Below are 72,089 nucleotides of genomic sequence, written 5' to 3'. Positions count from 1 at the left end.
ACAGAGAATGGGGGAGCATAATCGCATGGTACTGTATGACTGTTCAAAGCAAACAGTAGTCCTCAATCTGTATCAAACCGTATTGTTCCTCAAATGTTGCCATCTTATTTCTTGTCTTTGTTTTCTCTGTTTTTCTCATGTTTTGTCTCAGCAGAAAGCTTGGCGCATAGCTGAAAAGGATGAATAAAATCTGAGATAGTGATTTCCACTCAGCAACACGTTAACTATATTACAATTCTCATTGATGTAAAGTCTCAATAATTATTCCAATTGTATCCAGAAAGAACGGACAAGGAATTTAATTAAGCACTGGTGCACTACAAAAGACACAGTTTGAATGATTGGATTCATCTTTATGTTTGTGAAGAAAAGTGCTCAAATTGCAGTGCGTGCATTGAGAGAGAAAAAAGATACCTGGAGAGATTATACATTTTCTCTTCCGTGCTGTCTTTCTTTTAGTTCCTTTGAAAGCTCAGCTGGATCTGATACTGTAGAGGACAACTTGTAAGACAAAAACAGAATCCTTCACTTCCTATTCAAATTAGAGCCCTTACTCAGCCTGTCAGGGCATCTCTAACACTTCATGCTAGATTGAGAATACAAGGCAACTAACTATACAGGAGTCTCCATCTCAGCAGAAAAAGGAGAAAGAAAGAATGATGATGTCGATTACCAATAGACTGCTCCTTCATAAAGCATAAAACAGTCTACTTCAGGCTATGACAGTACAAATGAGAGCATCCTTTTTGGAATATATATTTTGTCCACATTACATCACTAGGGGGCATGAGCGAGATGTCTAAAGTTTGGGAAGCTGACTCAGATCAAGTGCAGATCTGTTCAGTCTAACTTTGTTGTTAGAACATACTACTTATTTTTGTTAGACAGGCTATTTGTATTTGCTTTTATTATGTATCCCCATTCCCTGCTGCCTTATACAATTTWAAAAAACATTACAATACATTCACAGATTTTACAACATATAATGTGTTCCCTCAGGCACCTACTCCACCACTACCACATACCTACAGTGCAAAATCTATTTGTACGTGTGTGTATAATGCGTATGTTATCATGTGCGCGTATGCATGTGTCTGTGCCTATGTTTGTGTTGCTTCACAGTTCCCGCTGTTCCATAAGGTGTATTTTTATCAGGTTTTTTTTTATCGAATTTTACTGCTTGCATCAGTTACTTGATGTGGAATAGAGTTCCATGTATCTTATCTTAATCAATAACAGAATGTTTATCTTATTTTGAAGATATCCTAGTTGTTTTTAGATGGTCTACTCAACATTTAGAATGAATAGTGAAAAGAAAAACTTTGGATGTTCACCCACATTGATGTCAAATGTTCCTCATATGCTTGCAAAAATATACTTGTTCAATCTCTTTCTTTGTTAATGTCTTGGCTGTGGAACATCAAACAGCAAAAAAATCTGTATTCACTGATCATTTGTCATCTCTAGTAATTGTTATACAAGTTTTGAAGAACATAATGGGTAATTACTTAGAAGTAAAATTGTGATGATTGGTGATTGCTTGGCATGTGAAATGTTAATATAGAGTACGATATGGTCAGAATGACCTGTGTCGTTTCACGTGGAGCAGACATGTGACTCACTCCATTCCTTACGGTAGTACCCATTGTGTCTGAACCCAACATCTCCCACCTCGGTCACAGGTTAGACGACCCACCCATGTTGCTATAAATGTCCCCTAGGACCCAAATAGTTGAACCATCTGTTGTGATCAAGGTGGAAAGGAGAACAAGTCCCCTCTGCTTATTCCCCAACGTACTATTTTTAAAAGGCTAAGGCTGTGTTTGTTTCCTCGAGGAGGGAAGAGGAGTAAAAGTGACCAGTGATTCCTGCTCTTTCTGATGTGCTGTTGACAAAGGCATCTAGGAGAAGCATTAGGCACTGGCTGCTGTTTCTGTCATTATGATTTTTTTAAATGAAAACAAAGAATATACTGACATTTTTCCTGGAGTGTGTCCCATCCTTATCATCTCTCTGATGACTCTAGCAGAGGATGGTGATGGGGGTTCATCCTGTAAAAGCTGTGTTCTTGTTGAAATAATCAAAGTGTCAAGTTGAACAATTCATGCCAAGGGGTTTTCACAAACTACCGGAGAGGAATGGCTGCTACAACCATTAACCAACCTTGTTTTGTGCTGGAAAAAGTTTTTACTCATACTGGCTTGCCAAAAAGACCTGTACCTGACCACATCCTTAAAACTGCAGGTGAAACTCCCCCAGGATGCACTGAGTTGAAAGAGTACGATGAGTTCGATGAGGCCCAGATACAGTAAACAATGTCAGTGTCACGCCCTGACCTTGAAGAGCCTTTTATTCTCTAATTTGGTTAGGTCAGGGTGTGACTAGGGTGGGTACTCTAGTTTTTGTATTTCTATGTGGGTATGGTTCCCAATCAGAGGCAGCTGTCTATCGTTGTCTCTGATTGGGGATCATATTTAGGCAGCCTTTTCCCACTGGGCTTTTGTGGGATCTTGTTTGTGTGTAGTTGCCTGTGAGCACTCCATGACTTCACGTTTTGTTTGTTCTGCATTGTTTTTGGTGAGTTTCATTAATTAAACATGTGGAACTCTACGCACGCTGCGCCTTGGTCCGTTCCTTCTACAAACGATCGTGACAGTCAGGAAATAAGGAGGACCTGACAAACCACGATAAACATTTTCAAAATACAGTATGAGCATCTAACATTGACCCGGGGGGGCACACGAGATCTGGGGGCCCATGCGCCTGTCATCGATGTCTATTATTTTAAATGCAATAAATCATTTTCACAGCAACCCTCCAAAAAGTAATTCATTTCAATATGTACTAGGAAGCTAAGTGTTTGTTTCTTGTGCTTCGGGAATGTGACTGAAAAATTGCCCCAGGCTTTGAAAAAAGTAACTGAAGTATACGGGGATATTGGTGAACAAGTGTGGTGGTTAAGGCTACGACGGAGCAATACTCAGATGTTCAAAAGCGCATATCAGACCGAGAGTCTAATGCTTCTTAGGTAGCTAGTTCTTTATTCGTTTTAGTTTAGAAAACAATCTCTCGTAGAAGCACAGTTATCAGGATGGTAAAAACAGTGTGGTTGCTATAGCAACATTGGGGAAACTGGGAAGAAGGGAGTGGTGCCTCGAATACAGCCGTTATGCAACATCTTTAATTGTGCCTCTCATCCTCCTTAATTGCCAGCCACAACACGTTATGGAAGGAGATTAACTGTATATGAAGCTCTGGGGACAGGTCGTCTGGATACTGGACAGCCAATAAATTGGCAGATGCAAACAGATCTTTATCTTTCGCATACAACAGTTCTTGCGGGCTTGAACATTCCCTGAAAATAAATCCATAAATATAATATCTGTCTGATTGCTGATACAGTGTGAGCACGATAAGGAGGTTGTCCATTCCTAGACTGCATAAAGGGGAACATTGATTCAACATACAACAACATTTAACAAAGTGTTTCGTCACCATTGTACTGTTTCCAGAATTTGGACATTTCTTGACAGTTTGCCTGTTTGTTATGTATGCTCCCCCATTTGTGAGGCGAGAGGGAGTTGAGAGTTGGTGGTCTGTGGTGAAATACCCCACAGCATCTTCCTATCCCATTAGTCAGATAGCTATCGGACACTCCTAGTCTGTCTGGCTCTTTAATGGACCAGTGATTCCTGCTCTGTGCTCTTGACAAAGGCATCTAGGAGAAGCATTAGGCACTGGCTGCTGTTTCTGTCATTCTGATTTTTTTTATGAAAACAAAGAATATACTGAAATTTTTCCTGGAGTGTGTCCCATCCTTATCATCTCTCTGATGACTCTAGCAGAGGATGGTGATGGGGGTTCATCCTGTAAAAGCTGTGTTCTTGTTGAAATAATCAAAGTGTCAAGTTGAACAATTCATGCCAGGGGTTTTCACAAACTACCTGAGAGAAATGGGAGCTTCTACCATTAACCAACCTTGTTTTGTGCTGGGAAAGGTTCTTACGCCATACTGGCTTGCCAAAATGACCTGTACCTGACCACATCCATAAAACTGCAGGGGTAAACAAAAACCTGCACTGAGAATACTTTAAATGGTTCATTCGTTGGTCAAGTGAAACTCCCCCAGATTGCACTGAGTTGAAGGAATGCAAGGAATTTGATGAGGCCCAGCTACAGTAAAAAAAATTAGAACTTAAGGAGGATCACAGAAACCACAATAAAAAATGTCAAAATATGTGCATGCAACATTGACCAGTCATCATATGTTTACAGTAATTGTGATTTCTTCTACTCAATTACTGTAAAAAGAATCCACCCTAGGATCAACACTTTTTGTGAACCTTCTTTGACGCTAGAGAAGTGTAAGCTGCTACCTCTTGGTTTAGGGCTTTCCAGAGAAAGACATTATTATCTCCCACTGGGCACAGACGTCAATTCAACGTCTATGCCACATTGGTTCAAGGTAATTTTATTGGTTTTAGTGCAGTTTGTTTTCATGTCAGGAATCATGGTCATAAACCAGTCCATCATCACAGACTTGACAACATGTTTTACAAATTTCTTTCTGGTCCACTATTAAAATAATGGAAAAATGGCATGTACGCTATTGCCTTACTGTCCCTTTTCCATGACTTAACCACACCTTAGTGTAACCTTTAAATGTTTAGTTTGTATAGTTTCTATAGTTTAGGCCCAAATGTGACAAAAGGGTGATTACTGGGTTTTCCTCTGTAAAATGTATAAAATAATATAAATACTGTCCACTGGATTTATTAACTTCACCCATGTATACCAAAACTTCCAGAAATGAAGGTCTTTGTGGGTGGCCTCTTATGAATGTGAAGTATGCCCTGGTACCAGAAAGATAAACTGAATATCACAGTTGATATGGAACGGCACATATTTACACCTAATTGCTCCGGAGGCCAATATGGTTAAGGTTTGGGAGGCCGTAGCTAGAACCACATGAAGCTGTCTGTCTGATTACCTGCTCTGAGCATGATGAGTACAAGGAAGTCATTTTTTACTATACTGACTGGAGGGGAACATTTATCATAGCTCCGCTAAGCAACAGTTGTTTCTTCACAACTGTATTGTACAGTATGTGGTCCCGAAAAACATGGAGGCCGGGATTCAACTGACTAGACTGCCTAATTCAACAACATTCAACAAAGCTTTGCTAAGTGTTTCTTCACCATTGTACTGTTTCCAGAATGTGACATTTTAATTCCACAGTTTGTTGTGTTACAGCCTGAATTTAAAATGTATTAAACATATTTTGCTTCACTGGTCTACACTCAATACCACATAATGTCAAAGTGGAATTATGTTTTTCAAATGTATAAAAAAATGTATTAAAAATGAAAAGCTGAAATGTCTTGAGTCATTAAGACAAGACCCCTTTGTTATGGCAAGCTTAAATAAGTTTAGGAGTAAACATTTGCTTAACAAGTCACATAATAAGTTGCATGGACTCACTGTGTGTGCAATAACATGATGTTTTGAATGACTACCTCATCTCTGTACCCCAAATATACAATTACCTGTAAGATCTATGTCGAGCAGTGAATTTCAAACACAGATTCAACCACAAAGACCAGGGAGGTTTTCCAATGTCTCGCAAATAAGGGCACCTATTGGTAGATGGGTAAATGTACAGAATGAACATATTCCAAAATGTGCATCCTGTTTGCAACAAAGTAATTCTGCAAAACAATGTGCAAAGCAAGTCACTTTTTGTCCTGAATATAAAGTGTTGTGTCTGAGTACCACTTTTTTTCCCATATTTTCAACATAGTGGTGGTTGCATCATGTTATGGATATGCTTGTAATTGTTCAGGACTGGGGAGTTTTTCCGCGTAAAAAAAAGAAACGGAATGGTGCTAAACACAGGCAAAATCCTAGAGTAAAACCTGGGCCCTCATTCATCAATGTTGCGTACGGACAGAAACGTTCGCAAACCATGCGTGCGATCATTTCTAAGCAAAGTGTGGGATTTATCCATTTGTACTTATACTTGAGAATGTGTGTAAATTTAAGTACACCTCTGACCATGCGTATGCACAGGAGGTTGTGGTAGAAAAGTCAAACTGCTAATGAAATACCATCCACCAGATGGAGAAAGGATTGACATACTGGATCAAATCATCACCTATGAAGAKAAAAGAMAATACATTAAATAGTTTATCCKCTTAAGCTACTAATAGTTTTCTCAGGGTGCTATCAAATTCATGAACATGAAACCATTTAAACCTAATTGAATAATAAAGATCAATTAGAAAGAGWGTGGAATGTAAGGTTGGAGGCAATTTAGTTAAACCAGTTAAATAATATAAAGCAACACTGAGGCATTGTGACTGGTCCAAAATGGRAAATCTTGCATTGCTGGAGGATCTGGCACAAGCTGCATTACGCAGGGAGCGTGTTTTCAATGAGCGTGCAGATTTTTTTGCTGAGAGCGACACTTGGCTTATTAGTAGATTTTGTTTTCTAAGGCATATTTTATTGTATCTCTGCAACCAACTCTCTCCGGTATTAAAAAGGGAGACGAAACGCATCAATGCCATCCCAGTGCGTACCCAAGTCCTCAGAGCCGAATATTGCCTGCAGTCCTTCATGGCACTATTTCATTGACCCCACAATACATACAGTTTCCGTACACTGCTGTGCAACAGGCCAGAGTGAAAAGGAATTTCCATACCATAGCTGGATTTCCCAATGTCATTGGAGCAATTGACTGCACCCACATCGCAATAAAAGCACCATCATTGAACAAATTCAACTTCGTCAACAGAAAAGGTTTCCATTCTGTCAATGTGCAGGTCATCTGTGATTCACATTTGGCTTTGTTGAATGTAGTGGCCAAATGGCCAGCTGGGACACACGATTCAGTCATTGTGCAGAACAGTTCAGTCGGCCTTAACCTCCAGGAAGGAGCTGTTGAGGATGGATGGCTTATTGGTAAGTGACTTATGTTTTATTTGCAAGGTTTTATTTGCAATGTTAGATCTATACTGAGAAACAATATCTGAATGTTGTGTTCATAACTGCAGGAGACCGGGGCTACCCATTAAAAACATGGCTGATGACTCCCCTCACAAACCCCTCAAACCAACAAGAGGCAAGGTACAACCAAGCCCACGCATGCACAAGAACAACAGCGGAGCACACCATAGGCCTGCTGAAAGGGCGTTGGCTGTGCTTGTCTGGGACAGGAGGCACACTGCAATACCAGCCTAGCAAGGTCAAATGCCATTAGGTGAATGTAATACAATGTGCAAATTCGTTTTTAGGTTTGCTACATCGTCAAGGCTTGCAGTGTGCTCCACAACATTGCAATCAAAAATGGCATTCCACTGAATGATACACCCAGACCCGATGAGCCCATGCCTGACAGGGAGTGTTTCCCACCACCCATAGCTCTGGCACTGAGGACAAGAGTCAATATCATACAACGGTTTTAAGGTATCTGTTATTGTAATCAAATCGACAAGGAAAACACATTTACATTGCACTAGAAATTATTGTCTCTCATGTTTGACACAATCAACAAGTTCTTTCAATGATTTATTTATCTTTCTCAGGCTGTAGCATACATCCTCCAGCTGCTGTTTGAGTCCAAGAATTGATGTGTTGATCTCTTCTTGTTGTTTCAAGACTGCGTCAGTCAAAACATGCGGTTCAGCTGAAGCGCTTGCCCAAAGAGGACACCCTTCTGGTAGGCCTGGGGATGAGGGGTCAGGCAAATCACCCACATCTGTCAAGATTTCATGTTTTGTTATTTGTGTTATGTTAATTTTGTTACATTTATTTTGTTATATTTGTTATATTTATTGTCAATACATTTTTTTTTAGATGTGGTCCATGTCTGAATATGGTTGCGAAAATAAAGCTTGTGTCACGCTCTGGCCATAGAGAGGCTTTTATTCTCTATTTTGGTTAGGCCAGGGTGTGACTAGGGTGGGCATTCTAGTTTCTTTATTTCTATGTTTTCTATTTCTTTGTTTTTGGCCGAGTGTGGTTCCCAATCAGAGGCAGCTGTCTATCGTTGTCTCTGATTGGGAATCATACTTAGGCAGCCTTTTTCCCACCTMTGGTTTGTGGGTAGTTATTTTCTGTTTAGTCTCTGTTACCTGACAGAACTGTTCAKTTTTTGTTTTGTTACTTTGTTCGAGTGTATTTTGTGAAATAAATTATCATGAACACTTGCTGCGCTTTGGTACACTCCTTCCGACGACAGGCGTTATAGCTTGACTTACCATCAGTTGGTGTGTCTGGTATTCCTTCAGGGTCTGAGAAAGGGTCCTCAGTATCACAATCACAAATGATGCCAGACACTGAGGTCTCTCCAATTATGCTGCCAATGTGCTGGTCCATAGCAGACAGTGAATAGTCACTCTGCCCTCCTACTGTTGCACTTATATCCCTTTTGTGGATTATTTTGTATTTTTTTTGCATATGTTTTCTAATCAAACCATTTCTTTTTAATTTTGAACTGTTCTGCACTCAGATGAGGCAGAATTCACCACAGCTCTAACCTGCTCCCAAGCAATTTTTTTAAATCTTATTTGTCAAGCCATTGCTGAGGGCTCCAAAAAGTATGGCCTGTTTTGCTTCCACTTCGGTGATCAAAAGTTCTCTTTCTGCATCCGAAATGTTTTTTTTCTTTGTCTTTTTTGATTTCTCCATGTTGGCGGACAGAAATTAGTGACATTTCTTGCAGCTTCAAAAGGAATGTTTGTGACCATAAATTGTCATTTAGGGCAGTTCTTTATGCAAATGAGACTTCACATGCACTAGCACAGTGTTAATAATGTGTCTGATTTATCAAGGCAAAATACTTACAGGTGTGTGTAAATCAAGCGTACGAGCAATTGATAAATACCGACTTTTTTGTACTTGCTAACATTCTACATTTTCTTCGTACGAGTTAATTTAGAAGCTTTTCTATGCAACATTGATAAATGAGGGCCCTGGTTCAGTCTGCTTTCCACCAGACACTGGGAGATGGATTCACCTTTCAGCAGGACAATAACCTGAAACACAAGGCCAAATCTACACTGGAGTTACTTACCAAGAAGACAGAGAATGAGTGACCAAGTGACAGTTTTGACTTAAATCTACTTAAAACAATCTATGGCAAGACCTGAAAATGATTGTCTAGCAATGATKAACAACCAATTTGACAGAGCTTGAAGAATTTTGAAAATAATAATGGGCAAATATTGCACATTATTGTTTTCCAGGTGTGGAAAGCTCTCAGAGACGTACCCAGAAAGACGCACATCTGTAATCACTGCCGAAGGTGCTTCTACAAAGTATTGACTCAGGGGTGTGAATACTTATGTAGATATTTCTGTTTGATTTTCAATACATTTGCAAACATTTCTAAAAACATGTTTTCAGTTTGCCATTATGGGTATTGTGTGTAGATGGATGAGATTTTTTTTTGTTTAATCCATTTTGAATTCAGGCTGTAACACAACAAAATGTGGAATAAGTAAATTGGTATGAATACTTTCTGAAGGCACTGTACTGTATGTCTGATTGCTAATACGAACATGATAAGTTCAAGGAGGTTGTTCATTACTAGACTGAATAAAGGGGAACATTCATTGTATTGTTCCCAGAATGGAACATTTTAAATCCATTAAAATCTCTCCCTTCCTCAACCTTTCCCTCAACATCAGCAAGAAAGGAGCTGATCGTGGACCACAGGAAATGGAGGGGTGAGCACACCCCCATCCACATCGATGGGGCTGTAGTGGAGGCGYTCGAGAGCCTCATGTTCCTCAGTGTCCACATCACTAGAGAATGAACATGGTCCTCACACACCCATGCAGTTTTGAAGAGGGCACGACAGCGCCTCTACCCCCTCAGGAGGTTGAAAAGATTTGACATGAGCCCTCAGATCCTCAAAAAGTTATACAGCTGCACCATTGAGAGCATCTTGGCTGGCTGCATCACCACTTGGTACAGCAACTGAAAGGCACCTGACCGCAAGGCGCTACAGAGGGTGGTGAGCAATGTTTATTTTAAGCTGCAAGGGGGCACACAGCTCCCCCAGGACTGCAGGTGCAGAAGAAATATCAGCACGCACGGAGAAGCAAGAAAATGAACTTCACTGAACTTCCTCAAGTTTTCACTGTTAGTTAACTATCAACAGTTCCCTTTACTGTGGGAATTGTGATCGAATCAACGCAATATTAGTCACTTTCAATGGAACATACCGAAACAAAACTAACTATGCAAGAGATTTTGTTGTAGGCAGAAAGCATCGGAGTAGGATTCTATTGTATTGAGATGACAGGAGTAGGATTCTATTGTATTGAGATGACAGGCACGACTCAGGCACATACTCTGCAGACCGGTGAGCCATAACCAATCAGAGTTGCAGTAGGCCTATATACAAATAGACCATTGCCATATACTGTATGGATGTGTGCCATCCACTTTGAACTGAACTTTTTTTACAGCATGAGTGGTCGTGAGTAGATGAGCTTGTTTTGAGATCAAAGCGAGAGCTATACTTTGTACATTTGTTTATATCCTTTGCTAGTTAGTGAGTTATTAACCCAGTTATAGATAATTCTGAAAAGCGAGTCAGGTAAAGAGCTTTTTTTTGCTTTAAAGGGGAAGTGTTGTATTTTGAGACAGGCTTGATTAAGCCAATAGGCAAAGAGTAGCATAATTTGTCTAATTCTCTGTAATAATGGTATGGGAATAATGATGCATTTATTTTGTAAATGGGTTTCTTGCATCAAACAACACAACAACATTGTCACCTCCTTGTCTGAAGGATAAGTAGATTAACAGGTTAATGTCAAGTCCTGCATGTTTTTTTCAAAAGTCTCATGGAATGTAGTCCTACATTGAACACCACACATTGGCTGATACTGTTTGCTGAATGATAGAACTCTTAGTTCCATGTTATAATGTTACGGGATGTATTTTCTCCATCGTTTTTGATGGTAGGCCATTCTGGTAGGCCTACATTATGATCAAATAGCCACAGTAGCCTACTTGACCACTGTTAAAACTAACTTAAAGCGGATACAGCCTCTGTGTTCACTGAAAAAGCACACCGGAAGTTGCACTGAATTTATACAATGCTCAAGTTTGCGCTCAGCAGACCTGACATTTTTGAGGGAACATTTGGGATGAGTACGGCCCTGTCACGCCCTGACCGTAGAGATCCTTTTTATGTCTCTATTTTCGTTGGTCAGGCCGTGAGTTTGGGTGGGCATTCTATGTCTGGTGTTCTATGTTGTCTATTTCTTTGTGCTTGGCCGTGTGTGGTTCTCAATCAGAGGCAGCTGTCTATCGTTGTCTCTGATTGAGAACCATACTTAGGTAGCCTGTTCCCACCTGTGTTGGTGGGTAGTTATTTTCTGTTTAGTGTTTGTCGTCACCTTACAGAACTGTTCGTTTGTCGTGTTGTTGTTTTGGTTAGAGTGTTCATATTTATTAAAATAACGTATTATGAATACTTACCACGCTGCACCTTGGTCCTCTTCTCCTTCTCCAGGCGACGTTCGTGACAGGCCCAGTATATCACTGGGGCGAAGCTCCCTGCCATCCAGGACCTCTATACCAGGCGGTGTCAGAGGAAGGCCCAAACAATTGTTAAAGAATCCAGGCTCCCAACCCATAAGCTGTTCTCTCTGCTACTGCACGGCAAGCGGTACCAGTGCACCAAGTCTGGAACCAACAGGACCCTGAACAGCTTTTACCCCCCAAGCCATAAGACTGCTAAACAAGATGGCTAAATAGCTAATGGCTTCCCGCTGCTGCTACTGTCTATCCTGTTGCCTAGTCACTTTAACCCTACGTATATGTACATACTGTAGCTACATCAATTACCTTGAACCCCTGCACATGGACTCAGTACTGGTACTTGCTGTACATAGCCATGTTATTTTTACTTGTCACTGTTATTCATTATTCACTGTGTATTTATTGTTCCTGCCACTATTTTTTTATTTTAATTCTTAACGCTGCATTGTTTAAAAATTACACATAAGTTAGCATTTCACTGTTCACCTGTTGTTAACAAAGCATGTGACAAATACAATTTGATTTGATCTGTCTGATTGCTTATTTGAGGATGACAAGTTCAAGGTCATTCGTTACTAGACTGACTAAAGGGGAACATTTATTCAACATTCAACAACATTTAACAACAAAGCTTTGCTAAGCAACAGCTGTCAAACAAGAGCTTGATTTGGATAGCCCATGTGCTTTTCTTCCATTGGGTCAGGTCACAATGACAGGATGCCATTTTGAAACAACACTTCTTCCGTATTTTGAGTTCAGACTCAGTGTTATTTAAGGTCTATGTGAATGCTTTTGTCAATAGTCATGTTTCCTTTACACAATGTTTCCGCCGTTATTTGTTTTCATCAAAATGTCACCACACAAGTAGCTCCTTGGCCATGTCTAAAGGAGCAGCGGCTTAAAAAAATTGACGTGCCCCAGTTTGAATTATGATATGGAGCAATTTTCGTGACAGTAACCAGGCTTCCATCCAACCTTTTTATGCGAGTAAAGTACATGTCGGATAAAAAATATAACAGGCCTTTTTGTCTTCTTTTAATTAGGCAAGTCAGTTAAGAACAATCTCCTATTTACAATGACAGCCTGGGAACAGTGGATTAACTGCCTTGTTCAGGAGCAGAACAACAGATTTTTGCCTTGTCAGCATGGGGATTCGATCTAGCAACCTTTCGGTTACTGGACCAACGCTCTGACCACTAGGCTACCTGCCGCCTGATGGAAAAGATTTCGGTAAACTTTCCAAATGTCGACAAAACAAAATATGGTAGACAAAGTGGGATCTTTTTGTATCGGTAAGATTAATTAATTATGCGATATGTCGGTTGAAATGCTTTTATGTGCATATCAAGTAAACTTGGAGTCACGCGATGACATGTGTGGTCCTCCTACTACGACTCGTCAGGAAAGCATGCAATTTATTAGGCTATAGATTAAACAAGTTATGATGAACTTAACAAAAAGTTTTATCTCAATCTCTTCATTCAAAGACTCAATCATGGACACTTACTGGCAGTTGTGGTGGCTTTGTGTGATGTATTGTTGTCTCTACCTTCTTGACCTTTGTGCTGTTGACTGTGCCCAGTAAAGTTTGTACCATGTTTTGTGCTGCTAACATGTTGTGTTGCTACCATGTTGTGTTGCTACCATGTTGTTGTTATGTTGTGTTGCTACCATGCTGTGTTGTCATGTGTTGCTGCCTTGCTATGTTGTTGTCTTAGGTCTCTCTTTATGTAGAGTTGTGTTGTCTCTCTTGTTGTGATGTTTGTTTTGTCCTATATTTGTATTTATTTATTTATTTTAATCACAGGCCCCGTCCCCGCAGGAGGCCTTTTGCCTTTTGGTAGGCCACCACTGTAAATAAGAATTTGTTCTTAACTGACTTAAGTAAAATAAATAGTTAAATAAAGGTTAATTTWTTTTWWWTTTTTTTTAACAAGGTGGTGGAAGTGCAAGGTGATGAGCTTAATGCTCCTTTCCAATAAATATCTAGGGTCTTATTCTGGTTACATGATCATTGGCTGCCGTTTGACAAATAAAAATTATCTTGTACTTTTGTCCATAATAATCTCATCATGTAAACTATACATGCACTCCAGCCAACTGCACACGGCTAGAGCAAACTTGCCAATATCAGAGTGGGCACACTCGCTATATAAGGCAACCTTTTTTTGTGAGAAAACCATCGGCAGAGTTGAAAATGCGATTGAAACCCATTTAACTTACATTTTCTGTTTGGTGGGAATTGAACAGCAAAAGGTATTTTTATGTGAATTACGTTATCACACACAACCTTTTATTTGTTAATTTGTTCGTTGGACACGGTGGGATGTTTTTGTGTCTCTAAAAATAATTATGTGAGAAATGGCAGTGGAAAAGCCTTTATTGCCAAATATTGACGTAAAAACCATCATATCGAAGTAAACCACAGAGTGGTGAAAGTGAAGGGTGATCTTATTCTAGTGGCATGATGATCGATGCTTGACTGCCATTTGACAAATAAAAATATCCATAATAATCTTACCACGTAGACAAGCCTACCAGCACATCCTAGCCGCACTGTATCTGCGAACTAATGGCTAGAGTGCACGTGCCAAGACCAGAGTAGGCACATTCGCTATTTAACACAACCGTTTTTTTGACAATACTATCGTATTGGGATGGAAACACATTGAACTTTAGATTTTTATTAGGTACATGAAAACTTAAGCAAAAAAGTAAAAGTAAACTTTATCACGCACAGATTTGTATCTGCAAGAAGTCAGTTTGGTGGAAACACACCACTGGTGGAGAAATATTATTTTATGTGGATTTTAGAATATTAGTATGAAAATCTGCGCCAATTGGATGGAAACATTGCTATCGAAAATAATATGTGGCATGATGGATTCCTGTATTGCAGAAGTGTTTCCCGCCAGTCCTCACAGGAAGTTATGAGATGACTGTTAAAAGAAGTGCTGACTCCATATATTTAAATATTAATAGCCAAAGCTATGCTCAGCTGAGTCCATAGATTTACTATTTGGCCATTTAACCATCCCAGAACGAGAAATCCAGCCCTTATAAAATGATTACACACATATCTCATAAACATACAGATGCTATAGGCTACTTCCACCCACGACTTTTATGATCTTAACCATCTCAAATAAGTTTCATTTCACATGTTCACTACTTAAAGGGGTAATCTGCAGTTCAAACGGTTACAAAGCGGCCCACCATTGAGGGATGGAGAAATGCAACCACTCTTAAACTCATGAACAGAGTTACTGTCACGATCGTTGAAAAGAGTAGGCCAAGGCGCAGCGTGCTTAGAGTTCCACATCATTTTAATAAACTTAAACTCACTGAACAAAACAACAAACCAACCGAAAGAACAAACAAAACGCTATACAACTAGCACTGACAGGCAACTAAACATAGACAAGATCCCAAAAAACACAAATGAGGAAATGGTACCTAAATATGATCCCCAATCAGAGACAACGATAAACAGCTGTCTCTGATTGGGAACCATATCAGGCCAACATAGACATACAAAAACCTAGACGACCTCCCCTAGTCACTATCACGCCCCAACCAACACAGAGAATAAACAGCTTACTATGGTCAGGGCGTGACAGTTACGGATGCTAGGACTGACCATCCATGATATCAAAAGTATAGTTTTGCAGATTTTTTGTTGTTGAGGCTATACAGTGTTTGTTTACATTTACATTGGTTACAAACAAAGAAATAAAACAAGCTTATATTTGGGGTTCTGGTGGGGTATAACTAAGCTCATGAGGCATCTATAAGTTATTCTTTAAGAATCAAACAGTATAATTAATTGAAAAGTCCAAAAATGGAGATTGCCCTATTAACTCTTTCAGTCATTGGCAAAATAAATCTGCCACCGATATTTCACTGTTTTCAATTAATTAATTCATGTTTGCCTGGTTTGCTCTGATGAATTGATATTTTCTCAGACTGTAAGTTAGTCAAATAACGTTCCATAGAGCTGGAAAGAAAAAAACGTTAACAAACTTAAAAGCCCTTATATGTCTTAAACACATTACAGAACCATCTAACTGTAGTTCACTACAATTTGTTCACCTGCACCCGAATGCTTCATTGTAGATTGGTAACATTTTCTCTGTCATCTCTGTTTCTTTCACGGAGCAAAGATGTTTAGGGACTGGGGGGGAAATGCAATAATTCTAAAATAAGCGGAAAGAGTTTCTGCGCAAGATGTCCAAATGACATCAGTTTGATCGGTTGAAAGGAAATAGAAAGCTGTGAAAACTACCCAACATGTTTTTCTGATCAAATTTCAGTTCAGCTTGAATGCATATTTGATGTATTTTATGTTGAAATACTATCAGCTTTTATGATGCTGATAAAGATAGCACCTCTACAGATATTATTTATCTGTGCAATCGCATAGTCTCAAGATGCTGAAAAAACAAACATATTTCTTCTCTCCTGTTCCCAAGTTTAGCCTACATTTGGTGTATATAATGCAAGAAATGCTTAATTCTGCAGGAGTTCATATTAAGGCTATGTGATTTCATTTTCCATTGAACCCATCTGAACAGTAGGCTACTGTTCCGTTGACGTGCAATAGGCCAATTTGAAGTACACATCTTGTGATTGTCTAATTTGGCATGTAGGCTATTTGGCGCCCGTACAGTTAGGCCCTATAGTTTAGGCTTAGGCACTAATGCCAAATAAGCTAAAATAATGAAAGAAAAACCTCAATATAGATATAAATTGCACAAGAATGAAAAATGTCTGGATTTTTTAAGGTATTGTTTTCTCTTATTCAACTTGGAGTCACGCCCTTCAATCACAAAATAAAACAGTGTATTAACATGGCAATTACATTACATTTACATGGTGATAACATTGGTAGAAGTATACATTCTTACTGTGACACCAGTTTGTGATTTCCATGACTGCACATTGACAAGTGGAAAATATCTAGCCTGGTCAAGCAGACTTACTGCTGCCATCGCGGTTTTACAGAATGGCCTTAACTATCTCTGTCATTTTTTTCTCAGTTGAAAAAAATGTAATAATGATACGAATATATTTTTTGTACACAATAAAGAAAACCAATTACGGGTCCAAATCGAAATATTGCTCACAGCGTTGATCAAAGCTCAGAACGCTGATATTCTTGATCTGACTGAGTTCTAATCGCACCTGCTTCTTTGCGAACAAGCGGAATCATGAACAGTGGTTTGTTCGTGTTGTTCACCTGTGTCCCCCTGATTTGCATCCCATATTTGCCTTTTTAGCAGCACATTCACCACTCTCTCAAACTGCTAACGCCGCCCTCGCTAGGCAGGACCTGAGACTTGAAATGAACTACTACAGCTCGAATATTGTAAGTGCGCTCTACTCATGGTGGTTCTGAGTCTGAGTATCCATAGCAACAGCTCCGCCCTGGCTACTCGGCTCAGTGAAGAGACATGAGACAGCAGTTAGCTACTTTTCGTTACTCTAAACTCAAAACAAACAAAACTCCTGTCTTATATTTGACGAGGTTGAGGCATTTCTGACACCATGTTATGATCTTAGTCAGATATGTCTGTACTGCGCAGCAGAGCATGCGCAAATGGCTCAGCTTCAAACGGTTAGTGATCAATTTAGTGATACCCGAGCCCTGCCCGTACCTTAGTTATTGATACCTGAGCTCTACCCGGCCCTAACCCCATGTATAATGTTGGGCCGGTCGGGCTCGGATAAGGTAGCAGAGCTTTAACTTGCAGTCGACTCAAGTAGGCAAAAGACAATGTTAAAACCCTCCCGTGACTCCTGCTGTGCCAACAGCCATCCCCTCGCCCCCAAAAAACAACTCTGAGAATGAGTGCACAACTGGTAGGAAATAGTCACCTATAGATATCAGTCGGTCAGGTGGCTAGCTGCCGGCAGAGACTTCTATTGCAGAAACATTGAAGGGCTCTGGCTAGTATTACTTAGCCAGCTAGAAGGATGAAGTAAGAAGCGAACATTAAACAGAGCCTACCTACCCAGAAGGAGAAAAAAAAAGCTACTAAGTTATCAAAATAACTTTGCTTTACAGAGAGGCTACTGAGACAGACAGTGATGTGGTGCTCAGTGGTGAGGCAGGCTACAATGCATGCAGCCTGCCTTGGGGTCATAGGCCCTGAGAAAATCTGTCTTATCTAAAGGAAAAATATATAATAAGATACACTAAATGGCCAAAAGTATGTGTACACCTGCTCGTTGAACATATCATGAGCAATAATATGGAGTTGGTCCTCCCTTTTGCTGCTATAACAGCCTATAACAGTTTGGAACCACCAAGACTCTTCCGAGTGCTGGCCGCCCGGCCAAACTGAGCAATCGGGGGACAAGAGCCGATGGTCACTCTGACAGAGCTATAGAGTTCCTCTGTGGAGATGGGAGAGCCTTCCAGAAGGACAACCATATCTGCAGCACTCCACCAATCAGGCCTTTATGGTAGAGTGGCCAGACAGATGCCACTCCTCATTAAAAGGCACATGACAGACCGCTTGGAGTTTGCCAAAAAGCACCTAAAGGACTCTCGGACCATGAGAAACAAGATTATCTGGTCTGATGAAAACAAGATTGAGCTCCTTGGCTTGAATGCCAAGCGTCACGTCTGTAAGAAGCCTGGTACCATCCACACGGTGAAGCATGGTGATGGCAGCAACATGCTGTGGATATGTTTTAAAGCGGCAGGTACAGGGAGACCAGTCAGGATCGAGGGAAAGATGAACAGAGCAAAGTACAGAGAGATCTTTGATGAAAACCTGCTCCAGAGCGCTCAGGACCTCAGACTGGAGTGAAGATCCACCTTCCAACAGGACAACGACCCTAAGCACACAGCCAAGACAGCGCAGGGGGGGCTTCAGGACAAGTCTCTGAATGTCCTTGAGTAGGCCAGCCAGAGCCCAGACTTGATCTCGATCTAACATCTCCGGAGAGACCTGAAAATAGCTGTGCAGCGCCACTCCCCATCCAACCTGACAGAGATTGAGAGGACCTGCAATGAACAATGGGAGAAACTTCCCAAATACGGGTGTGCCAAGCTTGTAGCGTCATACCCAAGAAGACCCGAGGCTGTAGTCGCTGCCAAAGGTGCTTCAACAAAGTAATGAGTAAATGGTCTGAATACTTATGTAAATGTAATATTTCAATTTAATTAGCAAACATTTCTAAGAACCTGTTTTTGCTTTGTCATTTTGGGGTACTGTGTAGAGACAGATGAAGGGGGAAAAACATCTTAATCCATTTTAGAATAAGGCTGTAATGTAACAAAATGTGGATAAAGTCAAGGGATCTGAATACTTCCGAATGTATGTATATATATATATATATATATATATATATATATATATATATATATATATATAGTACCAGTCAAAAGTTTGGACACACCTACTCATTCAACGTTTTTTCTGTATTTTTACTATTTTCTACATTAGATAACACATATGGAATAATGTAGTAACCAAAAAATGTTTATATTTTAAATTCTTCAAAGTAGCCACCCTTCGCCTTGATTACAGCTTTGCACACTCTTGGCATTCTCTCAACCAGCTTCATGAGGTAGTCACCTGGAATGCATTTCAATTAATAGGTTGCCTTCTTTGTGGAATTTCTTTCTTCTTAATGCGTTTGGGTCAATCAGTTTTCTTTGTGACAAGGTAGGGGTGGTATACAGAAGATAGCCCTTTTTGGTAAAGGTCCAAGTCCATATAATGGCAAGAACAGCTCAAATAAGCACAGAGAAATGACAGTCCATCATTCTTTTAAGACATGAAGGTCAGTAAATGTGGAAAATTTCAACTTTGAAWTTTTTTTCAAGTGCAGTTGCTATAACCATCAGGCGCTATGATGAAACTGGCTCTCATGAGGACCACCACGGAAAGGAAGACCAAGAGTTACCTCTGCTGTAGATCATAAGTTCATAAGAGTTAACTGCACCTCAGAAATTGCAGCCCAAATAAATGCTTCACAGTTCAAGTAACAGACACGTCTCAACATCAACTGTTCAGAGGAAACTGTGTGAATCAGGCCTTCATGGTCGAATTTCTGCAAAGAAACCACTACTAAAGGACACCAATAAGAAGAAGAGACGTGCTTGGGCCAAGAAAAATTAGCAATGGACATTAGACCAGTGGAAATCTGAAATCTTTGGTCTGATGAGTCCAAATTTGAGATTTTTGGTTCCAACTGCTGTGTCTTTGTGAGATGTAGAGTAAGTGAACGGATGATCTCTGCAAGTGTGGTTCCCACTGTGAAACATGGAGGAGGAGGTGTGATGGTGTGGGGGTGCTTTGCTGGTGACACTGTCAGTGATTTATTTAGAATTCAAGGCACACTTAACCAGCATGGCTACCACAGCATTCTGCAGCAATACACCATCCCATCTGGTTTGTGCTTAGTGGGACTATCATTTGTTTTGGGCAATGACCCAAAACACACCTCCAGGTTGTGTAAGGGATATTTGACCAAGAAGGAGAGTGATGGAGTGCTGCATCAGATAACCTGGCCTCCACAATCACCCGACCTCAACCCAATTGAGATGGTTTGGGATGAGTTGGACCGCAGAGTGAAGGAAGAGCAGCTAACAAGTGCTCAGCATATGTGGGAACTCCTTCAAGACTGTTGGAAAGGCATTCCTCATGAAGATCATTGAGAGAATGCCAAGAGTGTGCACAGCTGTCATCAAGGCAAGGGGAATCTAAAATATATTTTGATTTGTTTAACGATTTTTTGGTTACAACATGTTTCCATATGTGTTATTTCATAGTTTTGAGGTGTTCACTATTATTCTGCAATGTAACAAGGGATAAGCTAATGTTTTTTGCCATTTTCTTTAATAAAAGGTAGGCCTGCGACATACCCTCTCATACCCCCTCAATTTGAGTCTTGCTTTTAACTTAACAGCCGTTCACTGACTCGGAGGTAGGATATTTATAGAGTGCATGGTGGATGGAGGAATTGACCGACAAATCCATGGATATAGCAGCTTGTAGCCTAATTTTYTGTGTCAAACAGGTAAGCCTACCTCCTTTTTCTTAAATAGGAATAAATAGACTCCAACACAAAGCCCTCTTGTCATTAGTAATGTCTAATTAAAATGAAGACGGTTGAAATGAATTATGCCAACTTGAATTTGCCTACATTCAGCACCATGAGCTGTCCACATCCGATTGATTGTGCAGCGACTGCTGCTTCAAGTTTCAGAACAACAATGTAAGTTACTTGAATCTGGCTTGTGGTGAGGTCAATAACTCTGCTAAATACATCATGGGCAAGAAACATATTGTTTTTATTCAAACCAAGCTATCAAAGTTGACTTTCGGTCCTCCTTCTCATCTTCGATCTCAGTCTCAAACTGAACAGAGCATAGGGCTTAGGCCATAATATGTCAGAGTCAAGGCCCGCGGGCCACATCCGGCCCGCGAGAAGGTTTTTTACGGCCCCTGGGATGATCTTGATTTATTATTAGAACCAGCCCGCAGACTGCAGCAAGCCGGCAGCCCGCAGATCTTTTTACACGCACCAATACTACATTTCCCACAATGCAACGGTGAGCTCTCTACCAGTGCGTTCCCAACGGCCACAGTTGGCTGATAAAATAGGTATGCTGCCGCTGACTTCGACGCCGATTTGCTGACTTGAAGCACAAAAAAGCAGGTTGGAACTGCTCGGTAACCCATTTGCTGTTGACGTGGAAAGCTCACCACCAAACCTCCAAATGGAGTTGATTGACCTCCAATGCAATGATGCACTGAGGGCAAAATTATGCAGCAGTGGGTGCTGCGGAGTTCGCCCGTTTCCTCCCCGACACAATGCCCCAGCTGCGCATCCAGGCTGCTCAAACGTTGTCTATTTTGGCAGCACATACCTGTGTGAACAACTGTTTTCTTTGATGAACCTGAACAAAACATCACACAGAAGTCACTTACTGCTGAACACCTCCACTCAATTCTGAGATTTCCTCAGCTCAGAGGCCCTTACCCGAACATTGATGAACTTGTGGAAAAGATGGGACACCCACCAAGTATCACCCTCCAACCTCAAACAAGTGAACATTACTGTGCAATCACATATTTAGAGTTTTTACTCAGTTCAAGTTTAAAAGTTAAAGTTTAATATTTGTTTTCACTGCATGTTACTTCTCCTTAAACAAAGTGTTGTTTTTGATAATAGATTTTTGCAACTTTATTTTATTGTATTTCAATCCAATTAATAATTTAAAAAAATATTTCAGTTGAGTGGATGAGTAGAAAATTGCTATTATTGTTTTTTTCTTTGAAGGTAAAATTTAGCCCACTTTTGCTAAAATAGAAAATATAGGCTACTGATGGTGCCTTGAATACCGTTTCTTTCATTTAATGTTCATGTTATGGGGATTTTTATATAAAGGAAATTTGTCTTTTGTGTCTGTATGAAAATTAAAGATTACTGACAGAGCCATAAGAAAAATATTGCCTTATTTATCTGATCATATTGGAATATATTTGTTAGCGTTTTCAGTAGGTTCAATTAGTTCACCTAGACTATATGCGTCATTTAAAAAATGTTCAATGACATTCAAACAGTCCGGCCCTCGGCTTGTAGCTAAATTTTTTATTGGCCCTCCGTCCATTTGACTTTGACACCCCTTGCTATAGGCTATAAGACTAGACATAATAAACAAAACAAATTCTGAAGAAACCTTTGACTTCACTCCTGAACTACCACCATAGCCCTACCCAGCACAGCCATTGTTTAAGCAGCACAACAACAAAAAAAGTTTTAGACAAGCAAGAGCAGAGCAGACCGCGGCTCAGGGTTGGAATGTCCATTGCCGTGTATAATGCAGCCTCYTTTTATTTACACCTTCCCAGCAGCTATATTAAAAATATGCCTTTACACTTAGTAACCTATAGACTATAGACTATGGATCATTTGATTGAGACCACAATAACTAGCCTATAGGCGCAATTGATATTGTGCGCCCAGCGGAGAATCAGAGATGAGAGGCGGCATCGGGCACACATCGACATATAGCCAAATAAGCAACTCATTCTAAAAGACTGATTATAAATTACAAATCACATGACCCTCCTCTGGACTGAAATTGAAAAAGCATGACTCTCCCCTAAGCATGACTCTCCCCTGGTCAAGGTGGAAAGACGATGTGGATTGTTCCTGCATTCCTCGATTACATCTATAAATCTGTGTGAATTATGTCACCACCTTACGACCTTCAAGACAGGATGACTTGAAACGCCAGGCTAGCCAAGCAAACCATCCCAACCAGTCCATTCTGGAAACATGTTTATAATATAGAGACATGCTGTCACAATGACTGGCCTGGTGCCTCCTATTTGAGTCATGTGTGATGTGTATGGATGATCAACCAAGGAATGCTAGCAACAGGCATTACKTGTTTTGGAGAAAAGGTTGAGAACAGTGTAGCATGTACAATGCAAAATGTACAGTAGATCATGGAAATGCATAGGTACTCTCTTAGGGAAAAAAGGTGATATCTAGAACATAAAAGGGTTCTTTGGCTGTCCCAATAGGAGAACCCTTTGAATAACCCTTTTTGGTTCCAGGTYGAACCCTTTCCACAGAGGGTTCTACATGTAACCCAAAAGGGTTCAACCGGGAACCAAAAAGGGTTCTACCTGGAACCAAAAATGGTTATCCTATGGGGACAGCCAAAGAACCTTTTTTTTTTTAAATGCATGCATTTTTTCTGAGAAGGTTTTAAGGTCTTAGTTGACATACTGTGTGCGATTCAAACCCTCGTCACCCACAAAGTGACACTTATCAGAAACAATTGGATGAGACATAAGAAGTTATATGTTCAGTACTATGTGAAATGTGAAATGTGAAATTCAATCATGTTATATCTGTTATGAGCAAAATAACTGGAAAATAACTCTCTGTTTTGAATGTGGTGCTGACTAACACAGAATAAACCTGAACTCGCAAAATAAATGAAAGTCACCACTCTCCTATTCATTGCAGTTTGTCTCGGGCTTCATCGGACTGTGAAATTGAGTCCAAGGGATGAAATAAGCCACAAACAAAAACTAGGACATTCAATTCCAGCTGAAAAGGTGTTTATTTCAAGGTTTTAGACAGCATCTCTTGTTCACATTCAGAACCACTGCGGAAGGAAGCATCTTGGCTGAGGACTCCCATCACTCTGGATGTTTGAAATGGCCTCTTACTGCTCACACCACACACACACACACACACACACACACACACACACACACACACACACACACACACACACACACACACACACACACACACACACACTTTCTCTCTTGATCCTTCTCCATCATGGGGCTTGCACCCAAACTCTACTCAATAGGCATTATGCGTCTCAGTTGGGGGTCGGCACAGTTACAGTGGCCCTCAGGAAAGTAGGTTAAAAACATTAGCAGGTCTGTTAGATGGAGTGAAAATGGCCCCCAACCCCCCATCAGTGTTTTAAATGAAAATAACATATGACCTTTTCAAACAGCACCTGCAAAGCAGTTTTTCTGCTGTTCTGTGGCTCAGCGATACGTTGGGGTTAGGTAGGGCCAGCTCGAGACATGATGCATGGATGATAGATGTTATCTAGTACAGCATAGGAACATATGTGGCTAGGTTGAAGAATGAATAAGAAATGTCAACTTAGGTTCTACTTGGAAAAAAGTTAGTATTTTTAAACAGTTTCTAAAAGGTTTGTCACTTCATCAATCTTTCTGTCTTTATGTTATGTTGCACATGTTGGACATATTTACAGTAGTGCTCTAGTCTTATTATTCAGGTAGGCCAAGTTTCTGTTTGCAAGCATAATGCTTCACGTGTACGCATTAGTGTTTTACCAATAAAACGTTTACTTTAAACTACAGAATTAAGATCAAAACATAAAGATAATGTAATTATATTATTGACTAGGTTTTATGGTTTTACAGTCCTGTCCCCACCAGTAGAAAAATAAATAGCTAGTCTAATGTGGCTATAGATCCTCTACACACTAAGCATAACCTGTATTTAGTAGTATTTTGAGATTCTTCCTCTGAACTCCAAATGACATGTAACTGCCAATGATAACGATTATGAACTGAGAGATGGTCTCTAATAGAGGTGCTTTATGAGCTGTAACTGAATAAAGACAGATTTTCTCGGTGACAGATTGGCTAAAAAAGATAGACCAAATGAATAAAGGTGTCAACAATCACCCGAGGATGGTTTAAAACAACACTGCTCATGCGGATATCTTAGACTATGTACTATCTTTGACCATGTCGAGCTCTCTGTGTGGATATCACTGTTTAGATACTTTGTCTTCTTGGCCAAAGAGCTTGTGAGAGGAGCGCAAAGTCTGTCTCTATCGCACAGCAGGATGATGAACACCTCGCCCAGCGACTGACTGACAAAATCCAGACCCTCCGACCAGACCGACAGACAGACAGACAGACAGACAGAGGGAGGCTGAGTAATGTTGTAGTACTGCTTTACAAGGGAAGTGTTTGTGGAGTGGGGGTTGGCTTGGAACCATTCCAGGCCTGTTTTGTGAGAAAGTAGCTAGGCTTCAGTCCAGGGAAAGGCAGCCAAACAGAACAGTGTCTCAGGATGTCATTAGGGGGCCACTATACAAAAAATGCCATAGCGGCCGCCATACGGAGACATTATGCTGCAAGCATACTAACCACCTCAATACCTCAATGCTAACCATTACATAATGATCTGTTAATCCCCACAGCTGTGGATAATATGATATGGATGATATGTATAGGATAATAATATTGATGTAAATTGGCCAATATGATTTAATTTAGCTAGACAATGTAATGTATCATGTATACTGTATTCCCTGTTTCAATTGACGGGTTGAAACAGGCTATGGTTCTCTWAAAGGCTATATTCTCTGTTCTACTGCCAAGTTGACGGTTTGTGGCATTGGCACCATTGATTGCCAAGTTGAGTGAATGGACAGAACTTGTACTACTGTACGCAGATGAACAACTCAAGTATTCAATGGACTTCAGGTAGAAGGACACAAAGCTGGTACTAAAGCTTGTTGTAGCCACCCAGAGAATTACCTTGGGATCAACTTTAGCAACTATAGAACAAAATGCATTGAAGCTCTCTTTTGGCTGTCAATGTGGATTTTTCGTGGCAGTCCCGTTCAGTCACCTGCACAGACATGGCACTACCTGTGCAGACAATGTGGTCTCAGAGCATATCATATTATTTTGTCAGTAAAATCAAGACGCTCCATGTAGTGTGATATGTTACATTTCGTATGGTATGTATTCATTTGTGGATGTCCATCATCCATTTTGTATGATATTTTATGAATTATAATTCGTACAATATGTTACAACTTGCAATTCATGCAATATGTAACAAATGTGCAAAACGTATGATATGTTAAAAATTCCAATTTATTGTGGCTAACGTTAGCTAGGTGGATAATGCTAACATTAGCTAACTCTAGGGGTTAGGAGTTAGGTTAAAGGGTTTATTAAGGTTAAGGTCAGGGTTAGAGCAAGGGTTATCTAAAAGGGTGAATGTTAGGGGAAGAGTTAGCTAGTAAGTAAATGCAAAGTTCCTAATTATCTTTGGGTTGCTAGACATTCATATTATACACTTACCATCCACCCGACCAACCACCCTCCTTTTGTTTTTTCCTTAAGTAACCTTCTTTCTTGTGTAACCATACCAAACGTAACATATCATATTAATTTGAGTGTCCCGGATTTACGTTTACTATGTTACTTTTAGTCTATGAGACCAGTCTGTTGCAGAGCACATGCCCCTTTGCCCTTCCTGTCACGCCCTGACCTTAGAGATCCTTTTTATATCTCTATTTTGGTTTGGTCAGGGCGTGAGTTGGGGTGGGCATTCTATGTTTTATATTTCTATGTGTTTGGCAGAGTGAGTTATCAATCAGAGGCAGCTGTCTATCTTTGRCTCTGATTGAGAACCATACTTAGGTAGCCTCATCCCACCTGTGTTTTGTGGGTAGTTGTTTTCTGTCTCTGTAACTGCACCAGACAGAACTGTTTCGTGTTGGTCTATTTTTGTTATTTTGTCTTAGTGTTCTGAGTTAAAATAAATAATAACATGGACACTTACCACGCTGCGTTTTGGTCCGATCTTGACTACTCTTCATCAGACGAAGAGGATCGTTACACTTCCAGTCTCCAAAGTGCCCTTTTGGGTGGTGGTATAATTTCCCCCAAATATTTTGGGTATAAATGTTTTTGCACTACCAGCAAGTCGTTGTCAAGTTGATCTGCTTGTTGATCTGCTCACAAGCAGTTGTGCCTTTTTCCCTGTCTGCCCTGTACAAAGATTGTGCTGTGCCAGGTATCCAAACATGCATGGCTTGAGAGATGTGGTKACTGGTCCAGTGTATCTAACTTACAGTGGTGGAAAAAGTACCCAATTGTCATACTTGCATAAATGTTTTGATACCTTAAAGAAAGTTACTCAAGTAAAAMTGAAAGTAAGCCAGTAAAATATCACTTGAGTAAAAGTCGAAAAGTATTTGGTTTTGAATATAATTAAGCATCAAAAGTAAATGTAATTGGTAAAATATACTTAATTATCGAAAGTAAAGTATAATTAATTTAAAATCCCTTAAATTAATCAAATCAAATTGTATTTGTCTCATGCGCAGAATACAACAGGTACAGACCTTACTGTGAAATGCCTACTTACAAGCCCTTAACCAACAATGCAGTTAAGAAAAATGGAGTTAAGAAAATATTAATTAAATTAACTAAAGTAATAAAAAAGTAACACAATAAAATAACAATAATGAGGCTATATACAGTGGGGAGAACAAGTATTTGATACACTGCCGATTTTGCAGGTTTTCCTACTTACAAAGCATGTAGAGGTCTGTAATTTTTATCATAGGTACACTTCAACTGTGAGAGACGGAATCTAAAACAAAAATCCAGAAAATCACATTGTATGATTTTTAAATAATTAATTTGCATTTTATTGCATGAGCATAATAGGTATTGAACAGCCTACAACCATAAGAATTCCGGCTCTCACAGACCTGTTAGTTTTTCTTTAAGAAGCCCTCCTGTCTTCCACTCATTACCTGTATAACTGCACCTGTTTGAACTCGTTACCTGTATAAAAGACACCTGTCCACACACAATCAAACAGATTCCAACCTCTCCACAATGGCCAAGACCAGAGAGCTGTGTAAGGACATCAGGATAAAATTGTAGACCTGCACAAGGCTGGGATGGGCTACAGGACAATAGGCAAGCAGCTTGGTGAGAAGAAAACAACTGTTGGCGCAATTATTAGAAAAATGGAAAGAAGTTCAAGATGACGGCAATCACCCTCGGTTCTGGGGCTCCATGCAAGATTTCACCTCGTGGGCATCAATGATCATGGAGGGAAGGTGAGATCAGCCCAGAACTACACGCAGGACCTGGTCAATGACCTGAAGAGAGCTGGACCACAGTCTCAAAGAAAACCATTAGTAAACCCACTACGCCGTCATGGATTAAAATCCTGCAGCGCACGGCAAGGTCCCCCTGCTTAAGCCAGTGCATGTCCGGCCTGTCTGAAGTTTGCCAATGACCAATTTGAGATCCAGAGGAGAATGGGAGAAGGTCATGTGGTCTGATGAGACAAAAATAGAGCGTTTTGGTCTAACTCCACTCGCCGTGTTTGGAGGAAGAAGAAGTATGAGTACAACCCCAAGAACACCATCCCAACCGTGAAGCATGGAGGGTAAAACATCATTCTTTGGGGATGCTTTTTCTGCAAAGGGGACAGGCGACCTGCACCGTATTGAGGGGAGGATGGATGGGGCCATGTATCGCGAGATCTTGGCCAACAACCTCCTTCCCTCAGTAAGAGCATTGAAGATGGTCTGGCTGGGTCTCCAGCAGACAATGACACGAAGCACACCAGCCATGGCAACTAAGGAGTGCTCCGTAAGAAGCATCTCAAGGTCCTGGAGTGGCCTAGCCAGTCTCCAACCTGAACCCAATAGAAAATCTTTGGAGGGACTGAAAGTCCGTATTGCCCAGCGACAGCCCGAAACCTGAAGGATCTGGAGAAGAAATCTGTAGGGAGGAAGTGGGCCAAAATCCCTGCTGCCAGGTGTGCAAACCTAGTCAAGAACTACAGGAAACGTATGATCTCTGTAATTGCAAACAAAGTTTCTGTACCAAATATTAAGTTCTGCTTTTCTGATGTATCAAAACTTATGTCATGCAATAAAATGCAAATTAATTACTTAAAAATCATACAATGTGATTTTCTGGATTTTTGTTTTAGATTCCGTCTCTCATAGTTGAAGTGTACCTATGATAATAATTACAGACCTCTACATGCTTTGTAAGTAGGAAAACCTGCAAAATCGGCAGTGTATCAAATACTTGTTCTCCCCACTGTACAAGGGGTWCCGGTACCGGGTCAATGTGCGGGGCTACAGGTTAGTCGAGGTAATTGAGCTAGTATGTACAGTACAAGTCGAACGTTTGGACACACCTACTCATTGTTTTTCTTTATTTTGACTATTTTCAACATTGTAGAATAATAGTGAAGACATCAAAACTATGAAAAAAACACATATGGAATCATGCAGTAACCAAAAAAGTGTTAAACAAATCAAAATATATTTTATATTTGAGATTCTTCAAAGTAGCCACCCTTTGCCTTGATGACAGCTTTGCACACGCTTGTCATTCTCTCAACCAGCTTCATGAAATAGTCACCTGGAATGCACACACACAGACAGTGTGGTGAAGAATGCGCAACCGTCAAACTTTTACAGAAGCACAATTGAGAGCATAATGTCGGGCTGTATCACCGCCTGGTACGGCAACTGCACCGCCCACAACCGCAGGGCACTCCAGATGGTGGTGCGGTCTGCACAACGCATCACCGGTGGAAATCTACCTGCCCTCCAGGACACCTACAGCACCCGATGTCACAAGAAGACCAAAAAGATAATCAAGGACAACAACCACCCGAGACACTGCCCCACTACCATCCAGAACGCGAGGTCAGTACAGGTGCATCAAAGCTGGGACCGAGAGACTGAAAAATAGCTTATATCTCAAGGCCATGACACTGTTAAACAGCCATCACTAACACAGAGAGGCTGCTGCCTACATAAACACTTGATATCATTGGCCACTCTAACAAATGGATCACTAGTCACTTTATTAATGCCACTTTAATAATGATGTTTATATATCTTGCATTACTCATCCCATATGTATATACTGTATTTTATACCATCTATTGCATCTTGCCTATGCCGCTTGGTCATTGCTCATCCATATACAGCGGCAAGAAAAAGTATGTGAACCCTTTGGAATTACCTGGATTTCTGCATAAATTGGTCATCAACTTTGATCTGATCTTCATCTAAGTCACAACAATAGACAAACAGTGTGCTTAAACTAATAACACAGAAATTATTGTAATTTTCTTGTCTATATTAAGTACATCATTTAAACATTCACAGTGTATGTTGGAAAAAGWATGTGAACCCCTAGGCTAATGACTTCTCCAAAAGCTAATTGGAGTCAGGAGTCAGCTAACTTYGAGTCCAATCAATGAGATGAGATTGGAGATGTTGGTTAGAGCTGCCTTGCCCTTTAAAAAACACTCACAAAATTTGAGTTTGCTATTCACAAGAAGCATTGCCTGATGTGAACCATGCCTCGAACAAAAGAGATCTCAGAAGACCTAATATTAAGAATTGTTGACTTGCATAAAGCTGGAAAGGGTTACAAAAGTACCTCTAAAAGCCTTGATGTTCATCAGTCCACGGTAAGACAAACTGTCTATAAATGGAGAAAGTTCAGTACTGTTGCTACTCTCCCGAGGAGCAGCCGTCCTACAAAGGTGACTGCAAGAGCCCAGAGCAGAATGCTCAATGAGGTTAAGAAGAATCCTAGAGTGTCAGCTAAAGACTTACAGAAATCTCTGGAACATGCTAACATCTCTGTTGACGAGTCTACGATACGTAAAACACTAAACAAGAATGGTGTTCATGGGAGAACACCATGGAAGAAGCCACTGCTGTCCAAAAAAACATTGCTGCACGTCTGAAGTTTGCAATAGTGTACCTGGATGTTCCACAGCGCTACTGGCAAAATATTCTGTAGACAGATGAAACTACAGTTGAGTTGTTTGGAAGAAACACAAAACACTATGTGTGGAGAAAAAAAGGAACAGCACACCAACATAAAAACCTCATTCCTACTGTAAAATATGGTGGAGGGAGCATCGTGGTTTGGGGCTGCTTTGCTGCCTCAGGGCCTGGACAGCTTGCTATCATCGACGTAAAAATGAATTCCCAAGTTTTTTAAGACTTTTTCAGGAGAATGTAAGGCTATCTGTGAATGTTTACACCGTGTGTTCAACTAAGCATTGAAATTGTAACGAGTACTTTTGGTTGTCAGAAAAAATGTATGGAGTAAAAAGTACAATATTTTATTTGGGAATGTAGTGAATCAAAAGTAAAAGTAGTCAAAAATCTAAATATTAAAGTAAGGGTCAGATGCCCCAAAAAACAACTTAAGTATAAGGGCACAGGGCGAGGCCCAGATGCAGACACGGGAGGCAGATGGTTGGAGTCTCTGATATTTATTAGTATCCAAGCAGCAGGCAAGAGAATGGTRGTGGACAGGCAAAAGTTCATAACAAGGTCAGAGTCCAGGAGGTACAGAGTGGCAGGCAGTATAGTCAGGCAGGCGGGTTCAGAGTCAAGGCGGGCAAGGGTCAAAACCCGGGGGGACTAACAGAGAAAAGGAAAAAGCAGGAGAACGGAGTAACATGCTGGTTGACTTGACAAAACAAGACAAACTGGCACAGACAGACAGAAAACACATAAATACCCAGGGGATAATGGGGAAGATGGGTGACACCTGGAGGGGGTGGAGACAAGCACAAGGACAGGTGAAACAGATCAGGGTGTGAAAGTACACCCCCCCCTCTAGGGGTGCCACCTGGGGTCCTACCTGGGCGCATACCTGGTTGACCGGGGTGCCGGTGGTGGAAGATGGCGATGAGGGCTGGGTCCAGGATGTCTCTAGCGGGGACCCAGCACCTCTCCTCCGGGCCATAACCCTCCCAGTCAACCAGGTACTGAAAACCCCTGCSCCGTGGTCGAATACTCAGGAGGCTTCTCACCATGTACACCGGATGGCCATCGATGACACGGGCCGAGGGGTGGGCCTTGAAACAGAAGACAAAGGGCTGTGAGACACAGGCTCAATCCTAGACACCTGGAACGTAGGGTGAATACGGAGGGCACGGGGTAACAATAGACGAACAGCAGTGGAACTAAGGACTCTAGAGATGMGGAAAGGGCCAATGAAACGGYGGGAAAGTTTGTGGGACGCCACCCGAAGGGGCAGGTCCCGTGTGGATAGRCATACCCGCTGCCCAATACGATAGCGAGGAGCTGGAGTCCGGCGGTGGTCCGCTTGTCGACYATACCTGGAGTTGGTCTTGAGAAGCGCTGCCCGGGCTCCTCTCCAGCTATGCCGACAGCGGCGGACGAACATCTGGGCCGAGGGTATGTTGACTTCCTGCTCTTGTTCTGGAAAAAGCGGAGGCTGATACCCCATGGGGCACTCGAAAGGGGAGAGTCCCGTGGCCGAACAGGGAAGTATGTTCCGGYCATACTCCACCCAGACCAGTTGTCAGCTCCAGGTAGTGGGGTTGGTTGAGACGAGGCATCRTAAGGTTGTTTCCAGGTCTTGGTTTGCTCYCTCCAACTGGCCGTTGGATTGGGGATGGAATCCGGAGGACAGACTGGCTGATTACCCAATAAGGATGCAGAACACCTTCCGAAACTGTGACGAGAACTGAGGACCCCGGTCGGAGACCATGTCCACCGGGAGTCCGTGGATCCTGAAGATGTGCTGCACCATGAGCTGGGCCTTCTCTTTGGCAGAGGGTAGTTTAGGGAGAGGGATGAAATGGGCGGCCTTGGAAAACCCATCCACTACCGTTATAATGATGGTGTTGCCATCAGACTGAGGGAGCCCAGTGACAAAGTCCAGGGAGATATGGGACCAGAGACGATGAGGGACAGTTAGTGGCTGAAGGACGCCGGAAGGGGCTTGCCGCGGAGTCTTATTCTGAGCACAAATGGTGCATGCGGCAACGAAGGAATGGTGTCAGGAACCATTGTGGGCTACCAGAAACGTTGTCAGAGGAACGTAAATGTTCGACGGGAACCCGGATGACAGGTAAGCCTGGAGGAATGAGCCCATTCCAGGACCCGGGACCGGACTGAATTAGGGACGAACAACCGGTTAGCCGGGCTCCCTCCAGGYGTAGGCTGGGAATGTTGTGCCTTGCAGACCAGGGTCTCAATACCCCAGCCCACAGCAGCCACAAGGCATGAGGTAGGGAGGATGGTCTCAGAGTCAGAGGATGTGGCAGCGGGACTGTACAGGCGAGAGAGGGCGTCAGGTTTAACATTATTGGACCCTGGGCGATAGGAAATGGTGAAGTTGAACCTGATGAATAACAGAGCCAACCGGGCCTGCCTGGAGTTAAGGTGCTTGGCTGAGCGGAGATTTTCCAAATTCTTGTGGTCGGTCCAAACCAAAAATGTTCTGCTCCCTCCAGCCAGTGTCTCCACTCCTCCAGTGCCATCTTGACTGCGAGGAGTTACCCACGTCATAGTTTKTTTTTGCAGAGTTGACACAATGGGACAGGAAGGCACAGGGATGGAGCTTTTGGTCCTGGACGGATCGTTGGGACAGGATAGCCCCCACTCCAACGTCAGAAGCATCAACCTCAACCACCAACTGACGGGACAGGTCCGGATGGACGAGGATGGGGCTGTGGTGAACCGATGCTTCAGGTCCACAAAGGCTCTGTCAACCGCTGGGGACCATGTGAACGGTACTGTGGGAGAGGTGAGTGCTGAGAGGGGGGCCGCCAGGGTGCTGTAGCCTCGAATGAAACTCCGGTAGAAATTGGTAAACCCCAGGAAACATTGTAGCTGCACCCTGGATGTAGGTTGGGGCCAATCCAGTACTGCTTTCACCTTTTCCGGGTTCATCGGGACATTTCCTTCAGCAATGACATATCCCAGAAAGGAGAGGGTAGAATGGTGGAACTCGCATTTCTCCGCTTTCACAATAACTGGTACTCCAGGAGGCGCTGAAGGACTTGTCGAATATGGAGGACGTGTTCTTGGGCAGAATGTCGTTGAGGTAGATGAACATGAAACTATTTAACATATCCCGGAGCACACCGTTTACCAGGGCCTGGAAGACCGCGGGGGCGCTGGTGAGTCCAAACTGCATGACCAGGTACTCATAATGTCCACTGGCAGTGTTGAAGGCTGTCTTCCACTCATCTCGTTCGCGTATCCGAACCAGGTCGTAGGCGTTCCGAAGGTCCAGCTTGGAGAAGATGGTAGCCCTCTGGAGAGGTTTGAAAGTGAAACAGATCAGGGTGTGACACTTAAGTAGTATTTTAAAGTAGTTTTACTTAAGCACTCTACACCAGTGATAACTAGTCACCTATATAGTTTAAATATCAACAGTACTGTCACAGCAGCATAACATTTGATTAACACTTGATAACACTGGATTTAACCTACATCATCATAAATATTTGTTCTGGTTGGCTAATATACACAGCAGAGAGGCAGAGGGACATAGAAAAGTAAATCACAATCAGCTAAAGTAATTGAGCAAATAAAATAGCAGATTCACATCAATCATCAACATCAATGATCAGCTGATAGCCCACCCTTTTCCCCCAATGTCAACCATGTCTTTAGTAGGCACTGTAACTAGCTTGTTTACAATTGAAGAGTGAGTGTTGTTGCAGAAATAAATAGATCTATGCTCAAAAATGTACAGTGCCTTGCAAAAGTATTCATCCCCCTTGGCGTTTTTACTATTTTCTTGCATTACAACCTGTAAATTAAATGGACTTTTATTTGGATTTCATGCCATGGACATACACAAAATAATCCAAACTGGTGAAGTGAAGTTTTTAAAATTACTTGTTTCAAAAAATTACAAAAAAGATTTGACGGAAAGTGGTGCATGCATATGTATTCACCCCCTTTGCTATGAAGCCCCTAAATAAGATCTGGTGWAACCAATTACCTTCAGAAGTCACATAATTAGTTAAATCAAGTCCACCTGTGTGCAATCTAAGTGTCACATGATCTGTCACATGATCTCAGTATATATACACCTGTTCTGAATGGTCCCAGAGTCTGCAACACCACTAAGCAAGGGGCACCACCAAGCAAGCGGCACCATGAAGACCAAGGAGATCTCCAAACAGGTCAGGGACAAAGTTGTGGAGAAGTACAGATCAGGGTTGGGTTATAAAAATATATCTGAAACTTTTAACATCCCACGGAGCACCATCAAATCCATTATTAAAAAATGGAAAGAATATGGCAACACAACAAACCTGCAAAGAGAGGGCCGCCCACCAAAACTCACAGACCAGGCAAGGAGGGCATTAATCAGAGAGGCAACAAAGAGACCAAAGGTAACCCTGAAGGAGCTGCAAAGCTCCACAGCGGAGATTGGAGTATCTGTCCATAGGACCACTTTAAGTCGTACACTCCACAGAGCTGGGCTTTACGGAAGAGTGGCCAGAAAAAAAGCCATTGCTTAAAGAAAAAAATAAGCAAACACGTTTGGTGTTCGTAAAAAGGCATTTTGGAGACTCCCCAAACATATGGAAGTAGGTATTTTGGTCAGATGAGACAAAAAATTTGCTTTTTGGTCATCAAGGAAAACGCTATGTCTGGCGCAAACCCAACACTTCTCATCACCCCGAGAACACCATCTCCACAGTGAAGCATGGTGGTGGCAGCATCATGCTTTTGTTTTTGTTTTTCTTGGGCAGGGACTACGAAACTGGTCAGAATTGAAGGAATGATCGATGGTGCTAAATACAGGGAAATTCTTGAGGGAAAACTGTTTCAGTCTTCCAGAGATTTGAGACTGGGACYGAGGTTCACCTTCCAACAAGACAATGACCCTAAGCATACTGCTAAAGCAACACTTGAGTGGTTTAAGGGGAAACATTTAAATGTCTTGGAATGGCCTAATCAAAGCCCAGACCTCAATCCAATTGAGAATCTGTAGTATGACTTAAAGATTGCTGTACAGAAGCGGAACCCATCCAACTTTAAGGAGCTGGAGCAGTTTTGCCTTTAAGAATGGGCAAAAATCCCAGTGGCTAGATGTGCCAAGCTTATAGAGACATACCCCAAGAGACTTGCAGCTGTAATTTCTGCAAAATGTGGCTCTAACAAAGTATTGACTTTGAGGGGGTGAATAGTTATGCAAGCTCAAGATTTGTTTCTTTGTCTTAAACCCCCCCAAAATGTATTTAAATTCCAGGTTGTTAGGCAACAAAATAGGAGAAATGCCAAGGGGGTGAATACTTTCGCAAGCCACCGTAAAAAATGTTCACTATGGAGGAATTTGGTACAGTATGTTAGGAATTTCGAGATTTTAATTATAAAAGTTCATTTTGAGCACTTGGTCCAGTTATAATGTGGGTCGATATAAAGCAGTTCTCTAAGGTACAGCAAGTAGGCTTTTAATTGCAATTTTTTATTTATAAAATTTTACTCTCACTTTCCATATCAAAGTATCCATATGAATTGTTACTCTACTTATCCATAAGGACACCTCCAGAACTTCAGATATCATACTACAGATGATATCCCCCTTGGGCACTGACACAGCCTTATCTTGCGCTAACCTCCTCGGAGTATTCTCATGTCCCAGTACTTGTGAGTCATAAGTACCTGCTCTCACTTTGGGAAAAATACACACAATGAAGGGAAGCAGCTCCCAGAATGCTTCCTTCACAACAAAAGGAAAGGCAGTGATCACCAGAGAATGGGAAACAGACATAAGAGACTCTGTTTCCCCACGGGTATGGTCCCTGTAAGAAGATCCTTTACTTTCTCAACCGACACCACCAGCGGCGGTACAGTTGACCACATCACGTCGCCTCTTACTATTTCCACCAATCCACCCCCTGCTGATTACTCAGTAGCCTTTCCAACACGGTTCTTCTCAGGATGTGTACGCGCTCTGTGTGCTGTGTCTGTGTGCTCTGCTTGAATGCACTAACTGTAAGTCGCTCTGGATAAGAGCATCTGCTAAATTACTCAAATGTAAAACATTGAAATTCTTTGTACATGAGATTTATGAGTTGATATTTGCATCGGTTAGGTTAACTATATTGATGTGACCAGTGGCCATGATATGGGTGGAGCCAGAGCAAGCGTCTAGATGAGGTTTTGTTGCTTAGTCAATTAAGGGTGATGGATGCTGACCGGATGTTGATAACTGTTGGTAGTTGTTGATATTTGTATTGGTGACATAAGCACCATCATTAAAAGGTAATTCAATAGCTCTGATCTTTGAGAGTAAATCCAAGAAKATTTTACAAGGCAACAAATCTGTATCTCTCAACAGTTTGTGTATGTTCTAAGATATGATATTGACAGCAGGCAAACCACAACAGAGATACTGTCAAGAATATATATAATAGATAAATAGATTTTTTTGTAGTTACACAGTGTTACATTTTTGTATTTGAAGCATAGCTAACCATCAACTGTAAAGTGCATGCGAGTAAATTGATTTAGAACACCAAATTATTATTGGCCTTTATGAGCCTTTATGAGATACTGTAGAGAAAGGGTACTCAACTCTTACCCCACGAGGCCCTAGCCTGCTGGTTTTATATTCTACCTAATTAATCATTAATTGCGCACACACCTGGTGTCCCAGGTCTAAATCAGTCTCAGATTAGAGGGGAACAATGAAAAAATGCAGTGGAACTGGCTTTGAGGTCCAGAGTTGAGTTTGAAGGCTGTAGAGCACGTGAGACTGTGGAAGATATGATGTTAGCGTTCCAAATTGCCTTTCTCACACAGTGACAGCAGGCTATCTCTATAAACATAACAATTATGTAGCTAGCGGCTAAATCTTTTTGAACATTTTGGGCAGTCAAAGTTGCTATGTAGTCAATGTCTTTCAACAAACCATTTCTGCAGATCGTTGCTGAGCTGTAAAAGTTAATGAGTCGAAACAAGATCAGTGTGACCAAAAGAGAAACCACAACCCTTACAAAAAAAACATGGAAAAAGCTGCAGTTTCCCATGTGAAAATCATATATTGTTTTACATGTGAAATAGCTGTTTTCACATTGAGCTTTATTTTCACATGTGAAACCATATTTTCCCATGTACAGTATTACATTTCACTTTCACATTTGGAATTGCATTTTCACATGTGAAAAACATTCACGTGAAAATCACATTTGCTGTTTCCCATGTAAAAACCTGTGAAACAAAATCTAATTTGCAGATTCATATGTAAGAAAACATTTACTCCAATGTTTGTAAAGAAAATAAGTGTAACCAAACACTGTAAAGCCTAAAAACATGGTTAAAATTATAATTTGGAAATAATGGATTAGCATAGTCTATGGATTTGAGAGTGGTTGCAATTATAATTTTTTCAAGCGGCTATTAAGGATAGCCACTTCAAACACCTTTAATAGAGTAGTTGTGTTATTATATGGTGCAATCCTCTAGTGAGTAAGTTACTTTTGTACTATCAATCTCAAGCAAAACTGAAGTCGAGAACAGCATTCTTAGTATTGCAAACAAAAATAATGGTATTGAAAGGAAAATATGTGCACAAAAGTATTGATAGCTAAACAAAGTATTGCAAGGAAATCATTTTTAAATGCTAGAAAAATGTATTGRTAATGGATGCAAAAAATGTGTAGTTTTCAGTAAAAATGCTTTGATGATAACGCAATTAAATGAAACGCCTCCCTCTTTCCTGCAATTTTTATTATCTTTGGTTGTTACCCTGGCCTTTGCTTTTGCTGCCTTTTATCTAGTTGCATGTTTTCGAACATGCACCGTAGCACCTGCATCCCACTGCTGGTATGCCTCTGAAGCTGATCAGGGCCGGTCCTGGTTGGTCCCTGGATGGGAGACCATATGTTGCTGCAAGTAGTGCATTATTCATGTGAAATGTCACACGTGGGGATTTGTTACTAGGGGAAAATGTGAAAAATGTACATGTGAAATTTCACACGTGTCCAAAAGAACCACGTCACTTAATTTTTTTATTTTGTTCTCAAAGTGGGGTCTGGAGGTACTGCAGGGGGTCCTGCGGCCATATCTAAATAAACAGTGCATTCGGAAAGTATTCAGAGTCCTTGACCTTTCCCACATTTTGTTACGTTACAGCCTTATTGAAAAATCGATTGAAAAAAAAAAATCTTCAACAATGTACACATAAAACCCCATAATGACAAAGCAAATAACTTTTTTTTTATTCATTTTGGCAATTGCATTAAAAATTTAAAAACAGAAATACCTTATTTACCCTTTGCTAAAATATTCAAAATTTAGCTCAGGTGCATCTTGTTTCCATTGATCATCCTTGAGATGTTTCTACAACTTGATTGGAGTCCACCTGTGGTAAATTCAATTCAGAGACTTGTCCCGTAGCAACTCCTGCATTGTCTTGGCTGTGTGCTTAGGGTCATTGTCCTGTTGGAAGGTGAACCTTTGCCCCAGTCTGAAGTCCTGAGTGCTCTGAAGCAGGTTTTCATCAAGGATCTCTCTATACTTTTCTCCGTTCATCTTTCCCTCGATGCTGATTAGTCTCCCAGTCCCTGCCGCTGAAATACATCCCCACAGCGTGATGCTGCCACCACCAAGCTTCACCATAGGGATGGTGTCAGGTTTCCTCCAGACATGATTCTTGGTCCCCATCCAACCTGACAGAGCTTGAGAGGATCTGTAGAGAAGAATGGGAGAAACTCCCCAAATACAGGTGTGCCAAGCTTGTAGCATCATATCCAAGAGGACTTGAGGCTGTAGTCGCTGACAAAGGTGCTTCAATAAAGAACTGAGTAAATGTTCTGAACACTTATGTAACTGTGATATTTCAACAACAAAAAAAAAAATTGTTGCAAAAAACAGTTTTGGTTTTGTCATTTTGGGGTAGGTTGATGAGGGTGAAAAAAACAACGATTTAATCAATTTAGAGGCCGTAACATAACAAAATGTGGAAAATGTCAATGGGTCTGAATACTTTCCGAATGCAGTGTGTGTATACAGTTGGAGTCAGAAGTTTACATACACTTAGGTTGGAGACATTAAAACTTGTTTTTCAACCACTCCACAAATTTCTTGTTCACAAATTATAGTTTTGGCAAGTCGGTTAGGACATCTACTTTGTGCATGACACAAGTCATTTTTCCAACAATTGTTTACAGATAGATTATTTAATTTATAATTCACTGTATCACAATTCCAGTGGATCAGAAGTTTACATACACTAAGTTGACTGTGCCTTTAACAGCTTGGAAAATTCCAGAAAATGATGTCATGGCTTTAGAAGCTTCTGGTAGGCTAATTGACATAATTTGAGTCAATTGGAGGTGTACCTGTGGATGTATTTCAAGGCCTATAACCTGAAAGACCGCTCAGCAAGGAAGAAGCCACTGCTCCAAAACCGCCAATAAAAAAGCCAGACTACGGTTTGCAACTGCACATGGGACAAATATTGTACTTTTTGGAGAAATGTCCTCTGGTCTGATGAAAGAAAAATAGAACTGTTTGGCCATAATGACCATCGTTATGTTTGGAGGAAAAAGGGGGAGGCTTGCAAGCCCGAAGGACACCATCCCAACCGTGAAGCACYGGGATGGCAGCATCATGTTGTGGGGGTGCTTTGCTGCAGGAGGGACTYGTGCACTTCACAAAATAGATGGCATCATGAGGGAGGAAACTTATGTGGATATATTGAAGCAACATCTCAAGACATCAGTCAGGAAGTTAAAGTTTGGTTGCAAATGGGTCTTCCAAATGGACAATGACCCCAAGCATACTGCCAAAGTTGTGGCAAAATGGCTTAAGGACAACAAAGTCAAGGTATTGGAGTGGCCATCACAAAGTCCTGACCTCAATCCCATAGAAAATTTGTAGGCTGAACTGAAAAAGCGTGTGCAAGTAAGGAGGCCTACAAACCTGACTCAGTTACACCAGCTCTGTCAGGAGGAATGGGCCAAAATTCACCCAACTTATTGTGGGAAGCTTGTGGAAGGCTACCCGAAACGTTTGACCTAAGTTAAACAATTTAAAGGCAATGCTACCTAATTGAGTGTATGTAAACTTCTGACCCACTGAGAATGTGATGAAAGAAGTAAAAGCTGAAAGAAATATTTCTCTCTACTATTATCATTTCATTTCATTTGACATTTSACATTCTTAAAATAAAGTGGTGATCCTAACTGACCTAAGACAGGGAATTGTTACTAGGATTAAATGTCAAGAATTGTGAAAAACTGAGTTTAAATGTATTTGGCTAAGGTGTATGTAAACTTCCGACTTCAACGTTATATACATATATACTGTATATATATATAAATTCTTACATTTGTGTATTTTTTATGAATATTACTAACAACAACATATTAAACTAAACTAATTTTGGCCAAGGGATCTGTGGAATAAGTTTAGAGGGTGTAAACAATACATTAATAATATTATTAATGTAAAAGGTATGTTCTTAACCCTGGGCAACATTGGCCTGGGAAGCTCAAAAGGATATTGGTATCCACAGTACTCCACCAATTATACATTTTGTTCAACTCAATACTTCTTTTATTGCCAAAAAATGTTTGTTTTTTACATAAATGGACTGTAATTTCAGCTTTAAAACTGCAACGTTTTCTCTCTGCCTCATAGATATTTTTTTTTGAATTGCAGGATATTATCTTTAAAGTTGAAACACCCCAAAATCTCTCTGCTACATGACAAAATGTGTAGAATCACAGGAAATTAGCTTGAAAACGTTATACTTTTCTCTCTAGGGCCTTTAAAGGGATACATCTGGATTTTCGCAATGATGCCCTTGATCTACAGAGTCAGATGAAGTCGTGGATACCATTTCTATGTCTCTGCCTCCAGTTTGAAGGAAGTTGATAACTAGATTTATCGCAATTGCTAACTTGCATGCTTGCAGATACCAAATACTTCCAGTCATTGCGCCAATGCTGTGTTTGAGACCACCTAAAGTGAGACTGATTCAAGACCAAGACCGGAGGGGGGGCAAGACAGAGTCGTGACCAAGACCGGCAGGGGTCCAAACCGAGTCAAGACCGAGACCAGAAAAATGTTAGTCCAAATCAATAACATGGTTGTAATTGTGTCAAATCACCATCATAATAAAAGTTCAAAATGTCCAGTATTTCTGTGTTCATATTTCAGAAGAACATATGGATTCTTTAGATATTCCGAATAGTGAAATAGTGCATGCTGGGGGCAAATAGAGAGCCAAACAAATGATCACTAACCCAAACAGGTATGTAATAGATACAAACACAAAATAGGTTACAACTTCCATCACTCTTCCTTACCATCGAATCAAGGAATTTCTGTTGAGCGGGACAAAGTTTGAGGATATTTTTTTATTAAAGTAAAGGACAATCATTTTATGGGTAAAGTAGGAAGTCCTGGCTTTACTCTGTTGGTCTCGGAAGAAATTACGAGTCTTCATTGTCCGAGACCAAGTTAAGACCGAGTACAATCCCTGAGACAGGACCTCAGTTTCTAGCACTACGACACTCACACTGCATTGCACTAACGTTAGTTAGCACTGGCTCACAAAACTACCTCTAACTTCCATCATACTGGATGCAGAGACATAAAAATGGTATCCATTAGACTCTGGTGAAGTAGATAAAGGGCTTTGTTATCAAAATCCCGAAGAATCCCTTTAATATGTTTCTTCCTAGGGCCGAGACTTGGTTTGTCTGGCCATGTACCGCAGAAGTCATAGTAACTCCTTAAATAATATTATGTATCTCACTCGAGTTGTGTTCTGATTATGAGTGGGTCCCTGATGAATTTGGATCACATAAGCGGTCCCCGGCCCCAACAAGTTTGAGAACCCCTATTTTAAACCAAACCAGTGGGGAGTTTGTATCTACTAAGGAATCTCAAACGTCTCTTTGCTTGTCTGACAAGCTTCTCCAAGTGTGTCAATCCATTTCCTTTTGTTTGCAGATAAGAATCCTAACATTGTGTAATTTTGTGTGGTCAGATTCTATTGTGTCAGATTGTTATGGCACTGTCAAAGAGCATTCTCTTGACTCTCTAAGAATCCATTCTATTTTAGAATCCATCTGATGCTATGCTACCACACTGCCTGTTGTGTCAAATCCTGCCTCTGCATCCCTATTCCTACTATTGTCTTTTATCAGTTCACAATACACAATCACACCAACATTTGGTTTAAAAAAACATCCCAACAATGAATTGGCAAGATTGTGCAATGCCTCCCACTTCCACCCAAAGTCCTAAAAATGTTATGGCTTGCATCCTATCACACAAACCAACAGTAACACATATAGAGAAGTACTCTCGATAGCCTTAGACTCTGTTATGTGATGACATCATGGACACAAAGTTGTTGATTGCATAATCTCTCATGGAAATACTACGTAATCGAGCATCTGACCAAATTACACAAGATTTTATTGGTTGCACCCTATTGTATAGAACAGAAATTACCAGGTATGTCCCGTAAGGGAAAAAACGTGTTCCAATGTCATGACTATTACTTGTGTTCCCTGGAGGAAGGAAATTAGGTATAGCATACTATTGGGAGTCACACTCTCGCGACTTCGGTTGAAGGATCTACAATCACGCCAATGAAATCCGTGCCTCGCTGGAAGCCCGCATTCCACAGGTGATAAGCGTGAGGTTCAGATTCATTCCTTCAATTTAATACCCGTCTTCATCGAGCCCAGGAACGGGCTGTGCTGGGCCAAACTGGTGTCGTACCTCGTTTCCCTCCTTCTTGGGAACAATAGTTGTAGTCATAATGTTACATTCCCCTTCAGTCAGTCAACATCGGTACAACATACTATGGGGAAATATATTCACGCCCCAAGCTGACCCCAACAGATACTTAATGAAACAGCCCATGGCAAACCACCTAGACCTGACCCTGCCAGATGCGCCAGTCTGGGTATTGCACACATGGAGCGCTGCCTAGTGACTTTCCCCTGTCCCAGCCATAAGCACACTGTGTGCTATACTGGAAGCAGTGACATCCAAGTGATAAAACTTCACAAAAGTGTGTGGTGATGCCCAACTCAACGCAGCAGAAATATCTCCTATAGTCAAACCTTTACATAATGCCCAAGATGTTGCCAGACCCCTTGTGGAGTGGGTGCATACACTGCTGTAGGTAATCKTTGCCCCATGCTGCTCTATGCCAGGGAGATAGCCTCCACAATTCAGTGGGAGAGACGCTGCTTAGAGCGCCCTGTGCGAGCTGGATTAGCAAAACAGGCAAAAAGTTGGTCACATAACCGGGTATCAAAGGGTCCGTTCAAACATACGTCCGTAAAGCTCATGGCTTGTAAACCACTATTTCTCTTCTAAAGCAAAAMGAGGAGGCAAAAAGGGAAATAGCTCAAAGGCTAAGGATCTGTAGGACATAGCCATGACTTTTCTGGCGAAGGCCGCATTTGGACTCAACGTCACCTTAGAGTTGCCAGGGGCGAACTGAGTACAGGAAGGGTGTACTGATAACGCACGGAGGTCCCCAACTTGTTTAGCCAAGGCCAATACCATGAGCAGGCAGGATTTTTAGGAGAGGATCTTCAGATCCACCGACTCGAGGCTCAAAGGGGGCTGAACACAGTGCCTCCAAAATCAGCGCCAAGTCCTATGTGGGAGCTATAGGTTTAGAGACTMGTCTGAGATGACATACAACTTTCAGGAACCATAAGGATGTGCCTCACAGAGCACTGAAAATGAACAAATCCTTTATCTTGGCACCAGAGCTCAAAATCTTGCCTTTTATACACATACAGCCTTCTTGTGGAGGGCGCCGTTGCAAACTGAATGGTAGAAATAACATTCAGCGTTAAACCTCTAGCCATCAGATTGGCCCTGGACCGTAGGCCTAACAGGGACACCCGAAGCGACCGGCTTAGGCTGCGAGATGCATCCAGGTGAGTGGCTAGCACTCAGCACTGGAAGGGCTGCATCAACAATAGCCCCATGGGAACYACTTCCATCACAGAAGCCATCATCCCCAGTAGTCACAGGCACTGGCGAAAATGCACTGAGTGACCGAGATGAAATTTGGCTAAGCAGAACCAGATCCCGGACACCATCCGTGGGGATAGAAAAAACGCGATAAGCGAGTGACTCTAGCTCGAAACCCAGAAATGGAATGCACTGAGATGGGGTCAGACAGCAAATGTTCTTGTTTCTTATGAAGCCTAAAGACTGAATATAGGACAGTAGCATGGATGTGTGTAACAGTGCTTGCCCCCTCGACTTACAGCCAATCGCTGTAATAGCCAGCGGCTCGTGAGCATTCTGAGTTTGTAAACTCTGAGGTGATTTCTGGGAAGGAAATTCCCATCCCTTTTCGTAACCAGGAATACCGGCTGTACCAGCCGTCACAGATCTTTCAATATAAGAAACACAGGGTTTGCCTGCTTCTGGAGATGGGAAGATATTTCCTCCCACAAAATGGGCACTGAGGCCTCGGAAACAGTCGACGTGATGATGCTGCAGAAGCATGGGGGATGCACAACAAATTGTAGCCTGTATCCTAACATCAAGTGCGATCTGAAGGGGCAGGATGCTTCTCATTCCTATGTTTGCAGGAATGAGAAGCGTTAAGCTGGAAACAGACAGCCCCATTTCGGGGCTCATATGAACCACAGCGACTGCATGTGGGATAATAACGTGGTCGTGTCCAACTTTGTTCGTTCCCTTGACTCCCAACAACTAATCACCTAAAGAGCCCATAACCTGTATCCCTAGACACCTCATAGGGACTAGTGACCTTCAGGCAGGAATCAGCAATGAATCCCAGTAATGAGACACCCATGGGGGAGGGGCACCCCCTTGTGGACAGTAACCCAACTTATCACTCACCCTGGGGAGATTGATACACCCCCTGAACCCTATGAACACCGTGGAACGTGGGGTAACATAGGGGGCAGCATTAAACATGGACAAGCTTCCAACATACGTTGTGCTTCCGTGAGACTGTATAGCCTGCATGAAGACTGGGCCCTTTACAGGCACAGGGGTCTCTGGCAATGGCTGACGTAGTATCCCATTTGCCAAACGTGGAGGCACTGTTGTCACAGTAATGTTTTTTGCAGAGGGGTGAATTGGTCATTCAYACCCATACCAAGGTACCTCACTCTGGGGGTTACCCCAGCCGAGTGCTTGGGGAGGCTGCTTTTTCATCGGAGGTGCACGCAAACCCCGCTTCCTTCACTCCAGGAATTGAAAATAGGAATGGGGTTTCCATAAGGCCGGGGGAAGCTAGTAAGTTTCCCTCGCCGGAAGTTAAGCATGCTAGCCAARGCTAGCCAGGAGGCTTTTAAGCCTAAGCTAGGCTAGCTAACCTCTTTGAGGGCAGCATAGTCCGTTAAGAATAACCAAGCGAATCCACCATGGGGAGGCAGGAATAGCTAGTAATAGCTATCTCACCTCAGCGAGTTAGCCAACCTGGCTTGCATTGCAGTGCTTATTAAGCTAGCCCGGTCTTGAAAGTACACGTAAGTCCGGAACACTGAGGTGGGACCCTTCATCAACAAGTCTGGGAAGAGAGGCAAGCGGTGCTTTACCGAGGTAGACACAGGCGGCGGGGGGTACCCACCAAACCTGGCCGCCCTCTCTCTACGAGTAGCATCCCGTAACCAGCATCAGCTCGCACAGTAGCCGGGTTGGGCAGGGCCAGCCACCGCAAACGCGACGCCCAGGCAGACAAGACATTTGCACCGACCACCCAATCCATCTCCACTTCCTGCACCTTGGTCTCAGCCAATGTACCGGCATCCGGGAAAGGAAAGTCACCATCGGTTACTCCAAGCTTTCTCAAGAATACTACATGTCTTTCCAAGGAGTTTGTACGCAGTACGTGTAAATGCGCACATGGACTGGCTCGAGTGAGGGCCGCCTGTGCGTGTTCCAAGCAGAAACTAACTACACATAGATCGTGGGTATCTTTCAGAGAAATGRTATAACCACATGACTGGGGGCACAATCTCGACGCCGAACCCGGCTTAGTCATCATCGTCTCGGTTGTTTTGTTAGCCATCTTACTCATTGCACCAGCAAATTGAAGAATAGCTTAGTGTTTGTGACTAGAAAACTTATGAGAACAAATACAAACTTCAGCACACAACATCCAAGGGCTGAGCACGCTCTACCACTATGGGACAGTCTCATTTTCCAAATGTTTGTTTTAGTAGCACGAATTGTTCCTGTTACCCCCCTAGGTAAAGAGAGAAATAATTGAAGGAATGAATACCACCTATCACATGTGGAAAGCGGGGCTTCCAGCGAGGTGCAGATTTCATTGGCCTTGTCAGGCGTGATTGTAGATCCTTCAACCGAAGTCGCGAGAGTGCGACTCCCCATAGTATGTTGTGCCGAAGTTGACTGACTGAAAGGGAACACATGTTTTATGTGATCACGTGATCTTATGTGAAGTTAATGTGATAACGTGACAACATGTAAAGCAACATATGATAAGATCAAACTACACATGTAAAATTGTAATAAATAAATGTAACTAATTCCATATAATTGTGTGTTTTAGCTGTTCTGTGAGTTAAGGCGTTCCTAAAGTCATACATATTTCATTAACAAATTTGTCAGTGAGCCTGACTTATTTAAATGTCAGTTGGAACATCACATTAGAGAAGACTGGTTACAAGGACAGCCTTTTCCACTCTTCTCTGGAACAAGACAATTTAATTATGTAATTTATTCAGTCATGTTGATATTGTTACCTAGATCGATTAGTTTAACTTCTTATACTGTCATTTGCAATCTTTCTAAAGAACGGAATAATGCTTCGTGCATGCGTTTATCCGGGTTTTTGACAACACATGAAAGAGTGAGAAAACCATAAGAAATCACAGGATGGACATTCAGGAAAAATATTGTCCAGAAGTTATCTAAACACATTATAGAAACACGTAAAGATCATCTTTACAATCACCAAGTCTATAGGCCTACAGTTGTACAACAGGGAGTTAAAGAGAGAAATTAAACAGGAGTGACAATGCCATATGTGGAATAAATATTCAGGAAAATATTGTCCAGAAAGTATGTAATTACATAGAAACACTTGTGGAAGCTCATTCCTATTGAAAGATCTGGTAGAATGGGTTGTAAATTGGGATGGGACTGATAATTAATCATTAAAAAGGGTTCCATACAAAAAACATCTTTGTCAGACAGTGTGAAAAGTTATTTTTACCCTGGGAACTATCTCAGATTTATTTTATGGCCCCTTGGCCCTGGGTGTGCTTCCGAGCTAAAATCCAGACATTATTTGTGTAATCAGAAGGAAAAAAAATAGAGAACATGTGTACTCGACTATTGTTGTCTTCCCTGCCTTTCCAGCCATTGTCTCTCTATTTACTCTGAGGAAATCAAACCGAGTGTCAGAGGAGCAAGTACAAGAGGAGGCCAAGGTTGGGACTACCAGGGGTCAGTCATTCCTTCTTGATTGAAGCATGAACTTTTGCGTGTGGACGAAAGTGGCTGTGTAAGACATACAATGTGCGGCCTACGGATACAGATGAAGACGGAAGTTTACATACACCTTAGCCAAATACATTTAAACTCAGTTTTTCACAATTCCTGACATTTAATCCTAGTAACAATTCCCTGTCTTAGGTCAATTAGGATCACCACTTTATTTTAAGAATGTGAAATGTCAGAATAATAGAAGAGAGAATGACTTATTTCAGCTTTTATTTATTTCGTCACATTCCCAGTGGGTCAGAAGTTTACATACACTCAATTAGTATTTGGTAGAATTGTCGTTAAATTGTTTAACTTGGGCCAAATGTTTTGGGTAGCCTTCCACAAGCTTCCCACAATAAATTGAGTGAACTTTGGCCCATTCCTCCTGACAGAGCTGGTGTGTTGTTCTGGGACCTCAATCCTATAGAAAATGTGTGGACAGAACTTAAAAAGCGTGTGCGAGCAAGGAGGCCTACAAACCTGATTCAGTTACACCAGCTCTGTCAGGGGGAATGGGCTAAAGTTCACTCAATTTATTGTGGGAAGCTTGTGGAAGGCGACCCAAAACATTTGGCCCAAGTTAAACAATTTAACGGCAACGCTACCAAATATTGAGTGAATGTAAACTTCTGGCCCACTGGGAATGCGATGAAAGAAATAAAAACTGAAATAAATAATTCTCTCTTCTATTATTCGGACATTTCACATTCTTAAAATAAAGTGGTGATCCTAACTGACCTAAGACAGATAATTGTTACAAGGATTAAATGTGAGGAATTGTGAAAAACTGAGTTTAAATGTATTTGGCTAAGGTGTATGTAAACTTCCGAATTCAACTGTACATACTTATACATATATACACACATACATATAAATACATATACACTAACGTTCAAAAGTTTGGGGTCACTTAGAAATGTCCTTGTTTTTGAAGAAAAAGCACATTTTTGGTCCATTAAAATAACATCAAATTGACCAGAAATACAGTGTAGACATTGTTAATGTTGTAAATGACTATTGTAGCTGGAAAAGGCAGATTTTTWATGGAATACCTACATAGGCGTACAGAGGCCCATTATCAGCAACCATCACTCCTGTGTTCCAATTGCATGTTGTGTTAGTTATTCCAAGTTCATCATTTTAGAAGGCTAATTGATCATTAGAAAACCCTTTTGTAATTATGTTAGCACAGCTGAAAACTGTTCTGATAAAATAAGCAATAAAACTGGCCTTTTTTAGACTAGTTGAGTATCTGGAGCATCAGCATTTGTGGGTTCGATTACAGGCTCAAAATGGACAGAAACAAAGAACTTTCTTCTGAAACTCGTCAGTCTATTCTTGTTCTGAGAAATGAAGGCTATTCCATGCGAGAAATTGCCAAGAAACTGAAGACCTCGTACAACGCTGTGTACTACTCCCTTCACACAACAGCGCAAACTCTCTAACCAGAATAGAGAGAGGAGTGGGATGCCCCGGTGTACAACTGAGCAAGAGGACAAGCACATTAGTGTGTCTAGTTTGAGACAGACGCCTCACAAGTCCTCAACTGGCAGCTTCATTAAATAGTACCCGCAAAACACCAGTCTCAACAGTCAGTGAAGAGGCGACTCCAGGATGCTGGCCTGCTAGGCAGAGTTCCTCTGTCCAGTGTCTGTGTTCTTTAGACCATCTTAATCTTCTATTTTTATTGGCCAGTCTGAGATGGCTTTTTCTTTGCAACTTTGCCTAGAAGGCCAGCATCCCGGAGTCACCACTTCACTGTTGACGTTGAGACTGGTGTTTTGCCGGTGGGGGGGGGTTAGGGGGCCTCAAGCCTACAGCTTGTTGGCATCGAGGGTTTAAAAGTGTTCCACCTTGCGCATGAAACCCTTTCCCTGGTGATTTATAGATCTATAGTATGTTGCGCATTGATGCACACAGTGTCAGGAAGATGAGTAACCACAGTGGTTTGGAAGTTAGCGTGTATTAAATTACTACTCTCTATGGCATTAGCAGAAGACATTCATCAAGAGCTTTACATAGCCGACTATAAGGACACAAGGCGAAACCCAGATGCAGACACGGGAGGCAGATGGTTTGAGTCTTTGATATTTATAGTTAATCCAAAAGGGGTAGGCAAGAGAATGGTCGTAGACAGGCAAAAGGTCAAAACCAGTTCAGAGTCCAGGAGGTACAGTGTGGCAGACAGGCTCAAGGTCAGGGCAGGCAGAATGGTCAGGCAGGCAGGTACAGAGTCCAGAAAACAGGCAAGGGTCAAAACCAGGAGGACTAGCAAAAGAGAATAGACAAGGCAGGCGCACGGGAAAAGCACGCTGGTTGACTTGGAACATACAAGTCGAACTGGCACAGACAGACAGAAAACACAGGTATAAATACCCAGGGGATAATGGGGAAGATGGGTGACACCTGGAGGGGGTGGAGAAATGCACAAGGACAAGTGAAACAGATCAGGGTTTTACACTGAACTAAGTAGTACAGTGCCTTCAGAAAGTATTCACACCCCTTGACTCCACATTTTGTTACAGCCTGAATTAAAAAATATATACATTTTGGATTTTGTGTTACTGGCACAATACCTCATAATGTCAAAGTGGAATTTAGTTTTTTTTTWATGTTTACAAATTAACAAAAATGGAAATTTGAAATCTCTTGAGTCAGTAACTACTCAACGCCTTTATGGCAAGTCTAAATAAGTTCAGGAGTTAACATGTGCTTAACAAGTCACATAAGTTGCATGGACTCTGTGTGCAATAATAGTGTTTAACATGATTTTGAATGACTGCTTCCTCTCTGTAAAGCAGTGAATTTCAAACACAGATTCAAACACAAAAAACAGCGAGGTTTTCCAATGTCGTCGCAAAGAAGGGCACCTATTGGTAGATTGGTAAAAAAATAAGACATTGAATATCCCTTTGAGCATGGTGAAGTTATTCATAACACTTTGGATGGTGTATCAATACACCCAGTCAGTACAAAGATACATTTGTCCTTCCTAACCGCTCAGGAATTTTACCATGAGGCCAATGGTGACTTTAAAACAGTTACAGAGTTAAATACCTGTGATATGAGAATACTGAGGACGGATCAACAACATTGTAGTTTCTCCAGGAATTTCTCTGGCCAGGAGGAATGAGAGAAGAGAGAGAAAAGAAATCAGAAGGCGGCAGACTGAACACAGCTGTGCAGATTGCCTCAAGACAAAAACGTTATCTTCAATATCTGTAAGTTAGACTAAATACTTGTAAATACTTTACAAACTTGTGAGTAATAACCTTCAATCTGGCTAACACCACAAACCGAATCATAAGGCAAGAGAAACGCATCGACAAATATTACGAAAACAGGTAACACCAAACATGGCGGAGGTTAAACAAGGAGAACCAAATAACCAATCTCCAAAAGAAAACGTGACTCCGACGGATACAGCCGATTTATGCTTCTCACCACAGGAATGGTAAGGGTGGAAACCGATCTGTTAAAATCAATAAATGACAAACTGGGCATACTTGAATTAGTCAATAAAGATATAAAGGAGTTGGAAGGCAGGCCTCGAGATGAGTGACGAAATAGCTGCGACAATGGAGAAAGAAACAAACATGTAAGGACCGACACTGGAGAAGAGAAGCAGGTACGGCGAGTTGAACATTTAATGTGGAACAGACATCAAACAGGACAGAGCCAGCGTCAGAACCGGGTATACAAAGACAAACAAACATTAATCCTGAGGCAGGGAACAGAGCTTGGGAACAGACAGATATAGGGGAGGTAATGACACAAGTGATTGAGTCCAGGTGAGTCCAATAATTGCTGATGACAAAACAAGCTAAAAGTGACAATCAATAAGATTCAAACGGATGTTAAGGAGAATATCTTTCTGAGAGAAGCCTTACTTGACATACAGACTACTGGTAACCAAGAAAAATAAGGCAGTTCCTAAAAATGTGTTGAAGGAATTCTTTCTTACAACGCTTCAGATCCCATGCGAAGCTGTCAACAAAATCCAATTCGAACTTGTACACCGTTTCAGACAAAAAAGACAGAGATATGAGTGGCCAATTGTTGCCAAATTCGCTTTCTTTAAAGATAAATAATGGTTGAAAGACTCGCTGGCACAAAAATAGGCATGAATGATCAGTTCCCGAAGGAAATTACAAAACGGAGCAAAGTTCTGTACACAATCTTCAAGGAGAATATTTTAAAAGGGAAACGTGTAGCTCTCGTAGTCGATAAACTGTATATTGATAACCAAATGGTCTGAGACACAAAGACTACTCCATGGCTATTTTAAATATTACAAAGTTCCCATAGAGGAGTCAAATAATGGAAAACCCAATACTAGCCAGGGTAGAAAACCAATAAAATACAACAATTGTTGAAGAAATAAACTACAATTACACTATACCATTCTAGATAGATTGTTGGAAAATAATTAGTATTAGACTTTCCATTTATAGTATTTTATAAATTGATAAAACAGCATTAGAAGAAAGGATAATTAGAGAAATAATACATCTTCAAATATAAATAACTGGAACACAAAAGTACTCAATCAACATGGTAGAGATTAAACACAGCAAACAGAGGACATAGAAGACACAGTATGTGGGTATGTGCGGATGTATTGTGATGGAAGGTGGGGTGTGTGTTTTTGTGTTTAGAAAAGTGTGGAGTTAAGTGACTGAAAAAGGAAAACGGTTGCAAAACCAGGAGCCCATGTGTGTTTGTTAGCAGGGGTTGTGAGAGAGCGCTTTCAATTTTGTGCAGATATGGGATATACATTTTAAAATAAATTATAAATATAGTTTATTTATTTGTTGTCCTATAATGATGGAACGGTCCCCAACACTATACCCTAAACACCCACCTGAGAGATCCATGCACTAAGGAGAAGTCCTTATCTGTTTTATGGGCCTACTGTAAGTAGCCTATACGCAGCCCAATCAGAAAGATGAATGTCGTCGTGGACCTACCAAAGCAGCACCGCCCGCCCAAGATTCTGAACTGTCTGGCAGGGTTGCTCCTACAATGCCAAATAACCCATATGGGAGAGCATAATATACAGTACAAGGAAATGATCAAAGCCGCTAATGAGAAACTTGACGACCTTGTACCTAGCTGGTGGGGAATCCGGTGGGGTTCCCCCACCCAGATAGTGGCAGTGCTGGCAACTCTAACTGAAGTAACCCATGGGGAGGGGGTCACACTCAGACAATCAGAGGGAGGGCATATTATTGTGGCTTTGGTGGCACAAAATAATCAAAGGTCTGACAGCAGAGTTTCTTGGGATAATAGTCACAACGGAGGACCAGCTTGGGTGTGTTTCAGGGGAAGGGGGTGTATCTGATCTCCATCACCTAGGACTTGACAATGGTTAATCAAATTCAACATTTTAGCAAAATTTTGCTCAATTTTGCATATATTCTCAAACAGCTGCAACTGCATATGCATTTGTAAATCAAGTCCTTTCTTGAGTTGGGCCCAGGGATGGAACAACTGTTGAGCATCTGAGCTTATGGTTGTTTGTGGAGGGGAGGGGTTGAGTGTGTGTGTGTGTGTGTGTGTGTGTGTGTGTGTGTGTGTGTGTGTGTGTGTGTGTGTGTGTGTGTGTGTGTGTGTGTGTGTGTGTGTGTGTGTGTCCCACATCTGTTGCTAGGGGGTAATGATGTTAGGGACAATATAGGATGAATCACAATAATTGAAATGCATTCCAGGTGACTGCCTCATGAAGCTGGTTGAGAGAATGCCAAGAGTGTGCAAAGCTGTCATCAAGGCAATGGGTGGCTACAATGAAGAATCTAAAATATATTTTGATTTGTTTAACACTTTTTGGTTACTACATGATTGCATACGTGTTATTTCATAGTTGTGATGTCTTCTATATTATTCTATAATAGTACAATAATAGTATATAATAGTATAATAGTACAAATAAAGAAAAACCCTTGAATGAGTAGGTGTGTCCAAACGTTTGACTGGTACTATATATGGCTGTGTAACCTGTATGAAATAGGCTTGACTAAATCAACAATTAACATCAGTATATAATTGTATATGCAGTTTAAAGATTATATATTACAAAGATAAATAAATAATACAGTGCATTGGAAAGTATTCAGACCCCTTCACTTTTTCCACATTTTGTTACATTACAGCCTTATTCTAAAATGTATTAAATTGTTTTCATTCCTCATAAATCTACACACAATACCCAATAATGACAAAGCAATAACAAGTTTAGAAATTTTTGCAAATATATTAAATATAAAAAACAGAAATATCACATTTACATAAGTACCTTTGGCATCGATTGCAGGCTCGAGTCTTCTTGGGTTTGACGCTACAAGCTTGGCACACCTGTATTTTAAATTTTATTTTACCCATTTTTCTCCACAATTTCATGGTATCCAATTGGTAGTTACAGTCTTGTCTCAACAACTCCCGTACGGACTCAAGGAGGTGAAGGTCGAGAGCRGTGCGTCCTCCAAAACACAACCAAGCCGCACTGCTTCTTGACACAATACCCACTTAACCCGGAAGCCAACTGCACCATTGTGTCAGAGGAAATGCTGTACACGCGACCATGTCAGCGTGTACTGCACCCGGCCCGCCACAGGAGTCGCTAGTGTGCAATGGGACAAGGACATCCATGCAGGCCAAACCCTCCCTTAATCCAGACAACGCTGGGCCAATAGTGCACCGCCCCATGGGTCTCCTGGTCGCAGCCGGCTGCGACAGAGCCTGGACTCGAACCCAGAATCTCTAGTGGCACACAGCCTTAGACCACTGACCCATTCGGGAGGCCCACAGCACACCTGTAGTTGGGGAGTTTCTTCCATTCTTCTCTGCAGATCCTCTAAAGCTCTGTCAGGTTGGATGGGGAGCGTTGCTGCACAGCTATTTTCAGGTCTCTTCAGAGATGTTCGCGCGGGTTCAAGTCCGGGCTTGGCTGGGCCACTCAAGGACATTCAGAGACTTGTCCCGAAGCCACTCCTGCGTTGTCTTGGCTGTGTGCTTAGGGTCATTGTCCTGTTGGAAGGTGAACCTTCAGCCCAGTCTGAGATCCTGAGCACTCTGGAGCAGGTTTTCATCAAGGATCTCTCTGTACTTTGCTCGGTTCTTCTTTCCCTCGATCCCGATTAGTCTCATAGTCCATGCCTCACCGTAGGGATGGTGCCAGGTTTCCTCCAGACATGTCGCTTGGCATTCAGGCCAAAGAATTCGATCTTGACTTCATCAGATCAGAGAATCTTGTTTCTCATGGACTGAGAGTCTTTAGGTGCCTTTTGGCAAACTCCAAAGCAGGCTGTCATGTGCCTTTTACTGAGGAGTGGCTTCCGTCTGGCCACTCTACCAGAAAGGCCTGATTGGTGAAGTGCTGCAGAGATGGTTGTCCTTCTGGTAGGTTCTCCCATCTCCGAAGAGGAACTCTGGTGCTCTATCAGAGTGACCATAGGGTTCTTGGTCATCTCCCTGACCAAGGCCCTTCTCTCCCAATTGCTCAGTTTGGCCAGGAGGCCAGATCTAGGAAGAGTCTTGGTGGGTCCAAATTTCTTCCATTTAGGAATGATGGAGGCCACTGGGTTCTTGGGGACCTTCAATGCCTCAGATCTGTGCCTCGACACAATCCTGTCTTGGAGCTCTACAGACAATTCCTTCGACCTCATGGCTTGGTTTTTGCTCTGACATGCACTTTCAACTGTGGGACCTTATATAGACAGGTGTGTGCCTTTCCAAATCATGTCCAATCAATTTAATTTACCACAGGTGGACTCCAATCAAGTTGTATAAACATCTCAAGGTTGAATACTTTCCGAATGCTCTGTGCTAGCAGCAAGGTCATGTATAACACTATTCTAGAAATCAGACAATCATTCTACTTTATCTCATTCGCTAAATTAAATATCTAGCTACATCCCACTGGAAGAAAATCAACTATAACATCAAAGGCAGACTACATTAATTCACAAATATCTGGCATTCCCATATCCATTTAATGGCATTAAGAGCAAATCAATAATAACGAGTGAAAAGTTTATATTTGTAACGGCTTTCGTTGGTGGAAGGAGAGGAGGACCAAAATGCAGCGTGGTACGCATCCATAATATATTTTAATAAGAATGAATACCAAAATACAAAAGAACAAGAGAATCAAAATGAAAACCGAAACAGTCCCGAATGGTGAATACACTAAAACGGAAAACAGGAAGCAATCACCCACAAAACACAATATAAAACATGCTACCTAAATATGGCTCCCYATCAGAGACAARGACTGACACCTGCCTCTGATTGAGAACCATACTAGGCCAAACACATAGAAATATAACATGCAGAACAAAACATAGAAAAACAACATAGAATGCCCACCCCAACTCACGCCCTGACCAAACTAAAATAAAGACATAAAAAAGGAACTAAGGTCAGAACGTGACAGTACCCCCCCCCAAAGGTGCGGACTCCGGCCGCAAAACCTGAACCTATAGGGGAGGGTCTGGGTGGCCTACCACTCGCACCTCTCCCTTAGGCTCGTGAAAGAATACCATGCTATTGTTTGAGGAGAGTTTGAACAAATTTGAACATGAAACGGTATTAATAAACAAATTAGGCACATTTGGGCAGTCTTGATACAACATTTTGAACAGAAATACAATGGTTCATTGGATCAGTCTAAAACGTTGCACATACACTGCTGCCATCTAGTGGCCAAAATACAAATTGCACCTGGACTGGAATAATACATTAAGGCCTTTCTCTTACATTTCAAACATGATGGTTTTTAAAAAGGGGATCAATCCTGTCACGACTTCTGCCGAAGTCGGTCCCTCTCCTTGTTCGGGCGGCGTTCGGCGGTCGACGTCGCCGGCCTTCTAGCCATCGCCGATCCACTTTTCATTTTCCATTTGTTTTGTCTTTGTCTTACACACCTGGTTTCAATCCCCCAATTACTTGTTCATTATTTAACCCTCTGTTCCTCCATGTTTGTTTGTGAGTAATTGTTTGTATTGTATACGGTCCGTTATTGTGGGCTAGGTATATTGTGTTGTATTTTTGTTAATACTTGAGGAAAATACGTTGATTACTCATATCTGCTGTCCTGCGCCTGACTCTCTACACCAGCTACACACAGGCCGATTACAGAATTACTCACCTGAAATGGAGTCAGCAGGAGCAGACGGCCCCCCTTTCTCGGTCGAAGAACGCCTCCAGCAACACGCAACCTTGTTACAACGTCTGGGCACCGCCATAGATCACGTGCTGCAGACAATGGATAGATGGGAGAGAGAAGGAGGTTTTCCAACGCCTCCACCAACCCCACTACAGCAGGCTCCACGGTCCACCCCTCCTTCACCCGGTCCCATACAGGATGGGACGGCTGCCGGATGCCAGGGGTTCCTACTCCAGCTGGAGCTCTACCTGGCGACCTTCCACCCGGCTCCTTCGGGACGTGAGAGCGTGTCCGCCCTCGTCTCCTGCCTCAGGCAAAGCCCTGGAGTGGGCCAACGCAGTATGGAGTGAGGGAGATGTAGTATGGAGTATGGAGTGGCATTGGACCATTACGCAGAGTTCACCCACCGCTTTCGGGCAGTGTTCGACCACCCGCCTGAGGATCGAGCGGCAGGTGAACGTCTGTTCCACCTGAGGCAGGGGACAAGGAGCGCGCAGGATTTCGCTTTGGACTTCCGGACCCTGGCCGCCAGCGCGGAATGGAAGGACAGGGCCCTGACCGATCACTACCGGTGCAGTCTGCGTGAGGACGTCCGTCGGGAGTGGGCCTGCAGAGACACCACCCTCATGTTGGACCAGCTGGTGGACCTGTCCATCTGGCTGGACAACCTGCTGGCCACCCGCGGGCATCCGGATCGGGGCCGTCAGTTCCATGCCCCAGCACCTCCGCTCCGACGCCCATGGAGCTGGGAGGTGCTGCGCTTCGGGCGACCGGAGGAGGGGCCATTCCCTGCACCATCTGTGGCCACAGAGGGCACACTGCTGGTCGGTGCTGGGGAGGTTCCTCAGGGAGTCGAGGCAGCAGGCAGGGCACTATCGTGTCACCCCAGGTGAGTCGGCATCAGGCTCATCCAGAGCCCCCTGKTGCTCACATGTATGTGTTTATTACATTTCCTGAGTTTCCCCCGCATTCCRAGCATAAGGCGCTCGTAGATTCAAGCGCTGCTGGGAATTTTATTGACCGTTCATTTGCTCTTAGTTTAGGGATCCCCCTTGTTCCTGTAGATATACCCTTCCCTGTGCACGCCCTAGATAGTCAGCCATTAGGGTCAGGGCTGATTAGGGAGGCCACCGCTCCACTAAGCATGGTTACGCAGGAGGGTCACAAGGAGAGAATCAGTCTGTTCCTTATTGATTCTCCTGCATTTCCCGTGGTGCTGGGCCTACCCTGGTTGGCCTGTCATGACCACACTATTTCGTGGCAACAGAGGGCTCTCAAGTGGTGGTCACGAGAGTGCTCAGGGAGGTGTGTGGGAGTTTCCATCGGTGCGACTACGGTGGAAAGTCCAGACCAGGTCTCCACCGTGCGCATCCCCTCAGAATATGCCGATTTGGCTCTCGCCTTTTGTAAGAAGAAGGCGACTCAATTACCACCCCATTGATGGGGGGATTGTGCGATAAATCTCCTGGTAGATGCAGCACTTCCCAGGAGTCACGTGTATCCTCTGTCACAGGAGGAGATGGTGGCTATGGAAACATATGTCTCCGAATCCCTGGGGCAGGGATACATTCGGCCCTCCACTTCACCTGCCTCCTCAAGTTTCTTTTTTGTGAAGAAGAAGGATGGAGGTCTGCGCCCGTGTATTGACTTTCAGGGTATCAATCAGATCACAGTGATCTGATTCAGTGGAAGCAAAATATTCCCTTAGCATAAAATATTCACCATATTTTACAGTAGGTTGTGGGTTCTTTTCTGCTCATGCATCCTTTTTTCGATGCCAAACCCCCCGCTGGTGTGCGTTGTCAAAGAGCTCTATTTTCATGTCATTGAACAAATGTAAACGTTTAGAGTTTGCTAAACGGCTTTGTCACTTGGATTGGAAATGGTGCCATGAAGATATGAAGATAGACCTCTTTGGCCACGCACACCAGTGAAGATGGACCTCTTTGGCCACGCACACCAGTGAAGATAAACCTCTTTGGCCACATACACCAGTGAAGATAGACCTCTTTGGCCACGCACACCAGTGAAGATAGAACTCTTTGGCACATACACCAGTGAAGATAGAACTCTTTGGCATGCACACCAGTGAAGATGGACCTCTTTGGCATGCACACCAGTGAAGATGGACCTCTTTGGCACGCACACCAGTGAAGATAGAACTCTTTTGGCCACGCACACCAGTGAAGATAGACCTCTTTGGCACGCACACCAGTGAAGATAGACCTCTTTGGCCACGTACACCAGTGAAGATAGACCTCTTTGGCCACGTATACCAGTGAAGATAGACCTCTTTGGCCACGTACACCAGTGAAGATAGACCTCTTTGGCCACGCACACCAGTTGTGGGTTTGGCGTCGAAATGAGAATGCATAAGCATCAAAGAACCCAACAATTTTATTAGTATAAAATAATATAATTTCCCTATTTTTATTTTTACAATAAAGCTCAATATTTGTATAAAAATGTTTTGCTCATCTTTTATTAAGTGTGCCAATAATGGACCCAACTGTATACCATTCAGTCTTTATAATACCTGAGAAACCTCCCAACATCAGAGGAAATCCTTTTGAGGTTATGTCTAAAAGAAAATACACAATTCCCTCCCTGATGACGTTCCCTTCGTGGAAGTCCGATAAGCAAAACACCATTAAAAAAACATTAGGATTGTTAATACCTTCCTGTCCTGAGCAGGCACACCGAACTCCCTTTTCGCAAAAGCATGAGGAGGATGTTTTGTAAACAAATGGTAAGAGGAGCGCCAGAAGGAAATCTTTGGGACATCAAATAATCCACGCCGCAGCAAGAGGTGAAAAAAGTCATTATTTATTTGAAGGTTTAGATTTGAAAGTGCCCATCTGAATGACACATGGTGGATAAGTTGCTACAAATAAATACAACATAGCATCTTGATAGTATCTCTCTTTTCTATATATTTTGAATGTTCCAAAAACGAACTATAGTAAGAGTGCAGTGAATAGCACTCACTTGTCATTTCCATTTATATTTTTGGTTAGTTTGTTTTGGTCCACCCAGAGGAGGGAATGGGGTGAACCAGGCTCTGGAAATGAAATCATTTTGGAATGTAATAATTCACTTTTTAGGGCAAATTCAAGGATTTTACATTGCTGAGTTCCCATAGTGACTTTTCCATCTCCACCCCTGGTCCAGTCTATGTGGTCTCTGGCAGTTACATAACAGTTCCAGTACTGTCTGGGTCTGGGTCAGCGCAGTCTGCAGTGCACTGAGATGAACCCTCATTAAGCGCTAGCCTGTGAATGTGATTTGGAACCTAATGTTACTGTCGCCATGAGTTGAATGGAACTATGGAAGCCTTTGAGGGAGACTTCTGGGTTCCAGCCATCTTATTGATGTGGGGTGCATCTCAAATAGCATCCTGTTTATATAGTGCAGTACTTTTAGGGGCTCTGGTCAAAAGTAGTGCACAAACTGGGAAATAGGGTGCCATTTCAGACGCAGCTGTGGTCTCTGTATCTGAAAGTTCTGTACACTGTGAAACGTCATCACATTCAGCAAAGCTCCTGAGATTCTGAATGATCTGACGTGAGGTATTTTTAGAAAAGTTCTTTCTGCTTTTATGATCAAGAGGATCCACTCCATTCATTCAGGTCTTTTGTCTCCGTCTGTTTCACACGCTTGGAGCTAAATTCCTGTCCTGTCAGTGCGTAACCACCGTGAAGAATGGCCAAACTTACCCTTAAATTGGAAAGTAAAGTAAATTAAAGTACATCTGTATTTAGATTCAATATTTTTTTCTATACATCATTATTCAAATAGTTTATTTGTCAAACTTATTCTGAAATTAGTTTATATTGTCCTTTAAAAGAAAAGGTTGACCATGACTGTACTCTCAGTAGATCATTTTGTTTGCTCTGACACTCTTTGAGCACAAAATTCCTCCCAAACAAATTTCTATGAACCAATTAAATAGGTTTGAGCAATTAGCAAAACGAGTTCCTCCACTGTCACAATATGTTTAATGGGTCAGTGAGTGTCACTGTGTTGTTGCCTATCCCACAACCCCTAAACCCTCAATATGTTAGTTCAGCCAACAACTCAACATCTCACCAGTAGTCAGATCATGGTTTGACACCATCTTTATTTTGTTACGAACAACATAAATCTTCAAAAGGAGCATCCTGGTCAGTAAAGTGCTACCAAGACCCAATTGTTTGGATTTGCTGTGAAAAAAAGCCTTCAAAAAATATCTCAGTTGAAATCAATCACTCCTAAATGTTCCGTATGTTTGCTGTACCTGGCTATATGCTAAATGTATGTTTTTCGAAGCATTCTGCACATTCTTACCCAAATTCTTTGACTCCTCACAATTTAATATGCCATACCTTGTGCAACTGTTTAAATTATCGTTCTTAATCGTAAAGTTTATTATGACATTTGATCAACTAAAAGGACTCTATATTAGGAAGTGGCTCTGACCAAATGCTGTTTACTTTGCACAGTGCATTGGAGCTGCTGGTACGATATCTGTCCTCATACATACTGTACATATGGTGTCATTGGTGATGCCAGGTTTGACAAGGTAGCTGATTGGTTGCGATGAACCAGAAGATTGGACTCCCTCACTATCCAGACATAAAACCCAGAGTAGCAAACACAACTTTACTTGGGATTAGTGCCTGTTCAAAATAGTAGACGGCATAATGTCTGCTACCCGTAGCTCTTTGGCCTAGGAAAAACTTACGTTCAGAAGAAAAATGATCATCTTTTCAGAAGTCCCCGTCTGTGTTTTCCATTCCATATTTTTATGTTCAATATCAGGAAAAGTAATTAACTGCTGCACGTCAACGGCACTTGGCCAATGTCATCAAATTGCTTAAAATTATGAAATTCATGAGTTATAGCCAAGGTAATGTTGTTTTGTGCACTGATCATTCATGTATGCTTACCACTCACAATTAGTCCATATTTACCACCTAAAACAAATTAAAATTGACTCTTTATTCAATGTTTTTAACCCTCAAACTACCAACATATTTTACATACATGGATTACCAGCTGGGTTCATTTTGACACCAAGAACAAACTATTGGAAAAAGCAACAATCATAACTTTATGTAAATAATGCAAAATGTTTCAATGCAAACTGTTCATTTATATATTCTGCAAATGAAAATATAGGCCTACATGTTTCCCTTATATAATGTGCAGATTTTCTTTTCAAAGTACAATCGACATTAGTACTAAAAAGCTGATTTATTTCATTTTGAAGTAAATATTAATTTGTCATATTTATGTGGGAAAACAATTGCCATTTAAAGGGGCAGTACACCAAAACATTTGAATATACCAAATGTATTGACAAAAAGTGGTTCATCCATTGATCCTGAGAGACAATGACCAAAAATAAGGCTTAGTTTTCTTTATTTACTTCAAATCAAATTTTATTGGTCACATACACATGGTTAGCAGATGTTATTGTGAGTTTAGTGAAATGCTTATACTTCTAGATCCGACAGTGCTGCAGTATCTAACAAGTAATATCTAACAATTCCACAACAAAACCTAATACACACAATCTAGTAAAGGAATGGGATAAGAATATATAAAATATATGGATGAGCAGTGACAGAGCGGCTAAGATGCAATAAATAGTATAGAATAGGATACAGTATATAGTATATACATATGAGATAAGTAATGAGAGATATGTAAACATTCTTAAAGTGGCATTATTAAAGTGACTAGTGTTCCATTTACTCTCCTTCCAGACTCACATTAAGCATCTCCAATCCAAAATTCAATCTAGAATCGGCTTCCTATTTCGCAACAAAGCCTCCTTCACTCATGCCGCCAAACATACCCTCGTAAAACTGACTATCCTACCGATCCTTGACTTCGGCGATGTCATTTACAAAATAGCCCCCAACACTCTACTCAGCAAACTGGATGTAGTCTATCACAGTGCCATCCGTTTTATCACCAAAGTCCCATATACTACCCACCATTGCGACCTGTATGCTCTCATTGGCTGGCCCTCACTACATATCCGTCGTCAAACCCACTGGCTCCAGATCATCTATAAGTCTTTGCTAGGTAACGCCCCGCCTTATCTCAGCTTACTGGTCACCATAGCAACACCTACCCGTAGCACGTGCTCCAGCAGGTATATTGCACTAGTCATCCCCAAAGCCAACACTTACTTTGGCCGCCTTTCCTTCCAGTTCTCTGCTGCCAATGACTGGAATGAATTGCAAAAATCTCTGAAGCTGGAGTCTTATATCTCCCTCTCTAACTTTAAGCATCAGCTGTCTGAGCAGCTTACCGATCACTGTACCTGTACACAGCCAATCTGTAAATAGCACACCCAACTACCTCATCCCCATGTTATTACTTACCCTCTTGCTCTTTTGTACCTCAGTATCTCTACTTGCACATCATCACCATCTGCACATCTATCACTCCAGTATTAATGCTAAATTGTAATTATTTTRGCCTCTTGGGCCTATTTATTGCCTACATCCCTACTCTTCTACATTTGCACACACTGTACATAGACTTTTCTATTTTTATTTTATTTTGTGTTATTTGACGAGAACTTGTTCTCAACTGGCCTACATGGTTAAATAAAGGTGAAATAAAAAAAATAAAAAAATATTAAAGTGGCCAATGATATTAAGTCTGTAGGGAGGCAGCCGCCTCTCTGTGTTAGTGATGATTGTTTAACAATCTGATGGCCTTGAGATAGAAGCTGTTTTTCAATCTCTCTGTCCCAGCTTTGATGCACCTGTACTGACCTCGCCTTCTGGATGGAAGCAGGGTGAACCGGCAGTGGCTCGGCTGGTTATTGCACTTGATGATCTTTTTTGCCTTCCTGTGACATTTTGCCTCCGGTGATGCGTTGTGCAGACCGCACCCCCTCTGGAGAGCCCTGCAGTTGTGGGCGATGCTTACCGTACCAGGCAGTGATACAGCACGACAGGATGCTCTCAATTGTGCACCTGTAAAAGTTAGTAACGGTTTTTGGTGACAATTTAAAAACAATCTGCCTCCTGAGGTTTATCAGGCGGTGTTGCGCCTTCTTCACCACACTGTCTGTGTGCGTGGACCATTTCAGTTTGTTGGTGATATGTACACCGAGGAACTTAAAACGTTTCACTGTCTCCACTGCTGTCCCGTCGAGGTAGATAGGGGGGTGCTCCCTTTGCTGTTTCCTGAAGTCCACAATCATCTCTTTTGTTTTGCTGACATTGAGTGAGAGGTTATTTTCCTGACACCACTCCGAGGTCCCTCACCTCCTCCCTGTAGGCTGTCTCGTCGTTGTTGGTAATCAAGCCTACCGCTGTTCTGTTATCTGCAAACTTGATGATTGAGTTGGAGGCGTGCATGGCCACGTAGTCGTGGGTGAACAGGGAGTACAGGAGGGGGTTGAGAACGCACCCTTGTGGGGCCACAGTGTTGAGGATCAGCGGAGTGGAGATGTTGTTTCCTACCTTCACCGCCTGGGGGCGGCCTGTCAGGAAGTCCAGGACTCAGTTGCACAGGTCGGGGTCAAGACCCAGGGACTTAAACTAAATGATGAGTTTGGAGGGTACTATGGTGTTGAATGCTGAGCTGTAGTCAATGAACAGCATTCTTACATAGGTATTCCTCTTGTCCTGATGGGATAGGGCTGTGTGCAGTGTGATGGCCATTGCATCGTCTGTGGACCTATTGGGGCGCTAAGCAAATTGAATTGGGTCTAGGGTGACAGATAGGGTGGAGGTGATATGATCCTTGACTAGTCTCTCAAAGCACTTCATGATGACAAAAGTGAGTGCTACGGGGAGATAGTCATTTAGTTCAGTTACCTTGGCTTTCTTGGGAACAGGAACAATGGTGGCCATCTTGCTGACTGTGGCCCCACAGTCAGCATCAGCATCGCTGCAAGTAAAACAATGGGAGTGGTAGCATGCCCCAAAAAAGCATGCCCAAATCCTCAAATGTCACTTAAAACCAAATGTTATAGCAACCAAAATACCATAACAAGTTGCACATACAGTGGCAAGAAAAAGTATGTGAACCCTTTAGAATTACTTGGATTTCTGCATAAATTGGTCATAAAATGTTATCTGATCTTCATCTAAGTCACAACAATAGACAAACACAGTCTGCTTAAACTAATAACACACAAACAATCATCATTTTTCATGTTTTTTTTAACACGCCATGTAAACATTCACAGTGCAGGTTGGAAAAAGTATGTGAACCCTTGGATTTAATAACAGGTAGACCCTCCTTTGGCAGCAATAACCTCAACCAAACGTTTTCTGTAGTTGTGGATCAGACCTGCACAACTGTCAGGAGGAATTTTGGACCATTCCTCTTTACAAAACTGTTTCAGTTCCACAATATTCTTGTGATGTCTGGTGTGAACCGCTCTCTTGAGGTCATGCCACAGCATCTCAATCGAGTTGAGGTCAGGACTGACTGGGCCACTCCAGAAGGAGTATTTTCTTCTGTTCAAGCCATTCTGTTGTTGATTTACTTCTGTCTTTTGGGTTGTTGTCCTGTTGCATCACCTAACTTCTGTTGGGCTTCAATTGGCGCACAGATAAACTTGGGAATAAATTTTTCCATCGATGATAGCAAGCTGTGCAGGCCCTGAGGCAGCAAAGCAGCCCAAACCATGATGCTCCCTGAGGTTTTGATGTTGGTGTGCTGTGCCTTTTTTTCTCCACACATAGTGTTGTGTGTTCCTTCCATACAACACAACTTTAGTTGAATCTGTCCACAGAATATTTTGTCAGTAGCGCTGTGGAACATCCACGTGCTCTTTCGCAAACTTCAGACAGGCAGCAATGTTTTTTTGGACAGCAGTGGCTTCTTCTGTGGTGTCCTCCCATGAACACCCTTCTTGTTTAGTGTTTTACGTATCGTAGACTCGTCAACAGAGATGTTAGCATCTTCCAGAGATTTCTGTAAGTCTTTAGCTGACAGTCTAGGATTCTTCTTAACCTCATTGAGCATTCTGCGCTGTGCTCTTGCAGTCATCTTTGCAGGACGGCCACTCCCAGGGAGAGTAGCAACAGTGATGAAATGTCTCCATTTATTGACAATTTGTCTTACCGTGGCCTGACTTTTAGAGATACTTTTGAAACCCTTTCCAGCTTCATGCAAGGCAATCATTCTTAATCTTAGTTCTTCTGAGATCTCATTTGTTTGAGGCATGGTTCACATCAGGCAATGCTTCTTGTGAATAGGAAACTCAAATTTTGTGAGTGTTTTTTATGGGGCAGGGCAGCTCCAACCAAAATCTCCAATCTCATCTCATTGATTCGACTCCAGGTTAGTTGACCCCAGACTCCAATTAGCTTTTCGAGAAGTCATTAGCCTAGGGGTTCACATACTTTCCCCAACCTACACTGTGAATGTTAAAATGATGTATTCAATATAGACAAGAAAAATACAATAATTTGTGTGTTATTAGTTTGAGCACACTGTGTTTGTCTATTTGTTGTGACTTAGATGAAGATCAGATCAAAATGTATGTCAAATTGATGCAGAAATTCTGGTAATTCCAAGGGTTTCACATACTTTTTATTGCCGCTGTATCTAAGGTCATTTTTATTTTGTATATGGTCATACCTGGTTATAACCAGTTATAACCATAGACCATAAGATCACTCCAACAGGTCCTCCTCCACCCTCTGAGGACATGTATAACTTAATATTATGTCTCAGGAGAAACCTGGATTCCAATAAAAATATATTTTTCTTCTCCAGCAGGTGGTCAATGAGAGAGCGTCGAATTTGGTTAACAAAAACATTTATGAATTTGCTATGTGTGGCTTATTTGATCAAATAGAAGTTTAGTAATACTCAGATTGTTACGTGTGTACTGATATAAGTAGGACACGTGACTTCCCGGCAACACTGAGAAAAAACACTTTATATCAGATTTGTGCCTGTTGTTCCCACGCATATCTGCCCACTCATTGGCTAGAATGGTCCCACCTGATATTGCCTTCTCCCGACAGCCTTCCATTTCTTAAGATTTTTWAAAAAATTGTTAGAGCGGCCACTTAAGTATCTAGTCAATATAATGGATGATCTGTGATCATAGTGATTCAGGAGTATCATTAAAAAAAGGCCAATCTACATTGTAGATTGGCCTTTTATTGTCCCCAGCACAAGGTGCACCTGTGTACTGCGCATGCTGTTTAATCAGCTTCTTGATATGCCACACCTGTTAGGTGGATGGATTATCTTGGCAAAGGAGGAATGCTCACTAACAGGATGTAAACACATTTGTGCACAATATTTGAGAGAAATAAGATTTTTGTGCTTATAGAACATTTCTGCAATTTGAATTTCAGCTCATGAAACATGGGACCAACACTTCACATGTTGCGTTTATATTTTTGTTCACGGTGATATGATATGTTACTTTATGATAACCTCATACACTATAATACAAATTGTAGGATGTATAGTATGCTACGTCATTTGACCTGTTTAGTATGATATGCTTTGTTAGGTTGGGGTTAAGGTTAGGATTAGGAGTTGTGTTAAAGGGTTAGGGGAAGGGTTAGTTAACATGTTTAGTAGTTGCAAAGTAACTAAAAAGTCGTAAGTTGTTAATTAGCTAAAATGCTAAAGTTGTCCGTGATGAGATTCGAACATGCAATATTTGGGTTGCTAGACAATCGCGTTATTTCCTCCTTTCGGCTTTACCTTAAGTAACCTATTGTCCATACCAAACGTAACACATCATACTAATTTCAGTATCCTGGATTGACATTTAAATGAATACCTTGAAATGAATTATGCCTACTAGAATTTGCCTACTTTCAGCACCATGAGCTGTCCATTTCCGATGGATTGTGTCGCAGCTGCTGCTTCAAGTTTCAGCACCACAATGTAAGTTAGTCGAATCTGTTTTATTGTGAGGTCAATAACTCTGATAAATATACATCATGGGCAAGAAACATTGTTTAATCAAATCTATTACAGTAGTAGCAAGCTATCAAAGCTAGCCTTCTCATATTCACGCTGTCCTTCTCAAACTGAACAGAAGATAGACTATAGACTAGTCCGCTCACAAGATTAGGCCTAGTCAACAACAAAACCTTCATAAGAAGCCTTTGACTCTCCTGCTGAACTGCCACCGTAGACCTACACAGCACAGCCATTGGTTAGACAGCACACAACGTTTTTGAACTGCAAGAGCAGAGCAGGCCGGGGCTCAGGGTTGGAATGTCCATTGCAGTGTGTAGTGCAGCATAGTTTGTATTTACACCATCCCTGCAGCTATCTCAGAAAGATAACGTTGCTCTGTGCCTCTCCGAGCATGCACTTCGTAGCCTATTGCCTATAGACCATTTGATTGAGACCACACAAAATAGCCTATAGGCGCACTTGATATTGCGTGCCCAGCTGAGAATCAGAGATGAGGGGTGGCATCGGGGCGGCAACTAATTCTAAAACACTGAGAAATATAGACATTTCATCAATTGCAAATTACATGACCCTCCCCCGGACTAGACAAAAAAAACGACTAAACCCTCCCCTTGACTGAAACTGGGAAAGCACGACCCTCCCCCATTTTCTTCCAGGTAATCATTCTGTACATTTTTAACCATCTCTTAATTATATTTCACTGACACGTGTTGTTTCCACGTCTGTTCTTAGCAGACACCTTTGTATTGTATTGTGGTTTACTTTCAGAGGCCAGATGCAAAAATAAAGGTTCATTTTTGTGTGCTGAAAAAGCTCTGTTTGTTGGCATTTATTCATCTCGATACAAAGTATTTTAATGCATTCTATTTGAACATCAAGTGCTGAAAACATTGAGAAGAGCTGTGTGCCACAGACTTTACTGGCTTTCTTGTACTTGTGTGGTGTAGTTACATCTAATCTAAATTAATGGACACTGACCCAGATAATAATTCTAGAGAGAGAGAACGTTTTTGTAATGTTACACGTAATGTTCCCCTAATGTTTGAGTGTCCAGTTTTCCGTTAGTCAGGGGAACATTCTATCTATGTTAGCAAAAACCTCCTGAGGAACTTTTTTTTGCATGTTTTAGTGTTAAAGGTAGGAGAACATTCCCTTAATGTCAAGCAGAACTTGTCTAGAATGTGGTTGCTATGTTCTCAGAATATACAACATTAATGTTCTAGACAAGTTTAATGGGACGTTGCAAGAACATTCATGTCAAATCAAATCAAATGTTATTTGTCACATGCTCCGAATACAACAGGTGTAGACCTTACCGTGAAATGCTTACATACAAGCCCTTAACCAACAATGCAGTTCAAGAAAAAGTTAAGAAAATATTTACTAAATAAACTAAAGTAAAAAATAAAATAAAGTAACACAATAAAAATAACGAGGCTATATACAGGAGGTACCGGTACAGAGTCAATGTGCGGGGGTACAGGTTAGTCGAGTTATTTTGTACATGTAGGTACAGTAGGGGTAAAGTGACTATGCACAGATAATAAACAGCGAGTAGCAGCAGTGTAAAAACAAAGTGGGGGGGGAAGGGGGTGTCAATGTAAATAGTCCGGTGGCCATTTGATTAATTGTTCAGCAGTCTTATGGCTTGGGGGTAGAATCTGTTAAGGAGCCTTTCGGTCCTAGACTTGGCGCCCAGGTACCGCTTGCCGTGCGGTAGCAGAGAGAACAGTCTATGACTTGGGTGACTGGAGTCAAGGAACTTGAAACTCTCGACCTGCTCCACTACAGCCCCACCGATGTTAATGGGGACTTGTTCAGCACGTCTTTTCCTGTAGTCCACGATCAGTCCATGTGTCCAGTTTTCTGAGGGTTATCAGGAAGATGGCAGGCAGCGTGTACGGTGTCGTGTGGGCGAGCAGTTTAAAAATGTCAACGTTGTGAACTGCCCATACTGAGTTCCCCATGGTGGCGGTGGGGTTATGGTATGGGCAGGCATAACCTACCGACAACAAACACAATTGCATTTTATCGACTTTTCACTGACTACTACCAATGTGCTATCATGAGAATGATTATTATTCTGGACTCCGGAACAGTGGAAACACGTTCTCGAGTGATGAATCACACTTCACCATCTAGCAGTCTGACGGACAAATCTGGGTTTGGCGGATGTCAGGAGAACGCTACCTGCCCAAATGCATAGTGCCAACTGTACAGTTTGGTGGAGGAGGAATAATGGTCTGGGGCTGTTTTTCATGGTTTGGACTGGGCCCATTTGTTCCAGTGAAGGGAAATCTTAATGCTACAGCATACAATGACATTCTAGACGATTCTGTGTCTCCAACTTTGTGGCAACAGTTTGAGGGAGGCACTTTCCTGTTTCAGCATGACAATGCCCCCGTGCACAAAGCGAGGTCCATACAGAAATGGTTGGTGTGGAAGAGATCGGTGTGGAAGAACTTGAATGGCCTGCACAGAACCCTGATCTCAACCCCATCGAACACCTTTAGGATGAATTGGAACGCTGACTGCGAGCCAGGCCTAATCGCTCAACATCAGTGCCGACCTCACTAATGCTGTTGTTGCTGAATGGAAGGAAGTCCCCACAGCAATGTTCTAAAATCTAGTAGAAAGCCTTCCCAGAAGAGTGGAGCAGCAAAGGGTGGATCAATTCGACAAGCAGGTCTCCACATACTTTTGGTCATGTAGTATATATTGAATTTTTACTTGAAACAATGTCAAATTCTCAACGTTATATCTACTTTCAGAAGAAAAAACATTACGCTTGGTAGCAACTCTTACTGGAGAGTTGATCTATTTACAGTTACCTATTTGGTCTCCCATCCAGGGTTTTAACTAAGGKTAGTCATGCTTAGCTTTGATACTTTTCACTGACTACTACCAATGTGCTATCATGAGAATGATTATTATTCTTTACCTTGTATTTTTGGTTGAGATAGAGATGTGAATCCAAAATATCAATTATTAATTTTTAGACAAACTAGATATTGAATTATGTTTGGTTGTGAGCACAACCAAATATCAATCATCTTCTTTTTGGATAGTTCCATCTGTCCCACTGACTTAGACTGGCTTTAATTTCCGTTTGTCTACAAATTAAGAATTGATATGTTGGATTCACGTCTCCGTCTCAGTCAAAAATTGAAGTTAAACCATAGGACTAAATCAAATCACTTTAAATGCACTTGATTTTATTTAGTCCTATTCTTTAAATGTTGATATTTGGTTGTGTTCTCAACCAAACACAATTAATTATAASTTTTGTAATACAGTAAATAGCCTAACGTTAAGGCTATCTTGCAAACTAATGTAACAGTATTTATTCAACCTTAAAATAATTAACACATCCATGGCCACATTTTGAAGTTACTGTAACTATAAATGTATTATTATGTAATCATGGAAAGCCTGCATGTTCAAGATAACATGCCACGGTCGTAGCTCTGTGGAAATCTTCACAATTGTTCTAATATATGCGCATAATCTCAAATGCATTGATGACTTGTACAATGRACTTTCAATGTAATCTCAACTGTAATCCAGGCCATTTTGTTTTTTTTGTTTTTATTTTTATTTCACCTTTATTTAACTAGGCAAGTCAGTTAAGAACAAATTCTTATTTACAATGACGGCCTCGGAACAGTGGGTTAACTGCCTTGTTCAGGGYCAGAACGACAGATTTTMACCMTGTCAGCTCGGGGATTCAATCTAGCAACCTTTCGGTTACTGGCACAACGCTATTAGATGAATTGGTTGTGCTATTAGATTAGAAGTACAGTGATAATACATGAA

The sequence above is a fragment of the Salvelinus sp. IW2-2015 genome, linkage group LG19 (assembly GCF_002910315.2).
Source record: "Salvelinus sp. IW2-2015 linkage group LG19, ASM291031v2, whole genome shotgun sequence".
Lineage (NCBI taxonomy): Eukaryota > Metazoa > Chordata > Actinopteri > Salmoniformes > Salmonidae > Salvelinus > Salvelinus sp. IW2-2015.
This window is presented reverse-complemented; position numbering follows the sequence as displayed.